Source organism: Corylus avellana, chromosome 6 (assembly GCF_965113065.1).
Source record: "Corylus avellana chromosome 6, dhCorAvel1.hap1.2, whole genome shotgun sequence".
Taxonomy (NCBI): domain Eukaryota; kingdom Viridiplantae; phylum Streptophyta; class Magnoliopsida; order Fagales; family Betulaceae; genus Corylus; species Corylus avellana.
The window spans coordinates 15,366,056-15,438,144 of NC_142495.1; the positions used below are offsets into that span (position 1 = coordinate 15,366,056).

At 37.5% G+C, this 72,089-nt stretch overlaps 1 protein-coding gene and 1 pseudogene across 2 annotated transcripts in view; both read left to right on the plus strand.

Moving 5' to 3' along the window:
- Positions 1–3,825: 3,825 nt before the first annotated feature.
- On the plus strand, positions 3,826–30,454 carry DWF5 (Ergosterol biosynthesis ERG4/ERG24 family). The gene is made up of 13 exons (XM_059602056.2): positions 3,826–4,020; positions 7,166–7,388; positions 7,634–7,689; positions 14,284–14,386; positions 14,481–14,546; positions 15,480–15,593; positions 23,152–23,278; positions 27,925–28,025; positions 28,642–28,767; positions 28,904–28,968; positions 29,333–29,414; positions 29,510–29,592; positions 30,177–30,454. The coding sequence occupies exons 1-13, from the start codon at positions 3,935–3,937 to the stop codon at positions 30,241–30,243; spliced, it is 1,299 nt and encodes a 432-aa protein (XP_059458039.2). The 5' UTR covers positions 3,826–3,934; the 3' UTR covers positions 30,244–30,454.
- A 37,971-nt stretch (positions 30,455–68,425) lies between these two features.
- LOC148584927 (cuscuta receptor 1-like) overlaps positions 68,426–72,089 on the plus strand; it is a 10,616-nt pseudogene continuing 6,952 nt past the window's right edge. Inside the window, exons 1-3 of the transcript XR_015912673.1 lie at positions 68,426–68,867; positions 70,931–71,086; positions 71,175–71,249. The product of XR_015912673.1 is annotated as a cuscuta receptor 1-like (transcript). The remainder of the gene's footprint in view (positions 68,868–70,930; positions 71,087–71,174; positions 71,250–72,089) is intronic.

Consider the following 72,089-nt stretch of genomic DNA (forward strand, 5'->3'; position numbering starts at 1 on the left):
TCCAAAATACCAATTAATTGGGTAATGTTTTGATTATTATTATAGAACAATAGACATATACACTTATATCCTTGCATGTCATATATGTATGATTGTGTGTTGTTCGATTATATGCATGTGAGATTCCTAAGATGCATTGTATTTGAGTGATGGTGTGGGTATCATAGAAGATCATACTCAAATGTCCTTGAAACTTATAAAATCCGATGTTCGTAGTAGTAAATGGAACTGGGAACTCCATCTAGATTATAACATTTTAAACTTCAAATGACTTGTTTTGGTCATGAGAAGCAGGTAGGCTTCAAATTAATATGTTGAGGTATTGGTAAGGTTATGTTATACATTGAATAGGACCATGTGAGTCATCATTTGATTATATTGTTATAACAAATGATGTACGTGCACGAAGGATTATTGTGATAATTCTGCATCTATGTTTTTCTCCAAGAATAACAAATATTCTAAAAGTGCTATAAGTATATGAAGCTTAAATATTTTGTCATTAAAAAGAAAATTTAGAGACAACGAGTGTCTATAGAACAAATTAATAAAGAGCTCATGATTGTATATCCATTAGTTTACAAATTGTGATTACTCGCAAGACTTAGACATGTGGAATTCCAATGATGTTGGAATGTGATGTTTTGATTAATAAATTTTTAACTTTTAAATAACAAATTAGCTTTTACCTATGCAAGAGTTAAAAATATGTTTTGTCTAAATATTCATACAAGCAAAGAATACATATTTAGGTCTCATTTGTTTCGGTGTAAAATATTTTATCGAAAATTCTAGGGGTGTACAAGTAGTTGCGGTTATCAGTTATTGGTTAAAACTGCTAACTATAACCACCTAAAGCGGTTATTGGGTTTTAATAACTGAAACCGCTCCGCTTAGGCAGTTAGTGGTTATTTTATAACCGGCGGTTAACAGTTATTCAAACCAATAACCGGCAGTTTTATAACCGTTTTTTTTTTTTTTTTTTTTTTTTTTTAAATTTATATATATATATATAGGCTTTTGGGCATTTTGAGTTGTTTCACACCTTCATTGTGGCTACTTTTTAAGCTTTTTTTTAATTAGTTTTGGATCAAAGTGTTACAAAAAACAATGAATATGATGAAACCATATCCCTAACTTGTATTTAAAACGACATTGTTTTAGTGTTTAACACGAAAACATGGTCGTTTTAATGTTATATTTTAAATATAAAATATAAAACATATATTTATATTTTTATATATAAGGATAGGAGGTTAACGGTTATTAACCGTTTTTCCCTGAAATTGCTAACCACCTTGCTTGACACAATGCAGTTAGCGGTTTTTTATAACCGTCTACCAAACCGGGTATGCAGTTAACTGTTATAAGCGGTTAGCGGTTGTGGGGTGGTTATAATTGCCTCGTTTGTACACCCCTATAAAATTCATTTCCTATTTTTGAGCGTTTGACTTGGAGCAAAAATATTTGTCAATTTGAAAATATTTTTAATTGACCAAAAAACATAATCTTCAAGAGGCATAAAAGGGTTTACCATCTACATAAACCATTTTCAGCTGCTTTTCTACATATTTAGGCATGCAATTGTGAGATGACCTCTTATCAGGTGAGTCTATTTGCCTAACCAAGTCTCGAGCATAGTAAATATCTATTTGGGCAAGTGGGCTCCAGAAGGGTCATGTCAAGCAATATGGACAGATATTTGCAATGGATCTCAACCCTACCCTTGAAAGCCTTCTATTGTCACCCATTCTCTTTCTTCGGAGCCCATTTTTCGCCATTTATCAATTCCTTGCAACTCTTCATATTATATAAAAGGTATAAAAAATATTATGCGATTTTTCATTAGTCAAACACCAAACAAATGTTTTTGATTTTAAGGTTGTAAACAAACAGTAGAAAATAATTGAAAAATGTTTTCAATTAAAAACAATGGTTAAATACCTTTGAGCCCCATGTGGTTTAACAATTTTATTTTTTGTCCACTCAGTTTTATTTAATATAACATATGGTACCTGAATAATGGCTAAAAACGGAGATGGTACATATGTCTAATTTTCGTCCAAAATTTGATGAAAATCCATGTCATTATCTTTAAAAAAATCGACACATGACCATATACCTAATTAAAAATAAAAATTATTCTTTCAAAAATTTTTTTTTTTTTAAAATCATTAAAAACATAAAAAAATTTAAAAAAAAGGAGCCACTCTTTTGGACAAAATGGCCACCCCATTTTGCCCTAAGGGGTCGCCGGCTACCCCAATGGGTGGCTGGAGCCATCCCTAGCCGATTTGGAAGTGATTCGACCACCTCAAAAGGCTAATTGAAAAAAAAAAAGCTCACCAACCAAATGAAGATATGCTCCAACCAAATGAAAAGGGCTCACTTAAGCAGCTCCAACCAAATGAAGATATGCTCTGCCAATTTCTATAAATTCCAATTTCTTTATATAGATTATCTACCATAGTAGCTTCTCAGCGCTCATGGTCAAGTGTCCTGGTTTCCTCTTTAATGGAACAGACCCTGTTTGACCAGGGACCACTTCAGATTGCAATGACGAAGAAATGTTATTAACATGCGATTTTCATATCAAGCAACGTTTTCTCTAGGAAGCTCGGGCACAAGCTTGGCCCTTCGATGCGGTTCTGCTACTCCACGGCCACAAAAACTAATTTTCTTTTTTTTTTTTTTTTTTTTTTTTTAATGTTTTTAATAATTTTAGTTTTAAATTTTTATTTTTATCATGTCTAAGAGCACGTGGTGATTTTTTAAGGGTTGCTGATGTAAATTTCTGTTAAACCAAGTTACTATCTCTATTTTTAATATTTAAGTACCTGTTAAATAGATGTACTATTTCTATTTTTAGCCTTATTTAAGTGCCTGTTAAATGGATGTACCATCTTTACTTTTAGCCTTATTTAAGTGCCTGTTAAATGGATGTACTATTGCTATTTTTAGCCTTATTTAAGTACTATCTATGATACAAAATGAAACCAACCAAAGATGCAATAAAATAAAAAAATAAAAAAAAGTTGTTAAATCACATGTGGCAAAAAAAATTTAACCCTAAAAACAAATACATTTTAGTTGTTAATGTATTTATGCTGAAACAATTACCTTTCTACAATCAACTACAACGCCTTAGCATTTTTTCCATTAACTACCATTTTGTGCTCAAAACTCTAATTTCGTCAGTCAAATGCTTCTTTTGTCAGTCAAAAGCGTTAACTTAAAGCCTGTTTGGAATTGCGTTTGAAAAATAGAGCTTTTAAGTCAAAAAAAGCTTTTGGGCAAAAACTTCATTTTTAAACTTCTGCTAAAAGTACGTTTTGACAATTTTTAGGTTTTTTTGACTATTAAAAACGCTTTTAATTTTTTTTTACTAAATAAGTACTTTTTTTTTTTCAAACGGGCTTTTTGAGTGTTAAAAGTACTTTTAGGTCCCTCAAACGCAATCCCAAATAGGCCCTTAGACGGTCTAGCCGTCACTTTGCCTCTATGAATTACAATTTATTGTCACTTTGCTCTCATGAACTACAACGCATCGTCACTTTGCCCCCATGAAATACAACGTATTGTTACTTTGATTGTCTGAGTTAACACTTTTGATTGACGAAAGGGGCCTTTGACTGACGGAATGGGGTTTTGGGCACAAAATGCGTTGTACTTCATGAAAAAAATGTAATTACCAAAAAAAAAAAAAAAAAAAAAAAAGTTACATTAGCGAAAATGGCCTTCGGCCATAGTTGAATAATACCCAAATGTCAGGGGCATATCGGGCAAATGAACTAGTGCAAATTGAATAGACTATAGCGAGGTCGTCTTTCTGAGTCAGTCGAGCTAAAAAGAAGGCGACTCTGAGAGAATAGACTCTTGAGACTCTTGAGATATACATTCCGTCGCTCAAAGGAGTTGCAGAGATTGAGAGAGAATGGGAGAGACAGTACACTCACCGCTGGTGACATACGTTTCCATGCTTTCATTGCTGACTCTCTGCCCTCCCTTCGTTATTTTACTGTAAGCCCCTCCCCAATTTTTCTTTTCTTTCCATTTTGTGATTGTTTCTCTGGAAATGAATTCCCCGAGAAAGCGAAAATGCATCATTTGATCTTTTGACTTTCTGTTTGTTTCTCTGGAAACCCTTTTCTCGTAAAGACATAATCCAAGAAAAGAAAAGGTGTGAAGGGTATATTCTTTCAAGCTTAAAATCAAGGGACGTGATTACTTTTCTTTTCTTTTTTGTTTGTTTTGGAATTCAAATATTGCTGTGGAAACAAAATCGAACTATTTCCTAAAAATTTTAGATCTTGGAAACCTGAAAATTATTCAAATTTTTTTACTATTTGGTTAATCTTCGATATGATTTTTGCAAGTAATGTGTGGGTCCATTTATGATTTGATTGCTTCTTTTTGGTATTTTGGTTGCTTGGAAAATGTTGAAAACAAAAGGAGTAAAAAGGTCTGGTATTGATATTGTTGTTTGAGATCTGAGGAAAAATAAGCATCGAGTCGACTGAGCGTAACACAATCATGTGAATTTTCAGAATGCCTCTTTCATTACTTGGAGAACAAGAAAATGAAAGATATGGAAACGTTGGGATCTTCAGGATTTAATTATTTGAAGGATGAAATTTAAATCAACATCTGGTTAGACACCACTAGTGTTTATTTAGGCCCAGTGTGGCAAAAGAAAGTGAGATAAGAAAATGAAAGATATCGAAATGGTGGGATCTTCGGGATTTCATCATTTGGGGGATGAATTTTACATAAACATCTGGATAAACACCAATGTTGGGATCTTCGGATTTCATCATTTTGGGGATGAATTTTACAAAAACATCTGGATAAACACCACTAGTGATGATTTGGCCTCAGTATGGCAAAATAAATTGAGATAAGAAAATATTGGTACTTGGAATCTTAGACTATACTTGGTTTTGGGCCTAAAAGAGTTTGACATCCAGTGAATTGGGCCTTTTACAACTGTGTTACTTCATGTTATGCTCTGTATGGAGGCTGAGAAAACAAGTTCATTTTTAGTATCTTCTGTTGGGAACTGTTTTCCCTAATGTTTTACGTAAAAAATCTAGCAAAGTAGGGGAGTCTGTGGTGATAAATGTTCGAAAGAGAGGTATTGTGGTGATAAATCATTGTTGCATGTGTGAATCAGATGGGGAGTCTCTTGACCATCCCTTTCTACACTGTGGGGTGGCGCGCACCTTGTGGAATGCCATTTTCATTCGGTTTGGCTTGTGTTGGGTTATGCCGGGTAACGTTAAGGAGATGTTCGATTCTTGGTAGACGGGTGGTAAATCTAGCAGCGCCGTTGTGTGGAAAATGGCCCCTCTCTGCCTCATGTGGTGCATTTGGAATGAGAGAAATGCAAGAAGTTTTGAGGACTCGACTAGGAATTTAGAGGACCTCATTCATTTTTTCTTGTACACCCTCTTCACTTGGATTGCTAGTTGGCTTGCGCAAATAGTGATCAGCTTCCAAGATTTTCTTTTTATGTTCTTTTCTTCTTTTTCTTCTTCTTAGTCGCTCTCTTGTATACTCCCGGTGTACTAGGGTTGCGCCCCTCTGCGCCTTTGATATATATATCTTTACGTATCAAAAAACCAAAGTAATGCAACAACTCAGCTAAACGTACTATAAAACTATTGTTTGCCTAGTCCAACATGAGCCGTTCCATATTATGGAAGCCAAAAGAAAAAGTAAATCATAAGACTGAAACTTTTATTTATTTTTCTATTTTCTACATTTTCTCAGGAAGCAAATAGTGGAAAAAGTTGTTTGACACTTGTTATTTTTCTAACTAAACTTATCACTGTTTTTTGTTCAGCAAACATAGTGGGAACCCCTGTATTAACTCTGTTTTCTTTGAAGTATGTTTTTTAGTATTTATTTTTTAAATGTTTGTCATATCCATTGTTGTGTATGTGGGCTTTCTCCATGTCTTTCTTGCTGCTATATTTATTTGAGTGGAAAATGTTTCTTGGAGATACTCGTCTTGAGAATATTATGTGCAATAAGAGATTACTTAATTGGTTATTTGAGCTTTAAACAATTATTTACCTTTTAGATCTATTTCTAATGAAACAAAATGCTCCTTTAGAAAATTTGAATCTAGTCATAATTTTGTACTTGAATGGATGAGTTGGTAGTATAACCTTGTAGACAAGTCGCTGCATACATAATACCAACATAAATTAACATAAGCGAAATTAGCCATATCGGATTAAGTATGCATGTGTAACTAAACAATGAGTATTAAGATTTAAGGCTTGGTTCAATTGAGTTTGGTTGAATATGCCTTAATTTTAATGTTTGTTAAGAAAAGCGAATAGAAAGCTGACCAAGGACTTGTAGTCACCTCCATATCACCAAGATGGACTGGCACTCAGGTCAGCTTTTCAAATCCTGAAATGTTCTTCAACTAACCAATCACTAACGTGGTGCTTGGTTCGTGGAATCTAACATTCCTCTTGGCATTCAGTCGTGAAATCTAACATTCCTCTTGGCATTCACATTCCCAAGAATGTGATGCCTGAGAATCTGGATTCCAAAAAATGTGGCTATTCTCACATTTGGGAATGATTAGGAATTTTTTAGGATTCCTGGGAATATGAGATTTCCTTGTTTGGTTTACTCGTAGGCATCCTTTAGGAATTATTCATCCTTCCCAAAATATCCTGACGTACATGTTGTCCATATTCTCCATAAATTTTGCATGTTTCACTACCAATAAAAAGAAACATGTCTAGATCGTGAATTTAGTCTTTTTACTTGCAGTATAGAGAGAGTGAGATGGAACCTACTGACATCAACACGTACTTATGTATGGTAGAACCCTTCAAAAGTCAATTCAGCCCCCTAAATGTCAGAGTCTTTGATCAAAATATTTTAGGATTCCCAAACGCCCCATAAAAGGAAACAAAGAGACTCATCGGAATGTTAACTATATAATTCAAAGGAAAAGTTGTCAATTGCGAAGCTTTGGCTGTCTTCTTATGCTTAATAGACATAATTGACTCATTGAATTCTTTATGATAAATGATACACTTTTTTAGTGTATTCTGTCAACTGAATACTCTCTGCTTCATCCATATAAAACATATATCGTAAGTGGGTATTTGATATCAGAATTTGCTACTTCATTCAGATGGTATACAATGGTACATGCTGATGGCTCTATTTCCCAAACTTGGGATTACTTGAAGCAGCACATGCTTCAAGGGTTTATTAATATATGGCCAAGACCCACTGCTACTGCTTGGAAAATTATTGCTTGTTATGCTGCCTTTGAGGCTGCACTTCAGCTTCTTCTTCCCGGAAAAAGGGTTGAGGGCCCAGTATCTCCGGCAGGAAATCGGCCTGTGTACAAGGTACTCAATACTGAATGTTGTATTTTTCAAAGTGATTTGTCGTGTTCTCCACAGCCACATTTGTTTTCTTTATAGATTATTAATTTGAATGATTTTTTTACTTTCAAATTTCCAGTGCTCCACGAAGGTTGGAAATTACTGCTACTTGTATATATATATATATATATATATATATATATATATATATATATATATTTTCTAAAGTATTCTGTTGAAACTAATTCTTTCTCATTTTACACTTGCAGGCAAATGGTGTGGCGGCATATATAGTGACATTGCTTACCTATCTTGGTCTTTGGTGGTGAGGCTTACTCCATTGAATCTAGTATTTAATCTTTTCAACATGGTTTGGAGTGTGTAATGTTGTGTCCTTAAAAGGTTTGTGATATCTTCTTTCAGTTGTTGGTATTAGGAGTCATTTGTTTTTAGTTTCTCTTCTTGGGAAGTGCAGAGTTAGTGGTTTTTTTGATCATTGTGGGTAGCATATATTTTTTTTGATAAGTAAATTGTATATATCAAAAAAAGCGCAATGCGCCTCTAGGTACACAAGAAAGTATACATAGGTAGCCCAATTTAAATCCAAAGACAAAACCCAAGAAGACCCAACCCAAAAAGCCCAACTAGTAACCACAACCAAACGGTAAACCAAAGAAGAACCCAAAAAACCCAAAGGCTAAAGCCCACAATGGCCCACCACCAGCCCTAAAAAAAAACACCAAGCCCCTAATGCACCTTTGGAGGAAAGGAAAATGCGTTTTTGGTGCCAACACAACCCCGCCGGCAATGGCACCTATCCGGAGAAGGTCTCTCTCTAGCCTCACAATTGATGGAGCATTCTAAATTCTTGAGTTTCCTCTTCCCTTTTACCTTAGAGGTATTAGGCTCTCGCTCCTCTTGCCCAACTAATAGTCCTTTAACTAACCCAGCTAGGACTCGGCCCAAATCAAAACAAAAAAGACCTAGCATTGTCTTAGTCTTCTTCTTCTTTCTCTTCATATGATCAGCCGCTGGGATAGAACATGTAACAGAATTAGCAGGCTCCGGCGACTCCCACTCAAAACAATCCACCATCACCCGTGGCTCATAATCATCGTATCCCGGCTCAAAAGAGTCCTTCACCGGGAAAAGATCAAGAGGTTGCGAAGATCTTACCCTCCTCCCAACGGGAGGCACCTCAGGACCAGACGCCAGTAGAAGAACCTCCACAAAGGAGCGCCCAGGATGACATCCAGAGATGGATTCTCCCAAACCAAGCTTGAGCTGTGTCCCCGGAACAGGGTGCACAGAGGCTTGTGGAACCAACATCCTCCGCAACTCATTTGCAAACCGACGCCATCCCCTCCCACCACGGCCCTCAGGTAGCCAAATGATTCCTTTACTACCTCCCTCAGCTAAGACAACCACCTCCAGGAAACTACTTGCCTTATTAACACCCCCATGCACCATCAAAGCCTTATCGCCCTCACGGTATGACTTGGCAATATCAACCTTCAATAGAGATTGACTCGCCTCCTCAACTGTATCCACCAACCATGAAGCACAAGGTTGACTCACGAAAATTACCCCTACGAACCCTTTTCTCTTTTCCTCCAAACGGAGATTAGGACACCCTTCCTTTGCTGACAGGCAAAAGGATTTCGCTTCTATGGAGAAGCGCCGTTCCATTGCGGCTCACCAGAGCCTAGTGCACAACGCCTAACAGCGCCGTTGCTAGGGCAGAAAACTATCTTACTAACATAAAAAGAGTAGAGGGAGAGCAATGATGTTGCTGCCATGAATAAACTATCTTCCTTGGCCTAATTCCTTGGCCTAATTACTCATTGTGGGCAGCATATATTATTGTTTACATGTTGGAGTAAAGTCTTACATGATTGATGCACTAGGGCTATCTGAGTTATGAACAGATCATTTACAGCTTCATTCTCATATCATGAGAAAGGTCATATATCTATCTCTTTTTCATATTGTGACAACGCTAAAGGGGCTTATGTGGGTACTTGAGTTTCTTTAATTTCTCCAGTTCTGATGAAATAAGTGGTATTATTGTTGCAAATGGCTTTGGGCCTAATGGCACTTCCACCCTCCCAAAGATATGAATTGGTGGGTGAGGTCGTGGGTTCATGTCCATCGGGGTGCATGAGTTAATTACCAAATAGAAAAAATTAGTGGCAGTATTCTCATCCATAGGTTGACAAAACTTATGATACAATGTATTGGCATTAAAATATCATGATTTGACTTGGCGTTATAATATTTTTTTTGATAAGTAATGTTGTATATATAATAAAAAAAGCGCAAAGCGCCTCTAAGTATACAAGAAAGTATACATAGGTAGCCCAACACAAGCCCGAAAACACAAACCAAGATGACCCAACCCAAAAAAACCCAACAAGAAGCCGCAGCCAAACAGAAAACCCTAAAAGAGAACCCAAAACAAAAGCCCACAATAACCCAGCACCAGCCCTAAAAAACCCAAAACCCCTATTGCACCTCAGGAGGAAAAGAGAAATCATTTGCAGTCCCAAAACAACCCCGTCGGCGCTGGCATTTCTCCGAAGAAAGTCTCCGACCTCTAGCCTCAAAATTGATGGAGCACTCCAAATTCTTAAGCTCCCTCTTTCCCTTAACCTTTATGGGCTCTCGCTCCGCTTCAACCTTCGAAAAAAGATTCAAAAGCCTTTTCTCGTCACCTCTACACGTCAACCCCACAAAGGGAGCGAAGTTCACCTCATCAAGCACCACCTCGGAATAGCCCTCTGCCCCCTTCTTCGAAGTAGCTGCCACAACTTCGGCCAGCAACTCCTTGTTCTTATGCAGTTGTTTAGCTACCTTCTCTTTCACTCTCCGGGCATACCCTAGTTGAGACTTAGAAACAGAGGAAGCCGCCCCATAGGAAGGAGTAGACATGACTGTAGAACAGACCTGCATGTCTACAATCGCAGAAGATGCCTCCTTCACCATAGGTAGAGCAGGAGAAGCGAGTCTAGACCCTAAGAACCCCCTTCGGAGCAACCCTTTAGCGGAAACAGAGACCACTGGAGGGATAGAGACCACCGAAGCAGCAGGAGAAACAGAAAGATCCCAACCCTGGACAAAGTACATATCGGAGTAGAATGCCGGACCTGTACAGTCTCCGGCAACAAAGTGGCCTCCAAAGAAGAACCATATCCCAATGCGCACCCCTGATGAGATAACCCATCTCCCACCAACGCCTTATCCAATCCAACGTCCATAGGAGAAAACGGCGTTGGAGCCAACATAGGAAGAATCTTAGGTGAATTAGGGATCACCAGAGAAGCCACCTGTGTGGACACAGTCTTACCCACAGAAGGAACCCCAGAAGGCGACTCGAAGGCTGCACTCACATCAACCACCGAAGCTTCAGTTACCAAAGGAGTCACCAGAAGAATCTCTGGCCTGTGAGTATCCAACAGACAGCTAGGAAGAATCTCCAGCGAACCAAAATAGACGGAAGAGCGCAGAATTGGAGCAAACCTATCCAACCCCGTCGGTGAACCAAGTCTCGCTGGAATCGGGGCCGGAGATAGAGGAAAAGAATCGGAAGCGGAACTAGATCCGGAAACAAGATCCGATCTGGGAACAAGATTAGACCCGGAAACCCGTACTGACCTGGAAACACGATTCGACCCGGTAACCCTCACCGACCTGATTACCCTCTTCTTCCGAATGTACATGGACCTAGACAGGCCCAAAATCCCAACCCTATTCCTTCTTGGCGTTATAATATCTGATTATTTATCTTTGAAAACGTGCCATCAATAGCCTTACTATCTGTTAAGTCACAAGTTAACCAAAAGCTTAATTTGATACAAAATGATGAATTTAATTAATTAATATCCTAATACTCTCTCCATGTGGGCTCAAACTCTCTCTTAACAAGTAAGACATAACACATGGAATATTGAATTGAAATGGGGGTTAAAATTGTGGTGCCAGGATTTGAAATTAGGATTTGTACTCTGATATTGTGTTAATTTTTATATGTAATATTTATTGAGAAGAAAACATGTACATCTCTTCCACACAAAATGTATACAAGAGATAACCATACTAAAAGCGCCTAAAATCTAAAAAGTTAACAAGATCTAAAAGATTCGAAGAGGAGAAAGAAGGAACATAGGCTACAACCCAATCTAAGAGGGATCTTAGAAAAGAGGATTTTAAATAAATCACAAGGGTCTCGCAGCCCCTAAAGTGGTGGTGATTCCATTCTCTCCAAATAGAAAATCATAGAGTAGAGAGTTCGAGGTAGACAAATTTTGGATTCTGTATTGGTGGTGAATGAGTGTCTTGATTGTCGAATTAGATTCGAGGAACTGGGAGTATTGTGTAAATTGGATTTGGAGAGGCCTATAATCATGTTAATTGAGAGTTCTTGTTATACCTGGAGCTAAATAGACAAGACGAGCCTTGTTCACAGGGGTCTGAATAGGCTGTTCTCGGGTCTAATAGAGCCACTGGCTGACTTTGGGGGTTTGCACCTCTGACACCATAACTGTGGAAAATGGTCTGACCAAATCCTAGAAGTGGCTGATTGAGTGGTTGAGGGAAGGTGTAAAGGACGATGAGCCGCATATGGTGATCTTGCTGGACATGGAAAAGGATTATCGTCAGGCAAATAAGGTAGCACGCGATGGGGAGCTGTCCCCCGATCATCTGAATTGGGTGTGGGATGGCAATGAGGAGGAGGATCGGAAGTTGGTGTTGCTGAATGAGGTGAAAGAGAATTTTCTATGGGAGATAAAGGTTGTGCAGCCTAGGACTAAGGGCAAGAGAGAGCTATTAAATTTAGAAAGCTCCATTAACTACGGTATTGCTAGCGAGTCTTCTCGAAGAAGGAAGGACAAGACCATTGTGTTGTAGCGCCTGTGTGGGTTTTAAGGGCTGTTGGGTGATTCTATGGGGGCTTTTTGTGGGTTAGATTGGCTTCTTTGGGTGTTTGTTTTCGAGGGGTTTTGGGTGGGTTTATTGGGTTTCTTTTGTTGGATTTTGGGTGGGTCTTTTTTCTTTTTCTAGTTAGGTGTTTCCGCTGTATACTTCCATTGTATGTAGGGGCGCTTTACGCTTTTAATAAAACTTGATTATTACTTATCGAAAAAAAAAAAAAAATCTTATCAAATGGATTGTTCAATTCCATTATCGACTATGAACTACAATTTATAAGCTACAAGGTTTACATTTGGATCTTTTGTGTGATAATCTCTTTAACATACCTAAGCCATATTCAATATAACTTAAGGACTACATGTATATATAAAGAAAAATAGGCACATGTATACAATAATATGTTCATGTTCTTAATTAAATTCAAAAAGTGAACAACTTTTATTTGATAAGTCGAGAATGTCATACTAAATAAATTGGCTTTTAGGACATAAACTCTGACACACCCAAAAATTTTCAGAGGTAAAGAAAATAAAGGAGATGAAGGAAACAATATGAATGAGGAGATGCGCTATCTAAAAGAGAGTAAGGCATCCAATTGATAAGACAACAAGCAATGAGAACTGCATCATTTTGTAAACTTTTGGGGACACATGTGAAACAAGAGTGATCTTGTAAACTTTTGGGGACACACGTGAAACAAGAGGGATCCGGCAACTTCGAATAAATAACAATTCTTGCGCTCTGCGACATCATTCTATTGTGGAGTGTGAACACAAGATGTTTGATGGATAATATCTTTGCTAGACAAATAGGTAGCAAATAAGTAGACTCATTCTTTTTGGCATTATCAGAACGCAAAAGCAAATTTTGCATCCAAATTGAGTCTTAATTTTATGATGGAAAATCTAAAATATAGAGAATAACTTAGAACAATTTTCCATGAAAAAAATAATCAAGACATATAGGAATGATCACATACAAGTGTCAAACTAATGAAATTTTGGAAGCAACATTTAGTGGTCCCCATACATCAGAATGGACTAATTTAAAAGACTAGAAACCCGAATAGAAGCCTTTGAAGGGGAAGGACACACTGTGATTTTTGTCGAATTCATAAGACCCACAATGAAAAGAAGTCACATGACTAAGATCCATAACTTGATGCTTTAGAATAAGAGAGGGATGATCAGGATGGTAGTGCATTGAAAGGGAGATAGAGATGACTGAAGTGCCTGAGGTGCAAAGTCAAGGTAATAAAGGCCACCAACTTTCATGCCCCATACCAATCATCCGCTTCATTTGGAGATCTTAAAATATATATAAGAAAGGTAAAATCTAACACAATAATGAAGAGTTTTAGTAATCTTGCCAATGGATAATAAATTGAAAGGAAAACCAAGAAAATGCAACACAGATAATAAGTCAAGGTCAAGACTCGTGTGCATTCACCAAGCCTGCAACTTTTGCTAGAGAATCATTAGCAAGTGTAATACTTTAAGATGAATCAAAAGGTTGATAATCAAAGAGGGTGGTAGACAAACCAATCATATGGTCAGATGCTCCAGAATTGATGACGTGTGGATGATGAGTAGAGGAGAAAAGACAGCGAGGTGCAATACTTGACTGAGGAAGAGTAGCCATAGATGAGGAAGTGGCCTACTTATGGGCTAAAAACTGATAATACTTATTGGGATATTAATCAAATCAGAATCAGACGTCTGGCCAGAGTTAGGAGAAGGTTGGGATAGTAATCAAATTAGAAATTGTTGTTTACATATTTATTTCTCTTATACTAATCTCAACTTTATGTTGCACTTGATATCCTTGTCTACAAAATTTTAGAATATAGGTTGTGGTTTGTACTTTACTCATTTTCCTCTCTTTTTGCATGCCTTGTAGTTTTTGAGATCTCCATTCTGTTTTTTATTTACATATATACCATTATTTTTTAAGTTTATTTGATATTTTTTTAATGTTCATTCTTCAGGTTTGGGATATTCAACCCCTCAGTTGTGTATGATCATCTGGGAGAAATATTTTCAGCACTCATTTTTGGAAGTTTTGTCTTTTGTGTTTTCTTGTACCTAAAAGTGAGGATTGAACTTTGATGGACAACTATTTTTGCCATAAACAGAACTTCAGTTTCAGCTTATGTTTCTATCACTAACCATTTATGTATTCAAGGGTCATATTGCACCATCTTCCACCGATTCTGGTTCATCTGGGAACCTAATAATTGATTTCTACTGGGTAAGTATCTTCAGATATCTATGATTATCTAATAATTTAAATTCGTGATATGAAGTATGAGGTATGCTTATCTCAGAAATGTCTTGGAAAATCCTGAACAATGTCTACTTTCTTTATTTTCCTTAGCAAATTTGTGCAAGATATATATTTTCTGCTTTCATGCGACTTTCCTTTTAAGAGTTTTCTTCATTTTCAAGGATCGTTTTTAGTTCTGTACATGCAAAAATACCTAGCTTCACGTATATTCTGCCTCTTTTTGGCTTTTTATGTGTTGTTTAAGCATCACTCTTAATTCGGATATTGTTTTCCATACCCTTTCATTTTACCTATCATGTCCATGCTATTAAAAATAAACATATGCAACAACATGTAAATATATAGTAATGAAAATTTGAAATTGAGGCTTTCGTTTTATCTATCAGCACCGTTGTGTTAATAATCCACTCGTGATTAGTTTCTCTGACTTCCTATTTCATTTCTCTCCCTCTTAGGCGCTCTCTATTTATACTTCCTGTGTATATGGGTTGCGCCCCTCTGCGCTTTTGATATATATCATTATTACTTATCAAAAAAAAAAAAAAAAAAAAAAATCCACATTTGCAAAAAATATTCCTTAAAGATGAATCGGCCAAAGACTATGCTAAAAGTGTAACGTAGAAATTCATTGGTTCCCCTCTCTTCTACTTCTTCTTGTGTTCTTCTCCTCATCTATCTAATGATTATGCAGGATAGCAAAATTTTATCTCCATTGTGATCCTTTTAGATTATGTTTTCTGGTATTCTTTTGATAAGTATCACTTCTAAATCTGTCCGAGAAATTAAAACTACTCCAATAAATTGTTATCATTGAAAGATTACTACAATGGACTTGCTAGTCTAGGTCTTGCTCTTATGTGAAAGTGCCTTTCTAACAATCCCTTGTTATTCTTGCAGGGTATGGAGCTGTATCCTCGAATTGGTAAACATTTTGATATAAAAGTTTTCACAAACTGCAGATTTGGGATGATGTCCTGGGCAGTTCTTGCTGTGACATATTGCATAAAGCAGGTAGATGCCTCAATGATAACTGTATATGAATATCAAAGATGTCAGATAAGTTTTGTTGGTTAATATATTACTAAGACATGAGGGGTTTAAGGTCGAAATTCCGTTTGTTGACGCATTTGAGTACTAGGCAGTTCGGTTTTTAACTAATTGTTCAATGTAAGGGTGGACAATGAGAGGTTAGGGCAGATCACAAAAGGAGTCAGTTGTTTGCTAACCATTTTGCCATTTTTTAAACCCATTGATAGGATATGTCAAAACCTATACTCAACCTGTTATATAATTTGGACGATTTTTCACCTGGATATTAAAAGTCTCAAGTATACACCCTCAATCTACTAAACTCTCTCTCTTTGAGCAGTGTAATATGAACAAGAAATCAATTAAAGTACAAAAATTCAGTCCCTCTCTAGTCTTTCTGTTGAGCACTGAGCTCATGGAAAGATCCAAGTAAACAAAATAAAACAATTTGTCTCCTCTCTCTCTCTCTCTCTCTCTCTAGAAGTTTTTACTTCATAGGAGGCAAATTGTCACTGAAAAAAAGTTGGACCTCTAGTCCTTGATCATCTCGCCATCACTGTTAACGCAGTGGAGTCACTTTTATTTGTGTGGACTCTGTGTTTCGGCTCTGTGTTATATTGAAAAAAAACTTTAACTCCATGAGCTGTGGTTGCAGCTCTAGGCACTTCCAGAACAATGATTTTTCCACTGCGACAATCACAATATCAGCTTCAAAGATTTAGAAAGCAAAGGCACTAGAAAAACAAAAGGTGGTAGTGAATGTGATGAAATTGTGGTATATTGAAACTAGTTTTTACGCAAAGCAGGTGGAGGCACTGGAGGAGCTGAAGCATGTGGTGAAGGAATTTTAGGTTGAGGATCTGGCAAAGTGTTTAGGTCTGAATTGGTTTTGAACAACAGGAGAAAAGGACATTGTGAAGTGCAGGAGGTGAATGTGGTGGTAAAGGAGAGGTTGACACAATCCAAGTACATGGGGATTTGTCTGAGAAATTAATATCGTCAAAGTTGGGTTACTTTGTGGGACTGTGATGTGTTGTGATTAATTAGGTGCTGTTGTTGGTGCAGTAATGGAAGAGAGAAAGGTTGAAGAAAATATGTTTTATGGGTGGTGGATACCTGCATTTTTATTTAGTTTTACATGGTTCCTAATAAGTACACAGATTTCTGCCCATTTAACATGATCAATCAATTGGTAAATTCTTCTAATCCAGTAATACCCGTATAATGAAATGAATTGACCTTCACCCATTTATTAAGGGTGTTTATTGGCAGGTAAATGGATGTGGGATTATCTTGCCACTCCTAGGGCAATCCCAATTTAATCTACATCATTCTTAAATTATTTAGGGATGACAATGCTTCCTATGTAGGCCTATATATTGGCGGGTGTAATTTTGCTCTTGGAAATAACTTGCAGAACTTTGATGATTGTCCTCCTTTTTTGGTAGAGTGACTGAGGAAGCTCCAAAATATCATGGCTATCTAGTTATCCCTTAAGAGGATGAGTTTTTATTACAAGAAGTTTAAATCTTTTGCAGTCTAATAGGTTGAGAAAACCCATATTTTCTTTTTCAATCATAGAATTAAGAATTTGAAACAATTATTTATTAATAGGAATATGAAGTGTTGTATTCAATGAAGTCTTTCATTACTTATCAAAAAAAAAAAGAAAAAGGGAATGTTAAGTGTTGTTTCTCAGTTTAATATTCTTTATTTGTAAATTTTGCATTGTAATCGTGAGAGAGAGGCTTGGTGGAGAATTGTTGTAGACAGCAAATTCGGTTCCGAGTGGGGCGGGTGGTGCTACACTGATTCACCAGGGCCGCATAGGGCAAGGCTTTGGAAGTATATTAGAAGGGGGTGGAGGTTGCTTTCTAGCCATACTAGATTTGATTCGGGAGATGGGTCCAAGATTAGATTCTAGGATGATGTGGTGTGTGGAAACTCGAGTCTCAAGGAAGCTTTCCCAAGTTTATATAGCATGGCTAGTGTGAAGGATACGCTTGTTGCTGCTAACATGGATTACTCGAGTGGTTCTCTTTAGTGGAATATTAGCTTCATTCGTTTGGCTCACGATTGGGTTCTGGCTTCCTACTATACCTTGTTGTATTCCCTCAAAACGAGGAAGGAAGGGGAGGACAAGCTTTGGTGGTCTACATCTTGCAAAGGGAAGTTTGACAAGATCCTTGTTGTATTCACTTAGATCTTTCTACAAGATCCTTGCTTGCAAAAAGGCTTCTCCTTTCCTTTGGAAGAGTATTTGGCGGACCAAGGCTCCCTCGAAAGTGGTGTTTTTCGTCTGGTCGGCGGTTCAAGCGAAAATTCTTACCATGAACAATCTTAGAAAGAGACATCTTATCATGGTTAATAGATGATGCATGTGCAAATTGAACGGGGAATTCGTCAATCATCTTCTTCTTCATTGTGAGGTTGCTAGTGCTTTTTGGAATGCCATTTTTAGTCATTTTGGGTTGTCTTTAGTTATGCCTAATCACGTGGCGGATTTGTTTGCCTGTTGGTGGACAGGTGGTTGCTCTTGGAGTGCGGTCGTCTGGCAAATGGTTCCCCTTTGCCTTATGTGGTGCCAGTAGAGGGAAAGAAATAATAGAAATTTTGAGGACCAAGGGAGGACTTTAGAGGAGCTCAAGTCAATTTTTTTTTTTTTTTCTCTATTTACTTAGACATCTCCTTGTTTAGCTCCTTTAGTAATTAGCTTTTCTGACTTTCTTGTTCTATTTTCTTCTTCTACTTAGGCATTCTCTTGTATACTTTCTGTGTACTAGGGTGCGGCCCTTTGTGCTTTTTGATATATACAACATTACTTATAAAAAAAAAAAAAAAAAATTGTCTTTCCTTCTAGCAAATTCAAGATGATGATATCTCCATAAGGTTTGTTAATTAAAATGAGCACCTTCTCTACTAAGGCTCTGTTTGTTTCACCGTAAAATGATTTACGGAAAATGTTTTAATTATTTTCGAGTGTTTGGCACGACGTAAAATAACATTCAACGAAAAATATTCTCTTTGACCGAAAATTCTTCTTTAATTTTAGGAAAATGGTTTACGGTTTTCAAAACCGTAAACCATTTTCCGACTTTCAGCATCTCATTCTAGAATCCACGGACTAGGCCAAGACTTGCCCAGGACCCGGTCGGGACTTGACCAAAACCCGGTCGGGACTTGACCGAGAACCGCCTGGGACCTACCCTAGACCCCACCGGAACCTAACTAGGACCTGCTCGGGGCTTGCCCAGGACTAGCCAGGGATTTGACTGGGACCCGCCCGGGACCTGCCCGGGATCCACTCGGGACCTGCCCAGGACCCTACCGAGACCCGCTCGAGACCTCGCTGGGAGCTGACCGGGACTCGCTTGGGACCTACCCTAGACCCACTTGGGACTTGACTGGGACCAGCCCGGGACTTGCTCGGGACCTGCTCGGGACTTGACCGGGACACGGTCGGGACCTGCCTGGAGCCACCCGAGACTTGACTGGGACCCGCTCGGGACCTCACCGGGACATGACTGGGACCTGCCCTGGACCCACCCAGGACTTGATCGGGGCCCGCCTTGGACCCCGCCGGGACGGGACCGGGACTTGCTCGGGACCTGACCGGGACTAGGCCGGGACTTGACCGGGACCCAATCGGACCTGGCTGGTACCCGCCCAAGACCTGCCTGGGACCTGATCAGGACCTGCTCGGGACTTGACCGGAACCTGCCTGGGACCTGACTGGACCTGCTTGGGACCTCGTTGATACCTACCCCGGAACCCGCCGGAACTTGCCTGGGACCTACCCGGTCAGGTCTCGGCGGGGTCTAGAGCTAGTCCGGGCAGGACCTAGTCAAGTCCTGGGCAGGTCCCAGTCAAGTCCGGGGCAGGTCTCAGTCAAGTCCGGGGTGTGTCCCGAGCAGGTCTGGTCGGGTCTTGGTCAGGTCCCGGGTGAGTCCCGGTCAAGTCCCGGGCAGCTCCCGGTCAAGTTCTGGGTGGGCCTTGATCAAGTCTCGGGCGGGTATTTTTTATATTTTATTTTTTAAATTATTATATATTAGTATTTTTATGTTGTGAATATAAAAAATATTTGTGATTTTCCTTGCGCACGCCAAATGCTGGAAAATGTTTTCATCGTAAAATATTTTCCTATAAAATGACTTTCCTGAAAATATCTTACGACGGAAAATGTTTTACCCCAAAACAAACAGAGCCTAAATTATCTTTCTTTTACGCTAGAGAGCTTCATTGATGCAACCCAAAGATTCACAATTATTCATGAATTGAACTTAAGAAAACTTTATCTAAGCAAGAGGTTCCCCGACATAAAAAGAAGAAAACTTTATCTAAGCAAACCTCATGATAAGTGACAATAATTGTGCAACTGGCAAAAAACCACTCAAAAACAGAATTAGAAGTATCACTTTCAGCAACAAAATCATGCAAAAAATGTTTGTATGGCAAGCAATTATCTACAGAAACTAATTTAACTACAATAAATAAATTTGTCAAAACAGCCATACCACTAGAAATGTAATGAGAAATAGTTGAAACCCTCACAAACTAATGAAATATGGCCGAGAAAAAAAGGGTAAAATAAAGGTTTAGAAGAAGGATGTAAGGGGTTAAATGTTGAAAAATGATGATCTCATTGAGTCAACAGAATGTTCTGTTTTGGTACTTGAATGATGTTTGAAAACGTTAATAGTATGGGAGAAGAGAAAAGGAGAGGGTGGAAAGTACGAAGAAGCACTAAGATAGAATGACAATGCATGTAGCTTGCAGTTGGGGGGGGTGGTAGGGGGTTGAGGAGGAGGAAAGAGACAAAGAACCAAGGAGGGAGAAGTAGAGAGGCCAGGTGTACTGTATATATATATAAAAAGCCTGGAATATTAGGGAAACCCCTCAAACTTAGTGGATTTCCTAGTTGATGGTGGTCTTGCAGCTTCCAGTTAGGTTATGTACACATTTCCCCATCATTATAATTATATAAAAACAATCAATAAAGTAGTATAAATGTTTACATCCAAACAATCCTTAATTTGATTGTATTTTTCTCAAACCCTTAATTTGATTAAAATCTACATCCCTAAAGCTAATTACATAACTTATGATTTGATATAATGTAGGATTAGAGATATACGATTCAATATGGATTATCTTCACTAAATAGGATATATTTTACGTACCTTGTTGATTCGTTATGATTCCTGAATTCTTGCTCTTCTTGGTTCAACAGTTGCTCCAAAAATCCTTTTTATTTTTATTCACTTTTCCCTTAGCCTGGTTTTTATAAGTTTGTGGTGGTTTGCAAGTCTGGGCTGCTGGTCTGCTACTGTTAAGATTGTGTGGGACAAATTTTATTTCAATGATTACTTGAGTTCTCAAAGATATTTGCTTGTTTTCTCAACATTTCTGCATATTTAATTGGCTGAAATTGATGATTTGTTTATTTCTTGACTTCTTGTTGCTGTTTGAATGTTCTATTCGTGTTTAATTTCGAGTTTTGGTTAAAGTTCTCCAATTCTTTTAGAAGCATTTGTGAACCTAGGACTGCATCATGATAGCTTTTAGTATTTGATCAACTATTTGAAATAATCACCCTCTGTTGCTCTTGCTGAGGTCGAAGAAGAGGGGTAAGATTTTGGATATTAAAATTGAATGGGGAAAAGTTATTTACTTCCTGGCTGGGTGCTCTTAATTGCTTGTGGAAGTGTTGGACATTTCAGATCACCTGTTCAATTTTAGATGAGGTGATAACACAAGGAGGTGAGAGAAGGTTGAAGCAGGAAAAAGTGCCATAATGCTCTATTTTCTATGTGCTAGAGGTGATACTTTTGGAGAGGTAGCATGCAAAATTTTAGTTTTTCTTTATTGCAGTCAAACTTAAATTAGTGATTACTTTGCTATGGGAAACACCGAGATATGGTACCCGGAATGGCTATTCTATTAGAAGGTGGAATGGAATAGCTATTTCCATCCTTAGATTGGTGGGTTGGCCGGCTACCATGGCAGAACCATGGGGGTGGACCCTCGAAGAGCTCTAGGGGTGGTGCGACCACCCCCCAATGACATTGGGAGTGGTCGCACCACCATCCTTAGAGTCGCTCGGGGAGGGGCTTGCACCACCCCCCATGGTTCTATTAGGGTGGCTGGCCACCCATAGAATGATTTGTGACTAACCTTTTTTTTTTTTTTTTTTTGATATTTACAGAAAAAAGAAGGGTTTTTTTGGGAAAGCCCATTCCATTCCTCTTATTTTTTAGAGAAATATGTGTTCCTCTTCGTAGGGGAATTGCTATTCTCATGGGAATAGCTATTCCTAGGATTAGTGTGCAACAAAACAAAAGAATGGCTATTCCTATGATTCGAAGGGTCTATTTCGAGTATGAAACGCGTCCTAAGATGTCATCCAATTGATTGTCTTGCCATTCTAGATCCCATGCGGTTTGGTTGTTTAATTTCCATGCTAGTGGTTGATAATTTGCATCGCACCTTGGTACATTGAAGTGCTTTTTTATTCTCAACTTTTGCTCCCATCTACTCAGTTTTTGGCCTTCTACATTGCTACAATGTTATGTTTTATGGTATAGTTATTCATCTTTTTTTTTGGATATTTGTTTTTTTGATGAGTAATTGAAATTCATTGAAAAGCGAAAAGATGCAACTCAAGAACACAAGAAGTTTTATTTTTTTATTTTTTATTTTTATAGGTAATCAAAGAAGTTTTATAGAAACATAGGTGCCTTTAAGCATACAGGAAGTATACAAAAAGGACACAAAAGCAAGAAAAACAGAAGAAAAAAACAAGAGAGAACACCGGTGAAAACCCAATAACACCAAAAACCCCAAACACAAGAAGTATACAAACACCTAACCACCAAAAAAAAAAAAGATTTAGAAAATCATGAAAGCTAGATGTATAAAAACAATCATAAGCAGTCGTCTAGTGGTAAAGGATATTGAAAAAAAAAAGCCTTTAATTCCACTGCCGACCTCTCAAGGTCTTCAAAATTTTGATAATTTCTCTCTCCCGATGCAACACATTAAGTAGGACAGAATCATGCTACACTATGAAGGCTACCAAACTATCCTCTCCAACAGGCAAAGAGATATACCATTCGTCAAGGCATGGCATAGTCTAACCCATAAAGACCAAAAATAGAGTTTTATGAGGCACTAGAAATCTCACAATGGAGTAAAGAGTGATCATCTGATTCCCCACTCGTGCACATGCAACACTAATCTACTACTATGATATGCTGCTTCCTTTAGTTTTATCCAAAGATAACACCAACGACCGCAATTCCCTTGCACAATGCAATAGCACATTTTTTTTTTTTTTAAATTTTTTTTTCCTTTTTTGTAATTGATCTTCCTTGTTTTATGGGTGTCTTGACTCTGTGTGATTCGCAGCTATCATGGAGTGGATGCCATGGTCCAGTCCCATTCTTTTTGACACACAAACATGCACACATACACATTAAAGTTTTAATGCTCAAGGACTTGATCATTTGCTTGTTTCTCTTATATCCGGTCTCCTTACCAGTATGAAGAGAATGGGAAAGTGGCTGATTCTATGCTTGTGAATACTACATTGATGCTGGTCTATGTTACAAAGTTTTTTTGGTGGGAAGCTGGATACTTCAACACCATGGATATTGCACATGATCGAGGTATAAATATGCTCTATTGTTTGTTACTTATGAAAAAAAATAATGCTCTATTGTTTGTGTTTTACTTGCTACTTTTTCTTCTTGTATTTTGTTGATATGCATTAGAAAGCATGGTGAATACAAAGAATGACTAGTGCATTTAATCATGCAACATTACCTTGTATAAATTTTTAACTGGGAAATTGATTCTAGGTTGATTGTAATGGTATTCTATCGCCATGAGATTGTTAATAAATATTTTCATGTTCTTTTCCTAAAGTGGATGTGAAGAGTTGTATGATTTAGTTGAAAGAGAAAGACGAAAAGTTTGGAGAAAGAAGAAGAGGATTTTGTCTTATTCCACTTACTGCTTTGTTTGCTTACAAGAGTTTAAATAGAAAAGTCGTACAACCTATTATGGAAATACACTTATTTATTCAACAATAATAAGAATGAAATCATGTATAATCAAATCAGCAGGTAATAATAGGAGATAAAATCATATCATAAGTTTCATTCTTCATTCTTTAAAAAATTTCAAATTTTTTTTATGCTTTGGAGAGATAGTTGCTTTGGAGCACCAAAGCTAGAGTAGGCGAAGAGGCGCTGGAACTGGAACCCCAGCGGTGGCGCGTGTAGGCGCGTCCCGCTAGAGCTCGGTTTTCTGTTTTCGTGGGATGCGTTCGTGTAGATTAGGATGGAGCGACGGTTTTCGGTGGAAGCTAAAACCTTCTTTTTCTCGACGAAGGCTTCGAAGCTTCGTTTGGAGGAAAGAAGGAAGGGTTTTGTAGGGCTTATTCTGGTGGGTCACCGAAGTGCTTCCTGGTTGGCAGCTACGGTAGAAGAGGCGTCTCAGTCGCAGGTGAAGGAAGATTTCGTCAAAAAATTTAGCGAGGAAGGGAAGTCTTTGTCGGTGAGCGGGGGTAGTAACAAAGCTGGGAGATTCCTGGAGGTGGTTGCCTATCTGGAGGACGAACGGAAAGGTATCATCTGGATCCCAGAGGCCCGCTCTGGGCGGGGTTGGCGGAGGTTCGTGGTTGAGCTGCGTTCGTTGCTGGCTGCGCAGGCGAGTTCTCCAGGGTTTTCAAATTCTGAGAGTTCCTCTCCGGGGACAAAAGATGGACGGTCTTTCGCCGAAGCGTTGCGCTCTTCTTCCTGCGAGGTGGCGGACATTGCTGGGGCGCGGCTTCTTTCGTCGCAAGAGATTGACTTGTTCCCGGTGGCGAGCTGTTTCGAGATGGGGAATGCTGGAGTGGAAATACGATTCGCGATGGATTGTTACGAAATGGAGAAAGCTCATCCCTTGATTGAGCAAAGCTTCTCGTCTCCGGTGGCGGCGGCAGCTAAGTTTAGAAGGAACAAGTCGATGAGGCGATTAGGGTTTTTCTGCGATAAGTTGGACCGGATCCTTCGCGCGCTGGGTGAGAAGCCCAAAGGTAAGCGGATTAGGGTTGGTTCTTTGGGTTATGATGGGCATAATTCCGGGTCGGTTTCTGGGTCGGCTGTGGTTCAAATTCCCGTTTGCGGCCCTGTTTTGGATCCCGATAAGTTCAGCGATGGGTCTTTGTTGCACTCGGATAAGTCTTCGCCGGAGTCTCCTGGGTTTGCTGAGAATGTCCAAATTGGGGATTTTGGACGGAAATCTTCCCCGGCGACTCCTGTGTCTCCGGCGAGGCTTTGGCGCAGTTTGAGGGATGACGCTACTGCTCCTACGGTGGTGGCTACTGTTTCTTCGATGGCTTCTGTTTCGCCTGTGAATCAATTCTCTTTTCCTCCGGCGATTCCTGCGGTTGCTTCTACTTATCCGGCGAGGCTTCAGTGCAGGATGAGGGATGAGGTTTCTGTTCCTCCGGTGGTGGCTACTGTTCCTCCGGTGAGGGCTATTGTTTCTCCGGTTTTCTCTTTTCCTCCTGCCCCTGCCAAAGCTTTGATTTATACACGGAGAGCGAAGGATAAGGAAGCTAAACAGCTTCATAAGAAAAAGATGCCGCTGGGGGTGAAGAATTTGGAATGCTCCGATAACTTTGAGGCTAGGGGCGGTGGCTCGAGTAGGGTTAGGGATGTGGGGTGATCATGTGTAGGGTTAGCCTTTGTGTAGGGTGTTTCTTGTGTAGGGTGTTTTGATTTCGGGGGTTCTTGGGTGGTTCTTTTTGGGTTCCTTGGGGGTGCTCCTTGGGAGCTTAGGGTTTTTATTGGGTGTTTAGCCCCACTCTTTTATACTCCCTGTGTAATCGTGTTGCGCCCTGTTGGGTTTTTGATATATACATATTTACCTATCAAAAAAAAAGTTTCATTTTTCAACATTTTCTCTCAAGTTGAGGCAAAGATGTCTCGCATGTCAAACTTGCACAATGCTGAATAAAGAACACTACTGGACACTCCCGATATCAAACTATCCACAAGCTGTACAAACCAATTATGCACACAATTTTTCCTTGGTAAAATGTCTATCAATTTTAATGTGTTTAGTTCAATCATGTTGAACATGATTATGAACCATATTAATGGTAGGCTCATTGTTGCAATATAATCTCATTGAATCCTTATAATCATATTTGAGTTCTTTCAGTATAATTCTTCAACCATAGTTATTTACATATCTTGTGGGGCATGGCTTGAAATTCAGCTTCTCCACTATATCCAGCCATCACTGATTGTTTCCTGCTACGCCATGTAATTAGATTTCCTCCCAAAAAAGTGCAATATCTCGAAGTGGATCTTTGATCTGTGATTGACCCAGTCCAATTAGCATCTGCACAAGTGTCTATTTTTAGGTGATCATATTTGGAAAACAACCACCTTTTGGCCAATGAAGATTTCAAATATCGAAGTATTTTGTAATCTACTTCAATATGAGATTCTCGGGTTGAGTGCATAAACTGGCTCACTACACTTACCGCATAAGCAATATTTGGACGTGTGTGCTACAAATATATTAATCTGCCAACTAATCGTTGTTAATTGCTTTGCTTTTCTGGGTTGTCAATTGGCTTGCATCCAAGCATTCCTATTTCCTTGAGTAGATCAAGAACATATATTTGTTGAGAGACGAATATCCCATGTCTCGATCTAGATACCTCGATGCCAAGAAAATATTTCAGACTTCCCAAGTTTTTTATTTCAAGCTCATGGGTGAGATATTTTCTTAACTTTTCTATTTCTTCATCATCATTGCCGGTTAGTATTGTGTCATCTACATAAACAATTAAATCAGTTACCTTCCCTTGTAAAGAACGTTTGATGAACAATATTAGCTTGGCTCTGCTTGTAGTTACACTTATGCATAGTCCAAGAAAATCTTTCAAATCACGCCCTAGGAGATTGTTTTAACCTATACAATACCTTTTTTTTCAATTTACACCCTTTACCATTGACTGAAGAATCTTGAAGTCTAGGAGGAATCTCCATGTATACCTTTTCCTCTAGGTCTCCATGAAGAAATGCTTTTTTTACATCTAATTGCTGAAGTGGCCAATCTAAGTTTACCAATGAAAGTAAGACCTTGATAGAGTTCATCTTTGCCCCTAAAGCAAATGTCTCCTCATCTGTATGACGCCTTTTGCAATGAATATAGCCTTGTATCTCTAAACCGAACTATCAACTTTATGTTTCACTGTCACCTATTTGCATCTTGCCACCAATTAGGTCCCATTGGTAATTTTTATAAAGGACTTTCATCTCTTCTTGTGTTGTTTCCCTGGAGACTTTGGAGAATAGACACTGAGGACAATTTGGAGAGAAAGTATAATTGGGTAATGAAAGATTGTTATAAGAAACAAAATTAGATATGGAATGTTGTGTACATGATCTAATTCCTTTACATTGGGCAATTGGAAGATCATCATTAACTGCAGGTATTGTTGTGTCTAAAGTGGGCAAATGATTTCCGGAGTCAGGAGTTGGCATTTGGCTGAGAGGCTGAAGGATAGTCTTAATCTTTTGACGTCTGGAATAAACTCATAAGCCCTCCATAGGTGGCTCAACTTGCTCACCAACATTTGGCTATGGTTGTTGACCATCACATTCTGGAACATCTTGTTCTTGCAACATACGTACAGATAAGGAATCTGTCATTATAGGTAAAGGATCTATTGAGTATTTCTCTTCTCCACTTGTCTCCCCTGAAGAGAAATCTCGGGAGGAGAAAAGTAGGGTTGAGACTCAAAAAAGGTGACATCCATAGAAACAAAAGCTTTTGTGTAGCAGCATGATAACACCTATTGAACACAGGAAACTATAGTATTTTATATCACATATTCATGTCCTAAAAGATCCATGAAATTATCCATTTGATATAATCTTATGTTTATAGACTAATACTTTCCAGTATTGTATTCGCACACAATCAGGAATAGGAAAGTAATTCTTTGTCCTTTTGCACACCCTCTGTAATGTAGGGACATATGTGTTAGTTTGTTCTGTTCTCTTCTTTTCTATATATATGTTCAATAATTAATGCATAATACACTCTTTCTAGCTTGCTTGGAAATAATAATTGCAGTCTTTCTCATTCATTGTAGTAGAATCAGTCCTTAATCATGAATATGTCAATAACGGTATTTTTTTTCTAGTAGTGGATTTCATTCATTTATCATGGTATCTTCACTCTGCTTCTAGTGTTGTTGATGCTCATATTAAATATTGTTCATCGTACATGGCTCTGGCAGCTGGGTTTTATATTTGCTGGGGATGCTTGGTATGGGTTCCATCTATCTATACTTCTCCAGGCATGTACCTAGTCAACCATCCTATCAATCTTGGAACCCAGGTATTGTATCCTCTTTTCAGTTTTTTGGATAATATGTTGGAATTTTGAAACATATTTTTCTTATTTATCTTCTTTTTCCCTTTTTATTAAGGCATGTTCTGTTTTTGACAAGATGCAAAATTAACTTTTTGCATTGCTTTCCTGAGTGTGAAAGTAAAAGACCATATTTTTCTTGTATTCCACATATTGAGTATTTTCAATGTAGGTAGGTTCATCAATTTGATGAACACTACACTACCCAGGCTGTTCTAGCAATCTGGATTGAAGGTGGGATGGTAAATTCTTGGTTGAGATTGACAGAATTGCGTGAACTTATATAGTCTAACCACTATGCTATGTTTATCGCTCGAATCCAACTTTGTGGAATCTAATTTGTCTCCAATGAGCTCAAATAAGTTTGGTCTCAGCGAAAGTGGGTCAGCTCAATAGCTCACTGTTCAGCATAAAAAGTACCTGGCCTTTGCCAAATTGAAAATCACTCCCAGGCTAATGTACCCAATTGGATGAGTTCAGTTAGACACTTGATTTTCCATGTCAAAATATTTCTCAACTTTTTTCTGTTCTCTTGTTCCTTTCTTCTTTCCCCCTTCCTGACAGTACGCATCTCTTGTTTCAGCTAGCACTTTATATTCTAGTGGCAGGCATTCTTTGCATATATATCAACTATGATTGCGATATGCAAAGGCAAGAATTTCGCAGAACAAATGGAAAATGCTTTGTCTGGGGAAAAGCTCCTTCAAAGGTGCCGATTTTGGCTCTTGTTACATGATTTTTGTAGTTGTTCATTTTCTGAGATATCTTATCTAGTTGCCGGGTAGGCATATTTGCAGTAATTATCTGCTGAGAAAGAGACATAAGTTGGTTCAATTTCTTTACAGATAGTTGCGTCATACACTACATCATCCGGGGAAACAAAAACCAGCCTTCTCTTAACCTCAGGATGGTGAGTTTAGCATTTTACCTTTGTATGAAATTTTGTGCGTAACTGTAAACTGTAAAGTAGCTGCTTTCCCTTCCCATCATTCTGATGGGTTGAAGTTACCATTTAGTTGATCCAAGTAACTTGTAAGAGATGCAGTTGGATAAGGCAAAATTTATAAATATTGAATGTTCTGTGGAAGTTGGTATCCTTGTTGGCAAATTAATTTATGTGGATACATCAAGGATGTAATCATGGCATGCTTATGACGGATAGAGAAACTCTTCTCTACAGCATTATCATATTTTTCTTTGTATAATGGAATTAAATGCTTGAACTGTGGCTTTTGAGTAAGCCATCTTGAGATACTTTTCTGTGGCTCTTGCAGGTGGGGGTTATCGCGTCATTTCCATTATGTACCAGAAATATTAGCTGCTTTCTTCTGGACCGTCCCAGCTCTCTTTGATCATGTATCTTCTTCCCATAGCCTTTTTGTGCGTGGTCATGATAAAGTTTTGGACAACACATTGCTGAACTAATTCTGTTATTATTGTTTTTTCTGCAGTTCCTACCTTACTTCTATGTGATGTTTCTTACTATCCTTCTTTTTGACCGAGCTAAAAGGGATGATGATCGATGTCGGTCCAAGTAAGTGGATACAAACTTCTGTTTTAACCCCACTACCATTTTTCTTGAACAGGCATTAAAATTTAGTTTCTAATACCCCGAAAAAGGAATATTGGAACCAAATTATTTATATCTGTATTGTAAACCCATTTTACCATATTGCCTTCATTCAAGCAACTTCGTTGGTCTAGTGTCATCCCAGGTGACTGCAGTCATAAGCATATTTTATGCCACGCTGTACAAGTTAGGATTAGCTGTCGTGACGGCTACACCACCAACTCACCCAAATACAATAACTCTGGAGTAATCTAATTTGTCTTTTGGCTGAACTAATGTGTGTGCCCCCTACAGCATGCTATTGCTTTATGAACGTGAAGCAAAGGAACAGAAATGCCATAAGTCGTTGGAATAATAATATTGTTGTCTTCTAAATGTTGTCACCCCTTTGCAAATGCTTTGAAACAGACCACATATTTTTATAGAAGAATAACCAGTAGTTTTTGTTGTATATAAACTCTCTCTCTCTCTCTCTCTCTCTCTCTCTCTATATATATATATATATATAGATAATTTGAATGAAAGTTTTGATGAGGTCCTTCTTGCAGGTATGGGAAGTATTGGAAATTATATTGCGAGAAGGTTCCGTACAGGATCATTCCTGGAATTTACTAAATGACCGTGTCTTTGCTTTGGCAAAATGTAGCTTGTGGTTGACTTAATGATGATATATGTATTGATAAACACCTGCTAGGTTTTGCTTTCATTGGTTTGGGAGGGAAAATCATTATCATTATTGAGAGAGAACAAAGACAAATGCAGTGTGTGATATATATATGTTGTCACAATGAGATTTTCTCTTATAAAAAGCGATGTGTGTGATATATATATGGGTTAATTAATAATAGTGTTTGGAATATATATGAGAAAAGTTCACATAACCCCCTCAAACTACTACTCAATTGACAATGTTCCTTTCAAACTATCAAAAATTGTCAATGTTCCCCCAATAACGAAATTACTCTCTGTAAAATTTAAACAAAAAAAAAAAAAAACTAAAATTAAAACTTCTAGAAAAAACCTAAAACTAACCAAAAAAAAAAAAAAAAAAATTCCAAGCGTTGGCCAATTTTTTATTTTATTTATTTTTTTTTAAAAAAAAATAAATTTTATAAGAAAAAAATTAAAAAATTTTCGATTTTTTTTTTTTTTTTTTTTATAAAAATTGAAAATTTTCGTTTTTTTATTTTTATTTTGGTTTTATAATTTAATTTAAATAAAATTTTACGTTTAAAAAAAATAAAATTTTCGTTTAATAAAATGAAATTTTTTGTTTTTTAAAACTAAATAAAAAAATAGTTTTTTTTGAAAAAAATAAAAATTTCTGTTTTAAAAAAAAAAATTTTTTAAAAAAAATTGTTTTTTTTTTTAAATATTATTTTTAAATTAAAATTTTTCTTTTTTTTAAAAAAATCAATTTTTTTTTTTGAATTTATAAGGGTATTTTTGTCTTATTGGGAAATCTATAGTGGCATTTTTGTTTTATTGCTAGTCTTGGGGGAGACATTGATAATGTTTTGGGAGTTTGGAGAGGACATTGTCACAATTGAAAATTTGGGGGGGACATTGTCAATTGGATAGTAGTTTGAGGGGGGGGGTATGTGGACTTTACCCTATATATATATATATATATATATATATATATAAGAGTTTTCGTCACGGTGTGGACTGTTCGTTTTTCGAGGCCTTCTAGATCGGTAATACGTTTTTGCGTTTCCACAATGTCTACAAAACAACAAGAGCGTCAAAAGATTTGCCGACAACTATTTTGGAAAAAAACTCAACACTTCGATCAACTTGAGATTGAGTATTCTTGAGTGTGAGAGAGATAGATCAATTTATACCTTGTGTAGGGGCCTACTTGAATTGGATTTTCTTCTTTGATTTGAATTGGGACTCCTGAGAGCTGGAATTAGACTTGGGCTCATACTCTTGACCCATATTCTTCTAATAGAATCTTATTCGGATTGTATCTCCTTACTTTAATTAATAGCTTTTTGGGCCTGTTATTGGCCTTGAGGCCCAAGATTTAATGGGTTTGTAGTGCAAAATTATTTTCAACAGTTACTCTCTAATTTCCTTATCCGAGTGGGAATTTTAGTTAGGGTTTCGGGATGATTCGGTATTTGGTCTTGTCCGAGACTCATGTCTTCCTCAGAGTATACATTAACTCTTTTGAGCTCGGCAAGTGGAGCTCCTCTTCTTTATTGGTTCACGGCATCGCTTTGATTCCTGAGAGTAACCCCCAACTTTCTTCTTTGACTGATGGTTAAGACTGACCCCATCTTCAAGACACCTGGGGGTTACACCCGGCCCTCTCTTTAACATACGCGACGGTAAAATTCGGCCCTCTTTTCAACATACCTGAGGGTGAAATTTGACCCTGTCTTCAGGACACCCAGGGGTTACATCTGGCCCTCTTTTTAACATATCTTAGGGTGACATCATGTCCTCTCTTCGAGAGACCTTGGGGTTACATCTAGTCCTGTCTTCAAGACATCGAGGGTGACATCTGACCCTCTCTTCAAGTCCCGTTTGACGAAGTAAGCTTTGTACCTGGAGAATAATATTTAACAATGATTTATGAGTCTTTCAACACACTAATCTTCGCTTCCCTTTGGCTTGGGGTGGCTACTTATCTTTTGACTGGGTTATCTCCTGTTACTTGTTCTTATCCAAGGTTTTCTCCTTGTAGCCGGGGACGACTTGTTTTCTGACTTGGTTGTCTCCTGTAACTTGTTTTTATCCAAGGTTTTCTTCTTGTTATCGGAGACAACTTTTTTGATTGGGTTGTCTCCCATTACTTGTTTTTATCCAAGGTTTTCTCCTTGTTGTCGGGGTCGACTTGTTTTCACCTAGGATTTTCTTCTTATCCTTGTTTTTATCTAAGGTTTTCTCCTTGTTACCGAGGACGACTTGTTTTTTGACAAGGTTTTCTCCTTGTTGCTGTGGACGACTTGTTTGAAAATTGTAGTGACTCAAATAATTAACTAAGCTTAGGTAGCTTAGTTAGTGGTTTAATTTGGGTTTTGGGTTACTAGGAACAATTAGAAAGGCACTTTTGGAATTTTGGACCTTTTGACTGGACGTACGCCCATCAGCATTGGACGTATGCTGTTGTGCCGAATACTACTAAAATTAATTTTCTTTCTCAAAGGATTTAGCATCGGTGTTTACTAAGTTGTTCTTTAAGAATGCATAAATTTATGGAAATCGACAAACACATGAAGCCTAGGGTATTGGTGTCTACTCCTGGTTTTTCATGTTGATTAATCCAATAACCTGTGATTGGGTTTTTTGTCACTCTATTAAGCCCAGGACTCGGTCATCCAAATTGACTTAAATAACAAATCCAAACCACATGCATCTGTTGATTAGGCATATTCATATGAGGAATTCAATTAATTAGAAAATAATCAATTTAAATATACCTAACATATGATTGTAGCAAATGCGCCAATATTGAAATCCTAAAAAGACATGATTAAGGCTTCAATCTAGCCTATAACTAAAGAGTTAGTTACACATAATTAAAATAAAGCGAAAAGAAAGAATCGAAAACGACTCTTGGAAGTAGCCTCAAAATTCTGCTTTCTAGAAATTGTCCCAGGAATTGTCTCTATTTTTTCTAGAGGCCTAGAGGTCTATTTATAAGTTTAGAAAAACCCTAAAAGCCCTAGAAGCCCTAGTAAAGTCGGAGGTTTAAGTCCTAGTCCAACTAGGATTTGGAAAACCTAATTTAATGTGGGAAAAGAGTCTGGCCGCATGTCTTTTTGCTCCAGCGCACGAGTGCGCTTGATCCTAGGTTTGTGCGCTTGAGCGCAAGGCTGCACTTGATCCTATGTGCTCGAGCTTCTGCTTGTGCGCGCGAGCACTGCTCTGGCGCTTGAGCGCTTCTGCGCTCGATCCTAGGTCTTTTGTGAACGAGCGTAGATGCGCTCTATCCTAATGGCCTTTGCTTGATCCTAAAGCTTTCAGAATTTTTGCAAATTGCCCTTTAAGCCCGATACTTCCAGAAATGCTTCATTTTCTTCAAAAACCTAGAAAAATACAGAAAACACAAAAAAGAAGTAAAACAACACAAAATAACAAGACTAAGAAATTATCAAATGTAAATTAGGGGGCTAAAATATGTATATTTTAGCATTTATCATACGCTCCTGTTGTTAGTAGAGGATGTATGCGGGGGGACCACTGTATGTACGCTTGCAAAAAGTACAAGGACGTACGATGGGGGACCACTGGACACGCTGCTTTTTGGAAAACCTCTAGATAATACCTGGACGTACGCTACAGCCTTTGGACCGATGTGTAAATAGTGCCGGACGTACGCCCCAATAGTACTGGACGTTCGCTACTTTTCAGAATAGTTGGTAGCGCCCTCTGCTTTTTCTCACCTATAAATACCCCTACACCTTCACCCTTTTCTCATTCAAACTCACCCCTAGGCTCCCAGAAACCCTTGTGAGTGTGTTCTTGTGAGATTGTGTGTTTTGTGGACAAGGGGAGTGATTTCGTGAAGGCTTGGCTTCAAGGAGGTAACCTTCTGAGCCAATACTTGTTGCTAGGTCTTTATTGCTCTTTTAGTGCCTTCTAGATTAGCTTAATCGTTGGTATGAAACTTTAGCTAGGTTATGCCTTTGATCTTGTTTAAAGTTGAGTTAGCATTTCGTTATGATCAAACGTGTTTTCGTATGCATGGAGACTTTATTTTGAGATAAGAAGTCTTAGAAAGCCTTTTGGTAACCTTAGAAATTGGTTTGGGAGGATAGGAGGATGCATGGACAAAATGAGGTTCCACCTGAAAACCTTCTGGTGGACGTACGGCCTCGAGCCCGGACGTACAGTCAGACGCATTCCAAGGAACGCTATTTTGGCCAGCTGTCCAATAGCTAATGTTTTCATGTTTTAGGGTTGTTTTAAGTTAGACTTAGGACTAATAGAAGGTTTTCCATAGATTTGGAGAACCAGGACCGTTTAGAGGAATATTCGGAGACTTTGTTCGACCCAGGTGAGTTTTAACTCACATAATGCTTGCCATTTATTTTTCCACATTGCATGTCTATTTTGTGTACCAAAACATGGATATTTGCAACTCTCATGATATACACTTGAACTCTAGCTTTTTGTGGAAAAACGTTGTGCTGAATATGTTAATGAAAGTAAGACTTGTAAAAAGGGCATGCTTGTAAAATACGGACAAGATTAGTTGCATCGTATGACATGGTACACCGGTACGTGCGGGATAACGGCCATGGGTCTACTATATATGTTAACTTTATAATCAAATGTGTGAGTTATATGGGCCTTGGATACAATGGTTGTTTTGTGACGGACGCAGCCTTAACGCCTAGTCACCATAGGACATAAATCATTAGTGGTGTGGGCCACCCGAGGTCGGACTCTGTCGTGCTACTAATGGGATGTACAGTAGCGTACAATATCTGGGGCACCGATGTTGTATTACAAGTCCCTTGGGATAGCGCCAACCATGCTGAGAAGGGATAATATCTCAAGTAGACTATACTGTTAAACAATCACTGTTACTCTATATCATATGCATATATCATATATCTATATCACAATTATGGAAAACTGTCATGATGGAACTATTGCATACCTTATAAAATAGAGTTCATCACTAAATTGGCATGGGTATTATCTGCATTAACATTCACTAAGTCTCTAGATTTACCCCCTTTATTTTATGTTTTTCCCCCTCCATTGCGAATAATTGCGCGGTTTAGCTAACATAGACGAGGATGCCTGCGGATCGGACGTGGGTGATTGCGCAGGACCTAATCCGAGTCATTTTTGAGGATATGTACTCAGTTTGGTTGAAGTCCATGTGGGATGACGGAGTAACTACTCGGGTAGACATGATCAATATTATTATCTCTTTAGCATTGCTTAAACTTAGGATTTGATCTGTTGATCTTTTGTAAGACAATTATGTTATGAGATGTAACCTTTTATTTTGATGATGGTTTGATGACCGATACATTTGGCGACTTCTTTTATATTATGAGGAATTCTGTTTACTCTGGTGTATGCTTACGTGATTGATTCATTATTACTCTCTATTCCTATAGTTTAGAAAGTCTTCCGCTGAGGTCTCTTGCTTATGAGAAGTTGTGATCCCTATGTAACATCCTCAGCCTGTTAGGGTTAGGTTTGTTAATGATTTTCTTACTGGCAAAGATCCATAAGGTTTATCAACTAAACAATACTAGTATAACAATGAATGCATGAAAGTCTAGAATATCATGTCTAAAAATAATAACTAAACTGAAATATTCTTGTTTAACAGAAATATGTCTCACAACGAGATAGAGATCCTTATTAAAATGAATTTGTCAATCTCTGAAAGAAACTGTGCCAACGCACTTATTAACTTGACTAATATGAAATCATAAGAAATCCTAAATACGCCCGCCCCCATTCTGGCCTCCTAGTGCAGCCTGGCCACCACCTGAAATAAGAAATAAAACTGATGAGCCCTAAGGGGGCCCAGTAAGTGAAATCCACAATCATAAGCAGTTTTACTCCTTGTCCCGTTTTGAAAAATGGAACTTATAACTACATATGTTCTCCGTATATTTTTAAAGAAAACATAAAGCAAATAAAATATATTTTCATAAATAAAATTTATGATAGTCTTTATCTCATACTAAGGCCCATGTATACTGTTACCCCCGTATATTAGGGTTGCGCGGTCCTTGCGACCTGGGATGAGATACTGTGGCCGCAGCCCCGTCCCCTAGCCAGCTGATTAACTCTGGGTGCACTCAGCCTGGCAAAAAAAAACTATGATGAAACTACCTTTTGGCAGAGCCTCTTTCAGTGGTTGCGCCTCCATCCTTAGTATCGGTACTGAGCTTCTCTCTTGTTTCTCTTGGGCCAAAAATACACTCCTCCTTACATGTGCCCTCATTTTATAACACTCTTTTCTTATTTCTTGTACTTCTTTAGGTACATCTTAGGGCAACATGTAGAAGCGTTTATTATCATTTTCTCAAAATTCTCTTTATAACATCAATATTTTCACAACATTTCTTTTTTCTCAAACTTGTCATGCATGCATAATAATTCCACAATATAAACAAAATAATCATTTGCAGTTTGAAACAAAATTGTATAAATAGCATGACATGATAATTTTTCTGGAAGGGATAGTAAATTCACTTACCTCTTGACTGCTGTAAAATTTTCCTCTGACTGCTAACTAATCTCCTGAAGGAAATACAGACACATTACTACCCTCATAGACGTCACAACAAAACATTCTAATACTATTATGGGTTGGCTTGCTAATCAATTGAGAATGAACTTACTTAGGTATTTAGGTATGTTTTCTCATAAAATTTCCATAATTTATTTTATTCAGTAGTACTCCTTTATATATATACTTTAAGTTCTTCCGTACTATATATATATATAAAACTCTACCATGCGTGTATATATATACCTCCGTCAGAATGCTATATATATGAAAAACTTGTAACTTTATATGTGTTGATATATTTTAAGGTACTATATATATATATATATATATATATATATATATATATATATATATATACCTTGAATCATTATATATATATTAAAACATTCCAGATGTATATATATTTGAAATCCTTCAAATCATTATATGTATATACATATTTTGGAACAATCTAGATGTACGTATATATTAAAAATACTACAAATCATTATATATATACTTTAAAGTACTCATGTATATATATTTATAAATCCTTTAAAACCTTATATATATTTACATATTTTGAAGCAATCCAGATGTATGTATACTAAAAAATACTACAATTCATTATATATATATATATATACTTTAAAGTATTCTTCATGTATATGAATATTTATAAGTCCTTCAAATCACTATATATATATATGGCTGCACGTGAGGAGTAAAACAGGAAGAAAACAAATCTCTCTTTCCCACTACAAGACCACACGGCAACCAAGGCAACCACTACAATTTGACTCACAATTGTGCTATGAATGAGTATATATATCAGATGAAGAAAAGCAATCTGTGAGGCCATACCTGACACACAACAGGGAGAGCAACGTGAGGAGGGAAAAGTGAGTGGCAGGAAAAAATCCTTTTTTTTTTTTTTTTTTTTCCTTTCTCTCTTGGTGTGCGGCAAGCTTGTTTCACTCCCTTAAATAGGTTGAATAGAAGAGAGGAAATAGGTTTTCAAGGAGCTTAGGGTCTTTCTTTTGGTAGTCGGCGCCTAGGGCTATATATATATTATTTATATTTTACTCTTTTATTTTATTATTATTATTTTATTATTATATATTTTTAATTCGTCCATTCTCATTGTTAACCTAAGCCAACCTCTTTTTTTTTTTTTTTTTTTTTTTAAAAAAAAATCTACGAGTCAACTAAAAATACTCTAAAGGGACTTAGGATTGTCACACCCTAAGTCTTGTCCCATGAGGGATAGGGCTGGGAGACGAACCATAGGGTCAATTACCAGTTAATTGATTTGCCCATCGGGGTTGTTACAGTTGGCATCAGAGCCTTATGCTCTGAAAAGACTATATATGATAAAAGGAAAGAGAGAGCCCAGGCTATGATCACACCGGAGTATAGGTTAGATGAGCTGCTAGGACTTAGCCTCTAGGATGATCGTTTTGTTCTAGACGAGACGGTTTTAACTCTGCTCTTCGTTGCAGAGAATGTAGCCTCAAAGGAAGCCAGCTACCAGACCTAACGCGCTAGAAATTGGAAGTCCCGAGGACAATGTTCACCCCGAGCCTATGGACATTCTGGTCTACGAAGCAGCGTCCCCGGGAAGCCAAATGAAGGATGTGATTGGTCAGCTAGTGTCAACTCTGGACCGTGATAGGATTGCAAGGTAGCCAGTTGAAGGATTTGGTTGTTCTTTAAAGGACTTCTGTAGTCATCAGTCGGAGAGCTTCGATGGGAGAGGCGATCATATCAGCGTGGAGAACTGGGTGAATGATGTGGAGGAGTTGTTAGTCACTATTGGATGCACCAATGAGCAGAAAGTTGCTTACGTTACTTATAAGTTAACTGGAGAGGCGAAGTGCTGGTGGCAAGACAAGAAGGTCATACTTGTCATTGATTTGGGATCAGAGACTGCTATCACTTGGGACATCTTCAAGCACGAGTTCAATCGGCACTTCTTTCCCAGAGTCGTGTAGGAGGCGAAGGCGCGAGAATTTCTAGACTTAGTTCAAGGAGGAATGATGGTAATTGAGTACGCCACGAAATTTTTGCAGTTGTCGCTATTCGGCATGTACCTCATTCCAAATGAGGAGAAGAAGACAAAGAAGTTCGAACGAGGTTTGAACTCTCGTATTCGGATTATGATGAGTTGCTTCGACATTTGTGATTTCTCCTAGCTGGTGGATTAGGCTTCGATCTACGAAGAAAGCCTGAAGGAGAATGCAGCGGAGTACGCAGATCAGAGCAAAAAGTTCTTTTCTTTTGTAACACACATTGGGAGGTGCCGATTAGAGCAAAAAGTTGACCTGTTGTCGTTCTTGAGCTCTTGCTTCGTTTTTCTTTGTAAGTTTTAGGATTTTTATGATTTAAATTCATATAACTATGAGTTTTGTGATCATGAGAGGCTAAAACATTCAACTAAGGTTGAAGATGAAGCCTCTTCATTGGTAAACAATCATGTTCTTGTCGTTTTATGTATACAATTCGATGTTTAATCAAATTGTTGTTCAAATTCAATTCAATTGCTTGATTAATTTCATTTGATTGAATGTTGTGTCTTTTATTCATGCAAAGTTTTATATTCGTTGTGTTTCATCCATGGATACATCGAATGATTTGATTGAGGCTTATATCCATTGTGATTCGTATATCAAACAGATACAGTGGATGATTTGATCCCAATTGGATATTCGTTGTGATTTATTTAATGGTTGGATTCATCGAATGATTTAATATGCATGTTTACAAATTTTGAACAATGTATAAAGCTTATTGTTTGTCGGTTGTATGAATAAAATGCAAGAATGTGTTGTTTGATTTGGCGAGGTGGATTCTGAAAACCTTAGTGTTTTTCCATTAATTGTTTTTAATCATTTTAATTAGTTTATTTTATTTTGCACGACACAGTTCAAAACTACGAAACTAGGTTAAAATAGAGTTAGTTTAAATAGAAAATTGATTTTGGCAACACAACTCCCTGTGGTTCGACCTCACACTTGCAATCCATTAAACTACAAACGATTCGTGCACTTGCGAGTTAATATAATTTGCACAACAAGTTTTTGGCGCCGTTGCCGAGGAGTTGTTTGTTTTTGTGAAAATTAATTTTTTGTTTAAATTGATTTTGTTTTTCTACTAGTTTAGGTAGATTTTTGTTTTATTTGTCTTTTGCAATTTTTAGTTTTTTAGTTTTATTTAGTTTTATTGTTTGTTGTTGTTGTTTCTGCCATTTTGATCTTAAAAAAAAAAAAAAAAAAAAATAGAGAGAGAGAGAAGTTGTTTTTGAGTTTGTTGCAGATTTGGGAAAAATCTAGTCCCTGCCAGTGCGATTGAGCACGCCTCACCTGCGCTCGAGCGCACTCAAGCATATCGCAGCACTGTCCGCGTGCTTGTGCTCGACACTTTCGCGAGAGCGCACAGGAGACCGATGCTCGAGCGCACCAGCACCTCTACGATCGATCGCAACTTACCTGCGATCGAGCGCACCTCTGCAGCCAGCAACAACAGACCAGAAGCAGCTAAGTATAGTTTTCACATTTTCCTTTTGGTCTATTTTTGTTAATATTTTTTGTTACATTATCTTTTATTTGTTGTTCTTCGTTTGTGTGTATATTTCATTTTTTGTTTAGTTAGTTTGTTTGAGCTTTTCTCACTTGGTGTATGCTTGGTCGGAGATCCCTGAACTTAGATTTGTTACCCTTAAATCCCGACATTGATAGAACCCTTAGGAGAAATCGGAGTGCACCTGTTGAGAGTGAGAATAGAGTTGAAATTGGAGACATACCCCATAATGTGAAGCAGCCTAGGGTTCAGAATGAGGATGCTAGAGCTAAAATTGCAGAGCAAGCTAAAGCTTGGAATGTGGACTACACCACATCACTTAGGGATTTGTTTGCACTAGTTGCGACAAACTCCCCCTTCGTGCATAGTGTTGCCACCAACCAATGCCACCCACTTTGATTTGAAGCCACACGTCATCCAACTTCTACCCTCCTTCCATGGCCTTGAACTTGAAAATCCTTATAGTCATGTAAAGAAATTCAAGGACCTATGTGGCACCTTTGAATTTCAGAATTTCTCTGAAGAGTTTGTCCACCTTAGACTTTTCCCTTTCTCCCTGCACGATAAAGCCAGGGCATGGTTGGATTCCAACACGCTCGGATCAATTACATCATTGGAAAGCTTGTTGAGCGAGTTTTACAACAAGTTTTTCCCGATGTCGAAAGTGAATGAGAGCGGAAAGATGATTAGCTCTTTCACTTAGGAGGAAGATGAGAAATTTTCTAAGAGTTGGGAGCATTTTAAGGATATGCTAATTAAGTGCCCTCCTCATGGATATGAGAAGTGGAGACTCGTTCAGTTCTTCTACCAAGGATTGACCTAATCCAACAGTAGCATGATTGAGTCGATGAACAGGGGGCATTTTTGAGTTTGACGGGGGATGAAGTGTATAAGGCATTGGACAAGTTGTCCGAAAACTCACAGCAGTGGGATTTTTTGAGTTGTCAGGACCGGTCCACTCGTGCTCCCAAGAAAGGAGGCATCTATGAGATTAAGGAGGACACAGATTTGAGGATAAAGATAGATGCCCTCACTAAGAAGGTCAATGCGCTCGCTGTGGGGCAGTCCATCAATGCTGCCAACACGTTCAGTGTTGATAGTTGTTCCTTCTGTGCTAGTCCTATGAACTTAGCACAAAATTGTCCGTCTTCACTGGCTTTTGCTGAGTGCTCGATGGAACAAGTGAACGCTTTCAACGACTTTAGGGAGGGGCCTCTAATCATGCCCAAAATCAATACCATCCTGGATTCCTTCCACCGGCTCAAAATCATGGTCGCTCGGCTAACCCAACACAACCTTCTGCATCTTCGTCACAGTCATCGCTGGAAGAAACAATGAAGGCATTCATACAATCGAACAGCCAGACCGTACAAGAGCTCAAAAACTCTACTATGGTCGACAACCAAGCCATAAATGAGGTGAAGAATACTACCATGGTTAACACCCAAGCAATTATGAAGATGGAAAGTTAGATTGGAGAGATAGCCAATCACTTGGGTGAAAGGGAGAAGGGAAAGTTCCCTAGTCTGTCCATGCCCAACCCAAAATGACAACATATGGTTGGAAATTCTTCAAGTCCTGCGTACGGGCAAGAGCAGGTGCAATCAATTGTCACACTGAGGTCAGGGAGACAAGTGGACAATCAAGTGGTTTTGCTTGAAAAGAACCCTGTTGTGCCACAAGGGCAAGAGAGTGGCAATAAGGAGAAGAGTGATGTTGAGCCATCTAAAGCCACACCAGCTGTTGAGGACCCTCCTAGGTCATTTGTGCCTAAAGCACCTTACCCTGAAAGGTTGCAAGCACCCTAGAAAGGAGGGAAGTTTGAGGATATTCTGGAGGTATTCAAGCAAGTCTACATTAATATCCCATTTTTGGATGCCATCCAGCAAGTTCCATATGCCAAGTTCTTGAAGGACTTGATAACTATCAAGAGGAAGACGAATGTCCTAAAGAAGGCATTCCTGACAGAGCAGGTTAGTTCAATCCTGCAATGCAAGTTGCCCATCAAGTACAAGGACCCTGGGTGTCCTACTATTTCTTGCATGATAGGAATCAACTGTATTGAGAGGGCATTATTGGATCTCGGAGCGAGTGTGAATCTTTTGCCTTACTTAGTCTACTTACAGTTGGGGTTAGGGGAGTTGACCTAGCGGGATGGATTGACGGTAGTAAAGAACAAGGATGACGAGTTGGTGCCAACTCGTATTCAATCAAGATGGAGAGTGTGTATAGACTATTGCAAGTTGAATGCTGCCACCAGGAAGGATCATTTCCCACTCCCATTTATAGATCAGATGGTGGAGCACTTGGCTGGGCATGGCTATTACTGTTTGGATGGTTATTCTCGATATAACCAAGTCCCTGTGGACCCCGTAGATTAGGAGAAGATGACGTTTACCTGTCCTTTTGGGACGTTCGCCTACCGTCGCTTGCCCTTTGGGTTATGCAATGCACCCGCCACTTTTTAGAGGTGCATGATCAACATATTCTCTGATATGGTAGAGCGTTTCTTGGAGATTTTCATGGATGACTTCTCTGTCTTTGGTTAATCTTTTGAGGAGTGTCAGCACCGCCTCACTTTGGTCTTAGTGCGGTGCAAGGAGAAGAACTTGGTGCTCAATTGTGAGAAATGCCATTTTATGGTGAAGCAAGGCATTGTATTGGGGCACATCATATCTCATCGGGGGATTGAGGTTGACAAAGCAAAGGTGGACCTAATCTCCAATCTTCCACTCCCATGTACACTGAAGGAGGTTCGTTCTTTTCTGGGCCATGCAGGATTTTACAAGCGATTTATCCAAGATTTTAGCAAGATAGCTAGGCCCTTGTGCAAGTTGTTGGTGAAGGAGACCCCATTTATATTTGATGAGGAGTGTAAGCAAGTATTCGAGGCTCTGAAGAAGAGTCTGACATCCACACCCATTATTCAGCCACCCAATTCGTGTGTACCTTTTGAGATTATGTGTGACGCTTCAGACTATGCAGTTGGAGTTGTTTTGGGGTAGCATGTTGATAGACTCCCCCATGTCATCTACTATGCGAGTAGGACTCTGAACAGTGCACAACTCAATTACTGTAGCACTAAGAAGGAGTTGTTGGCAGTCGTTTTTGCACTGGACAAGTTCAGATCCTATTTGTTTGGATCTAAAGTCATCATCTACTCGGATCACGTAGCATTGAAGTGTCTTTTTTTTTTTTTTTTTTTTTTTTTTTTTTTTCCAAAAAAGGTGCTAAATCTCATCTTATTCGGTGGATTTTGTTACTTCATGAGTTTGACATAGAAATTCGAGACAAGAAGGGTTCCGAAAATGTAGTGGCAGATCATTCGTGTAGGTTGACTGTGGATTACACCGAGGACGCTAGCACCATTTCTGAGACCTTCCCTAATGAGCAATTGATGCACATTGCTCACAATTCCGTACCATGGTTTGCGGACATAGTGAACTATCTTGTCACTGGCCAAATGGCTTTGCATTGGGGGCGACAAGTTCAAATTTTTGTTCATGGTGAAGCATTTTTTCTGGGATGATCCTTACCTGTTCAAGTATTGTCACAATCCAATGGAGATCTTATCGAGTTGGAGGAAAGAAAGAATGGAAGTGGTGCATATGTAGCAATTATAATAAAAAAGAAATATAATAGATGTGTCAAAACACTTTGCTCTAGTGCATCATTTAAATGCTGCAAACTTGAAAAATTAGTCTTTTAGGAAAGATCTACTAATATTGTATGACTTTTTAATTTTCCTTCCAATAGAATGTATGCTATAATTTGGATTTTCCCTTTCAACTGTCTTGGGTTACAGTCACATTGAGATGTTCTCTTATAAAAAGCAATATGCGTGTGTGATATATAAGGGTTAATTAATAATAGTGTTTGCAATATATATATATATATATATATATATTGAATACGGAATTTCCAATGAGCATAGTCACTACCATTAAAAATGGGAGGAGCACTAGAAAAAGAAGTATTTGGTTCCATTAAAAATAGGTCAGAGAACATGCTCAAGACATGAGTCAAAATTGAGCGAACCCGCTCTGATACCAATTGAAAGAATACGAGGATTGTGTTCTACCTCTAATCACTAAATAATCAGTTCAGATTTAAGCCATTGAGTAATTTAAACATGCATAGCGTAATTATAAAATCATCACAAAACACAACACAAAGTTTGTTAACGAAGTGGAAAACCCTTTGAACCAATCAAAGGTAAAAACCACTTCGGGGTAGCCAAACCCTAGAAATCATTATATGAAGATTCTGTTTACAGACAATAGTCGATACTCGTAACTCCTAAGAATCTCTAAACTCTATAAAAGCGACAAGCTCCTAGCTCGTCACCAACTTGACCATCTTCATGGAGTGCATCTCCTTACTGACCTTTCGGTAGACTCTTTCACCATGTAGCAAATGAACCAGTTGAGTAGCGGAACAAACAACAACAACCAACCAAGAGCAAAGGACAGCCCGAAGAGAACTTTTGAGACTGCTTAGAGAACTCTATCACGTCCTCTCTTGTAAAATCAACTCCTGACACACAGAGCTCGAAGAGAACTTTTGAGACTGCTTAGACAAAAATTCTCCCAAAAAGTCGAAAATGAATAGTGACAGGAAAATCTGTTTATAGGGAAGACATTTTACTCTTCACGTCTTAACAGGACTCATTTCTCGCTGAGACGGGATAAACAAAACTTCTCAGATTTGAGATGTGAAATATCCACGTCTTAATGGGAAAGGAGTGTCGTCATGACAGGAAGAACAAATGATCTTATTCTCGTCACGTGTCCCGTTCTGACGATCCATCTGACGAGAAAATAGGAAGTCCCTTTGTAACGCACCCAAAATTAGCCTTGGTTAACCTGGTAGGGTTACTGGCAACTACACCAGTTAAACCAATTTATGGCTAAATGAGGAATCGCCCCTCTAAGCATTATCAGAGTTAATGCATAGGAAGGTAAAATTAATCTGAGAAGTACTATAAATGATTATGGTAGAAGTAAAATCCTCAAAATAAAGACATAGAGCAACTAATTAATAATAATAAACAAACCTGTTGACAGCATGCAGGTTCTAAGCAAATTCCTTTATGGCAACTAGGCCACTCCTGGGTTCTAGTGATAAGCTTCCAAAAAGGGTAATAACAGCGTAAGTCTAAAGACTTAGTAAGTAAACCTCACGCCTATGTATGATATGAGTCCATTTGAGTAGAATTAAATGTGCAGTTTTGATACATATTCAAAGTGAGACGCTATCTCCGTTAATACACCATAAAAATAGTATTTTGGTTATCAGAGCGTGGTGTACTACCAGCGGCAATCGCCCATGTGTTTTAATGTAGAAAGAATATTGTTTTTATAGGTCATAACTCTCATGTATGGTCTACCTGAGATATTACCCCTTCTCAGCAGGGTTGGCACTGTCCCGAGGGACCTGTAATACGATGTCGGTGCCCCAGCCATTATACACTACCGTGCATAACACTAGCTCGGGTGGTCGAGTCCAACCTCGGGTGCTCCACGCCACTAATGATGTTTATCCTGTAATGACTGTCCATAAAGGCTGCGCCAGCTACAAAACAACCATTGAATCCAAGGCCTATATAACAACACACACATTTGACCATAGAATGAAGTCTAATGACCATTATACTGCACATACCGGTGTACCATGTCATACAATGGATCTAGTCAATCAGTTTATTACGTAGTTATCGAGTTGTTACAAAAACGTAGACATGCTCATATCATAATCATAGTCAGTCAACTGACATATCCCATGTTTTTAAGGAAAAAAGGGGCATAAGCATTTACTTACCTCGTACGTTCACATGGATCCTCTAGCATCGCTAAATCCTAATATAACGCAATATGACACGTTGTTATGCGTAGTTCTAGAGGACCCTTACGAGTAAAATACTAAGCTTTATTTAACAAAAGATTGCTAGGCTCTAAAATACACACGAGGGGGGCTTAAGGGCCAGTGCCTGGCTTTCTGACGGTACGTATGAGCTCGAGGGTGCACATCCGATCAATGAGTTAGGCCATCCGTTTATAGCTCCAAACTGTGTTGTACGGCTTTAATAAAATATATAGGCTACTATATCCCCTTCTAGGCTAAGAAATAAACACATGCAACGTAAGAAAACTCAACATCATGCAATACAAGGAATCAAAGAAGCTTTTGAAACTATTTTGAAAACATTTCTTGTTTTCTAAGGAAAAGAGTAAAGAGCTTAACATAGCATATTTTGAAGACTCACAACATTGAAGAAAGCAATAAAAACAATAGTGAAAGCATAAAACTGGCAAGGGGTTACCTTTGAAATCGGTAGGAACGCACACCAATGCTTCCTTCCTTCTCAAATCACAAAACTCACAAAGATATTCACTATAGGGGTTTCAGAGGGTTTAGAGGCAAGAAATATGTTTGAAGGCGATTGGGGGGGGGGGGGTGGTTGGGTATTTATAGGCCAGAAAAGTTGAGGGCGCTACCAACTATTCTAAAAAGTAGCGGACGCCTGTTGCTATTTACTGAACGGTCCAAAGGGTGCATCATACATACAGGTATTATCCAGTGGTTTTCTAAAAATTAGCGTATGTCCAGGTAGTCCCCAGGCTTACGTCCTTGTACTTTTTGTAGGCGTACATATGGTGGTCCCCCTGCGTATGTCCCCCACTAAAAACAGGAGCGTACGTCTGATAACCCTAGCGTACGTTAGGTCAGAAAAGGTTAAGCTCGGGTTTGTTCTTCATAACGCCTAAGGAGTTTTAGGTTATAAGTATGGGCTTAGGTTCTTTGTTATAAAACTAGTTCTTTCATAAATATTTTAATAAAAACTATTGTTTTTATTGGGGTATTACACTCTCCTCTCCTTATAAGAATTTCATACTGGAAATTTGGTTTTAGTAATAAACAAAATCCTCCTGGTAGAGAGGGTTTTCAAAAACAATTAAAAATTTAGATAGAAGGAAACAGTTGGTAAGGAACATATGGTTTTGGAAAGATTGGCATACATAATTAAATCGGCAGAAGTAAGAGAACAATCGCATATATAAACAAGCATAGTAAAACAGTCATACATAGTGCATCAAAATTGCCACCACCAAGGTGGACTTATAATGTAACCAAGACATACAAAATTGCCATCACCACTGTGGACTCACAAAAATAGCCAAAAAGAAGGTGACCATCACAAACAAGACACTCTACGAGTAGGATCGTCTCCTAGAGCTGGGCTTCGCAAATGGTCGACCAGGTGTGCCCCTCACACTCGGGCTCCGTCATCCCTAGTTGATGCTCGAACTGTGGATGCTGTAATCCCTGACGTCAAGGAATCCCATCAAGTGGTCTCGAAGCTGTACGAGAATAGCGTGGTCCTCTGTTCGTGCCGTGTGCAACTCCTAAAGGGATTGCTGCACCTCTCAGAGCATGCTCTCCATACGATCCAGACGCTTGCCCTGACTAGTAGATGAGGATGCTCCATCAGCTTGGGCGGCTCTTGATGGTCATGGTGGTCTCTACTCCTGCTTAACCTCTCGTAGGTGAGTGCTACTCACATTGAAGAATCACAGGTTATAAGTCCTTTGGATGGCAGTAGCTCCTTCAAACCTCTAGTAGACACTCCGGCATGCTCGGCGATCTGAGTGACTAAGGCTCCATATGGCAGGGCAGTGATCTGGTCCATTAGCCGTACTCCCATCATCGTCGTCATGACCAAGGAGCCAAAATCGATGGGGGTCTCAGTCAAAAGCACATAAAGGTAGCGAGCTCACTCAATGGTAATGGATGTGAGGCTCACTACCAAAAATATCTGACTAACCATGATGCAGTAAATGCACCGGTTGTCGTCGCCCTTGAGGTCATTCATCTGGAAACCTCATTCTCCCTCCATTTCCATCTGGTGGGGACGCCTGTTGGCAAAATGCTCTACCAACTGAGCATGGGTAGGAAGGCTATCAACAAGGTAAGGGTATCTTAGGTCACACACTCGTGGTGCCCTAGTAATGCAACTGATGAGAGTAGGGGTCATTATGATTGGCTTGCCTCGGAGCCAAGAGTGAAAAGAGTCGCCGTACCTCATATGGATATTGGCGTAGAACTTGTGGACCAGCTCCTCAACTGCGGGACGGTGATCCACCACCATGTCCGTCCAACCCTAGGTGTCTAGTATCATCCGTACCCTTGGACCTATGTTTGCTATGTCAGCCATGTCGATCCCCTTCTCGACTATAATCTTCCTCCCCTTGTAAATGACCTGGTACCAGTGCCGGGCCTTATCCAAACTGAAGCGGGTGCGATCGTAGGTATTCTCAGCGTTGCTACAATTAGTGCCGCTATTGATCTCCTTCACTTGCCCCTAGGGCTCAGGAGTACTGGCTGGTGAGATGTCGAGGGCGACATCCTCCATCTCGAAATTGAAATCGGACTCGGGGTCCTGGGTGTCCTGCATCATGGCTCGAATCAGCAGGATCGCGGGCATGATAAGGATGAGGCTGCCGCACTAGCTTTCTTGTGTGCCATCGTCCTGCATCAAGAATTCTATCAATACTATGCTCACATGCAATATCCTACCCTAACTATATGCAAAATCATCCTAATGAAACTTCACCTTGGCATGGCAAAAATGTAGGAGATAATGCAAGACATGTTTAGTGGAGATTCTGGGGTCATTTCCAAACTGAGGTTGAACGCGTTTAGTGGGTTGGATGATTTGGTAATTTAGGTGAGGGCACTGAAAGGGTGGAGTATTTGAGGTTAATTACTTGAATGCCCTCAAGTAATTAGTGGCCTCAAGATTTTGTGAACGGGTAGTTGATTTATCACAGGGGTCAGGTTGTGGATTCAAGGGTATTTTGGTAAATTCACTCAGAGATGGTTGGATTTGAATTGACTAAGAGTACAAGTGGGGATTCTCAAATATTCAAGGTTTAGTTTAATAAATAGTCCTAACTTGTTTGACAAAATTGGGCCATTAGGACAAAAATACCCATTTTGGGAAGGAAGGGCATTTTGGTCATTTCATGGGTTCAAACCAAACATTAAACCCAAACAGTCAAGTTTTCAATCAAAGGGTCTAATGGGTAGGCCTCAATCATTCGACAAAATTGGGTTGCCCCTAGGTTAAGTGAAAATACCCATTTTTTAGGGATAAGGGGTATTTTGGTCATTTTTAGATTCGGATGAAAACTTTCGAATCCATCCAACCAAAAGATAGATCGCGTCCCCAATCATATATTTTTGGTTTCAATTGGTCCATACTACCCAATGGGGGTCACAAAATCAAGCAAATTCGAATTTAGGCAAAAATCCCATAAATTTAAAGATTAGGGTTTAGGTTGGTCAAAATGAATCAAATGAGCGAGTGGGTCTCGTTCATGGGTCATCATAGGGACATTTGGGTCACAACCCATGCATCAATTTCGTGGTGGGGTCAAGAAATCAAAGGGTTTTGGAATTAGGGCAAAAACCCCCAAATCCGAATGTGAAGCAATTGAAGTGACAATGATGCGAAAATGCAAGCATAACTACCTTGTAACATGATCCTAGTTCACAACTAGCCAGCTAAATCACATGAAATGTAAGAAATTGAAAATCAAAAATCAAAACCCTAAAGTTGCGAAAATTCTAAATAGAGCTTGGAAATCTTCATACCTTGTTTAATCTTTGAAAAAGGGTACAAACCTTTGAAATCTTTGGAAGACTTGGCTGAAATCGAGGTTGGGAGTGTTTGGTTTGAGAGAAAATTGAAATGAATAGGGTTTAGGGTACGTTCAACCGTTTTTAAAGAAGAGGCATTGAAGAATTAGGGTTTCTGTGCATCGGTTTGGTCATGGGAGATTAAGTATGGTACCAATTTTTTTATTTTATTTTATATTTTTACAACAAAGAGACAAAAGGGCTAAGTAGGTTTCGGTGTGCAAATTGATTTCACAAAACTAAAGGTATGAGTGAAATTTTTTTTTTTCTTTTGAAATCCTTTTTTTTTTTTTTTTGAAAACACATGGACTCAAAACGCGCTTCTGAGCACGACACATAATCCAACTACCTAGTGCTTTACTCATTCAAAAGCTACCCAACTCCTAGGTCTAGCACTCTCCGTCTGGTTCTTCTAACGGGTCTTCTTCATCCTTAACTAGTGCCTCAAAATCCTTATCGATGCTGGGGAGGAAAGCGACTTTCTGTTTTGTCAGATCCATTTGGTAATGCTTCTGCCTCCAACAGTCGGATCTTTTCTTGCACCATCTGGGTGTGTTCGTTCGCAATTTGAGTCAGTAGTGCATGCCTCTCCACTTTCTTTTCCGTGCTAAGGTAGGGGTTGTATCTTCAGGGAATAGGTGGGAAATCTCGTACAGCTGACATGTTGTGACGTTTTCATTTTGTTGTAGCCGGGCCGTCCTTGAAATATGCTTGAGCTCCTTCCTCTTGAATCTTCTTCTGTGATGGGGACTTTGGCCTTCGAAAGGGTCTAGTGGAAACCTTGCACTCAGTATGGCGAGGCTTGAATCTAGGCACATAAGGCCCTAAGTCAGCTGGCCATTCCTGAACAATTGCCCAGCATTGACACCCATCGCGCACTTGAGTGTGAAGCAGGATCAAGTGCCTGTAACGAGGAACAGGCGATCCCGTTCAACTAAAAACTAAGCAATCAAGAAGCCTGTTACTATAGCCCACACCTCAATCAAACAACAATCAGAGAACCTAACTCTATCCTATGCTCCGGCCTTTATGATTTACACCTAAGGTATTACAACCTATTCTCAGAATATCTGCTACAGTCGGCAAGACCATTTGCTCTGATACCATACTATAAAGCCCCCAAAATTAGCCTTGGCTAACTAGGTAAGGTTACTGGCAATTACCCCAGTTAAACCAACTTGTGGCTAAATGAGGAATCGCCCCTCTAATCATTATTAGAGTTAATAAATAGGAAGGTGAAATTATTCTGAGAAGTATTGTAAATCATTATGGTACAAGTAAAATTCAAATAAAGACATGGAGCAACTAATTAATAATAATAAACAAACTTGTTGACAACATGCAGGTTCTAAGCAAATTTCGTAGTGGCAACCAGGCCACTCCTGGGTTCTAGTGACAAGCTTCCTAAAAGGGTAATAACAGCGTAAGTCTAAAGACTTAGTAAGTAAATCTCATAGCTATGTATGATATGAGTCCATTTGAGCAGAATTAAACATGCAGTTTCGATACGTATTCAAAGTGAGACGCTGTCTCCGTTAATACTCCATAAAAATAGTATTTTGGTTATCAGAGCATGGTGTACTACTGGCAGCAATTGTGCAAGTGTTTTAATGCAGAAAGAATAATGTTTTTATAGGTCATAACTCTCATGTATGGTTTACTCGAGATATTACCCATTCGCAGCAAGGTTGGCGCTATCCCGAGGGACTTGTAATGCATACTGGTGCCCTAGCCATTGTACACTGTCGTACATAACACTAGCTGCACAACCGAGTCCGACCTCAGATGGCCAACACCGCTAATGATGTTCGCACTGTAGTGACTGCCCATTAAGGCTGCGTCGGCCATGAAACAACTATTGGATCCAGGGCCCATATATACAGCACACACATTTGACCATAAAATGAAGTCTATATAATAAGCTCATGGCCATTATACCGCATGTATTGGTATACCATATCATACAATGCATCTTGTCAATCAGTTTATTATGCAGTTACCAAGTAGTTACAAAAATGTAGACATGCTCATATCATACTCATGGTTAGTCAAATGACATATCCCACGTTTTGAAGGAAAAAGGGGCGTAAGCATTTACTTACTTCGAACGCTCGCTTGGATCCTCCGACATCGCTAAATCCTGCTATAAGCAATACAACACGTCGTTATGCACAATTCTAATGGACCCTTACAAGGAAAATACTAAAATTTAACTAACAAAAGGATTGCTAGGCTCTAAAATACACACGAGTGGGGCTTAAGGGCCGGTGCCTGGCTTTCTGACCATACGTCCAAGCTCCAAGGCATACATCCGACCAGTGAGTTAGGCCATCCGCCTAAAGCTCCAAACTGTGTTTTAAGGCTTCTATAAAATCTATAAGCTACTATATCCCCTTCTAGGCTAAGAAATAAACACACGCAACGTAAGAAAACTCAACATCATGCAATACATGGAATCAAAGAAGCTTTTGAAACTATTTTGAAAACATTTCTTGTTTTGTAAGGAAAAGAGTAAAGAGCTTAACATAGCATCTTTTGAAGACTTACAACATTTAAGAAAGCAATAAAAATAGTAGTGAAAGCATAAAACGAGCAAGGGGTTACCTTGGAAATCGGCAAGAATGCACACAAATGCTTCCTTCCTTCTCGAATCACAAAACTCACAAAGATATTCACTCATGGGGTTTCAGACGGTCTGGAGGCGAGAAATATGTTTGAAGGCGATGGGGGGGTGGGGTATTTATAGGACGGAAAAGCTGAGGGCGCTACCAACTACTCTGAAATGTAGCGGATGTCCAGTACTATTCACTCAACGGTCCAAAGGTTGCATCGTACGTATAGATATTATCCAATGGTTTTCTAAAAAGTAGCGTACGTCCGGGTGGTCCCCAGGTGTACGTCCTTGTACTTTTTGTAGGTGTACGTACGGTGGTCACTCTGCATACGTCCTCCACTAAGAGCAGGAGTGTACGTCCGGTAACCCTAGCGTACGTTCGGTCAGAAATGGTTAAGCTCGGGTTTGTGTTTCAAAACGCATAAGGATTTTTAGGTTATAAGTATGGGCTTAGGTTCTTTGTTAAAAAACCGGGTCTTTCATAAATCTTTTAACCATTCCTCATAAAAATCTTTTAATAAAAACTATTGTTTTTATCGAGGTATTACAGCCCGTTACATGCCCGTCTTGAAGAGGCTTTTGATGAGAAAATAGTAGGTATCAACTTCAGTGCCGTTACATGGCCGTCATGACGTGGTTCGTGACGGGAAACCAGAGAGCACATCTGCAAGTGCTGTCATGAGCCAGTCATGACATGCTTCATAACGGGAAAATAGAGACCTCACCCCAAACACTAAAAACCTAACTCCTCTTTCCCAAGGTTTTAAACAACAAACAAAGTACAAGATTTTTCATTGAATTAGGCCAAACCTAAACCTAACAATTATCTTTATGGCGAGGAGTGTGAGATTCACATTGATCACTAGAGTCTCTGTTGTCACAATTTCCTACCTAAATTAATAGGCAAATAATTGGATATTTTACCCGCAAGTGCACGAGGTGAACACAGTAGTATAGGGTGCAAGTGCGGGGTCATTCCCACGAGGATTGCTGAATTTTGCTTAAAATTAATTCCAAAAGTAAACTTAAACAAAGATTGGAAGTGAGTTGATAATGATAATAGGGTAGGACTTTGATATCCACCACTAATTATATTTAGCTAATATATCAATATGCCAATGTTTTGATCATGTTATAAATATCTAATGTTTGTCAACCTAAGGGCATCGATGTCTACTCTTTAAGCTATTGATTTCCCTAAGCATTGAATTAGGCATGGGTGCCTACTCTAATTCTTTTCTTTCTTAAAGGATTTAGCATGGGCGTCTACTAAGTTGTTCTTTAAGAAAGCATAAAACTATGGAAATTGACAAACACATGAGGCCTAGGGCATGGGTGTCTACTCCTGGTTCCCCATGTTGATTAACCCAAGAACCCGGTGTGGATTTATTTTGTTACTTTTATTAAACCCAAGACTCGGTCATTCAAATTGATTTAACTAACTAGTCCATACCACATGAATATGTTGATCAGGCACACACACATGAGGAATTCATGAAAACAAGAATTAATCAATTTAGATATCACAACATGATCATCACAAGGGCGCCAATATTGAATATCAACTAAACATAACTAGGGCTTCAATCTAGCCCTACTAAATAAATTAGTTACACATAAGTTTGATGTTAAACATCTTCATAAAATAAAATAAGAGAAAGGAAAAGAAGAAACCCGGAACTTGAACTTGAAGAGCTCCAATTCTTCTCATTGGAAAGTATATATATTCTAGAGGTTTAAGGGTCTATTTATAGGCCTTTAGGAATACTCTAGAACCCCTAAAAATCGTAGGGTTTGAGCCCCAGTTCGCACTAATCTACAAAATCCTAAAAGTTGCTCTTTCCTTATTAAGGCTGGCGGCTGACTTGGCCATCATGCAGGTTTGCGATCGATCCTCCTTGTGCTTGCGCTCGATCATGGGTGCCTTGTGCATTGTGGTCATCAGCTGTAGTGCGCTCGATCGTAGCTCCCCTATGATCGATCGCTCTACCAGAGCCTCCCAATTTCCAAAATAGCTCTTTTTAAGTCCAAAACTTTGGAGATTGCTTCTTTTTCTTCCAATGACCTACAAAATCAAGGAAAACACATAAAATAACTAAAATGACATAAATTAACTAAAACTAAAGGATTAAAACATGTAAGTTAAAGGTTAAAAATATGAATATTTTAGCACTTAACATACCCCTAAATTTACATATTGCTAGTCCTTTAGCAATACAAAACTAAAAAAAAAAAAAAAAAAAAAAAAAAAATGAAAAACAGAGAACAAAAAGATAAATCCATCTTTTGTGGGATGTATGATTGCATTTAGCATATTCAACAAGCCTTTTAAACCCCTAGGAATTCCCTAGAGGACGAGTAAAGTCTCGTGACGGTTTTCCATAAATGTTACCTACTACCATCATGCACAGTTCATGTTATTCCAAAAATTAAAGCATCGCTTCAAGATCATGATTTTCATTCATTTGCAGGCTTAAAAAGTTGAACTCTATCTTCACAATGAATTGGAATCCCAGAGTTCAATTACTTACAGAGGACATGCTAAAACATCACAAGTTTGAAAACAGTGTAAGGTGAACTAGCACAAAATTATGAGACTTCTAAATCTGTGTATTGTCTCCATATCTCAAAATTCACTGAAATCCCTATTAGAATGAACAACTATGGCATATTTCTTTTTCTCTTTTTTTTTTTTTGGTCAGGTTGTGCAATGTTTGGTTCACTTAAGCTTTCTAATTGACCCATGTAGTGAGTGTTAAGTCAATGACTCCCAAACCAGATGATTTTAGGGCATTAGGTGTAGAGACACCCCTAAGGACCTACTAACTTGAGTCAAAAAGGCTACAAAATCAACTAACCATGACATTGATCAAATTCCAAATTTTTCAGCTTTTGACGTGAACACTCAATACTTTGAGGCAAGAGGCCCAGTTACTCAGTGAAAAGCCACCAATGATCATTTATTTCACCTTTTTTATTTATTTTTTTTTATCACTATATATGCCATGGTGTCATCCAATAAGTCATCCAATTTCATCCAAGATACAGAAACACACACATCAGACTTGTTGTCATACCTCATAAATTATGTGCTAATGTGCTTATGTGATCAGATCAAACATGTAATTTTTCAACTGTCCTAAGCAAGTAATCAAACTAACAAATTCACTCATCAGATCATGTGTTCAAAATTTTAAGCTCAATGATGAATTCAAGCCACAATTCTTTCAGATTAACCAAATTTTAAGGTAAACATGAACATGCATAATTTTTTTTTTAATTAAGTAATTATTTATTTTTTTTATAAACAAACAAACAAACAAAACAAATAACATGAAACTGGGACAAAGTGTGTGTAAACAACATGTGTTCCCTCCATACCCCCAAACTTAAATGACACATTGTCCCCAATGTGTCTAAATTAAGGAAAGAATGTACCCGGGAGATGGACATCATCTTGGAAAGCATGGCTCATAGCATACCCTCAAACTTGAATCGAAGCACACTTGTCCCTGCAAAAAAAGAAAACACAAAAACAAGTAAAGGGAAACAAAACTAAAAATAAATGAAAAGATTAAATGAAACACACAAAAAGAAAATAACAAGATAAACTATGGGGTGCCTCCCATGAGCGCTAAGTTTAACGTCTTTAGCCAGACTTGGGTACTTTAAACTTGAAGCACCAATCTTTCCTTCTCTTACACCAAAGGGGGTGAATCTTTTCTGTTGCAAGGTAATTCCAAATTTCTATAGATCGGGAAGGACCACTTTGAGTTTTCTCAAATAGTTTCTCATTTGGTGGGGAATCATGAACTGGAATAAAGTAGGAAGAAAACTCAGGGAGCTTTTCTATCTTGATGTCCTCAATTTGCTCATGTGGTAGCTCTAATAGACTTCTCTCTTCACCTCTTGGTGTTTCAGGAATAAGAGCTAATGGTGAAAAAATCTTAGTGCTTTCTTCTCTTTCTTGATGTGGCTCCTGTGGAACTTTAATTTGCTCCTCCTTTCCCTCTTCCACTGGATTTTCAACCACCTTTTCACTCCTCAGGGTGACAGCATGAGCATGATAGTAGGTGCATTCTTCCTCCATGTAATGCTCATTAGGATTGGCCACCAACTGACTTTGGCATTCTTCTTCTTCTTCTTCTTTAAGTGTATCTGATTTTTGCTTGAGGTGGGCCTCCGTCCATTCAAATGATTGCTCTCTTTCCGCCATGCGGCTAAGATGAGCTGCAGCATATTTTGTAAAGTCAGCATACTGTTTTTCTAAGGCAGCAACTGCTTCTTGTAAGGTAGACCCTTTTGGAGGAGGTGGTTCTTCTTGATATTGTTGATGTAGAGAAGAATTCAAATGATCATATATGGGAGATGGCTCCTCTTCTTGGTATTGTGGAGGTCAATAGGTGGAAGATGGCTCCTCTTGATATGCTTCTTTTTCTTTGAGACTCTTGCCTTTCGGTTTGAAGTAGGTCTTCATCTCCTCAGATGCTTGCTGTGTAGTCTTAATTAATGTATTTATCATATCTATAAGAGAAGGTGGTTCAGCCTAACATTGCTGTTGTGGAGCTGATTGAGAGGAATATGCATGACCATAGAATTGCTGAGATGAGTGATGTTGCAGTCCATGAGATTGTTGAGCATGAATTCCGGAAGCTTGAGCTTGCCATGAGAGATTGGATTGTTGGCTCCATGTTGGGTTACAGGAATCAAAATAGCGGCCATTCCCTAGTCTAAAGAATGATGTGTTCTTATGCCCATTAAATTTGTTAGAAATTTGTCTCATTATAAGACATTCTCTAACATGGTGATAAGGGTCATGGCATAAAAAACATGGTTCATGGGGCTTCGGACTGCCTCCCCACATATGTGAAATTTAAAAATAAAATAACAAAAAGTTAAAATTAAAAAGGGAAAATAAAAACAAAATTGAAAATAAAACTTACGAAGATGCAGACTCAACTGTCCCTGCATGAAAGAAAAGAAAAAAAATCAGATATATAAGTAGTGCAATAACTGTGCTGCTCTCTGGATGTGCGATCGATCGCACCATGTGCGCTCAATCTCACTGGTGCGCTCGATCGCCCTGGTTGGGCGCTTGAGCGCACCTCCAGAGGTAAAACAAGAACTGCGGAAAAAAACTAGAAAAATAGAAAAAAAAAAAAAAACAAAAAAAAATTAAAGTAAAAAACCAAAATTGAAAATTAAAATAACACAAGTAAAGGAAAATAATTCTAAACAAAATTCGCCACAATCCTCGGCAACGGCGCCAAAAACTTGTTGTCACAATTACCTACCTATATTAATAGGCAAATAATTGGATGTTTTACCCGCAAGTGCACGAGGTCAACACAATAGTATAGGGTGCAAGTACGGGGTCACTCCCATAAGGATTGCTGAATTTTGTTTAAAATTAATTCCAAAACTAAACTAAAACAAAGATTGGAAGTGAGTTGATAATGATAAAAGGGTAGGGCTTTGATATCCACCACTAATTATATTTAGCTAATATATCAATATGCCAATGTTTTGATCATGTTATGAATATCTAATGTTTGTCAACTTAAGGGCATTGGTGTCTACTCCTTACGCTATTGATTTCCCTAAGCAACGAATTAGGCATGGCTGTCTACTCTAATTCTTTTCTTTCTTAAAGGATTTAGCATGGGTGTCTACTAAGTTGTTCTTTAACAAAGCATAAAACTGTGAAAATCGACAAACACATGAGGCCTAGGGCATGGGTGTCTACTCTCGGTTCCCCGTGTTGATTGACCCAAGAACGCGGTGTGGATTTCTTTTGTTACTTTTATTAAACCCAGAACTCGGTCATCCAAATTGATTTAACTAACTAGTCCATACCACATGCATATGTTGATCAGGCACACACATATGAGGAATTCATGAAAATAGGAATTAATCAATTTAGATATCACAACAAGATCATCACAAGGGCGCCAATATTGAATATCAACTAAACATAACTAGAGCTTCAATCTAGCCCTACTAAATAAATTAGTTACATAAGTTTGATGTTAAACATCTTCATAAAATAAAATAAGAGAAAGGAAAAGAATAAACACGGAACTTGAACTTGAAGAGCTCCAATTCTTCTCCTTGGAAAGTATTTTTATTCTAGAGGCTTAAGGGTCTATTTATAGGCCTTTAGGAATACTCTAGAACCCCTAAAAATCGTAAGGTTTAAGCCCCAATTCACACTAAGCTACAAATCCCTAAAAGTTGCTCTTTCCTTATTAAGGCTGGCGACTGACTTGGCCATCATGCACGGGTGCGCTCGATCGCAGCTCGTGTGTGATCGATTGCAGGTCTACGATCGATCCTCCTTGTGCTTGCGCGCGATCGTGGGTGCCTTGTGCATTGTGGTCATCGCCTGTAGTGCGCTTGATCGCAGCTCCCCTACAGTCGATCGCTCTACCAGAGCCTCCAAATTTCCAAAATAACTCTTTTTAAGTCCAAAACTTTGAAGATTGCTTCTTTTTCTTCCAATGACCTAATAAATCAAGGAAAACACATAAAATAACTAAAATGACATAAATTAACTAAAACTAGAGGATTAAAACATGTAAGTTAAGGGCTAAAAATATGAATATTTTAGCACTTAACACTCTCAAGTATATATCTTCAGACAGAAGGATCTAAATATTAGACAGAGAAGGTCGTTGGAGGTGAAAAAGAATTATGATGGCCAAATGTTTTACCATCCCAGTAAAGCTAATGTTGTGGCAAATGCGCTAAGTCGTAAGTCCCGAGATGAAGTTGTAGAGAATAGGATTGCAAATCAGATATTTGTGCAGTGGAAGGAATCGAATTCTCATGGCAAGATCCTTTACGAAGAATAATTGCTATTTAAAATTAAATTTTAAAGAACACTTACTTGGATATTAGCGGCCATTACTGGCTTTGGGCAAAATTCTTTTTGCTTCCCCAAGAACATATTCTTTCTTGTTCAAGAACACGAAAAACAATTTCTTATTTTTAAAGAACACGAAGAACAAGTTCTTCTTTCTTCAAGAACACAATAGATCTTAAGGATGTAGAGACTTCTAGATCTTCTCACCAATGACTGATAATAATCAAGAGAATGTGGGCTCTTACTTGGCTCTTCATATCTTAAATTTTTGTTTTTCGTGAGTTAACACAAAGAACTATTAAGAGAACTTGATAGATTGAATTTAGTGATTTGAGAGCATAGGCTCTTCTCTATTTGTTGGCTTATCAAGGAGACATAGGATTAGATTTAAGCAATGTGGGAAGAAAGAGCATCAGAAGACATAGTCAAACTAGGATTCCTATAGGGGAGTGGCTAGGGCTTGGAAAAACCCTAGCCTCCACTCTTCTAATGGCCGTATGGCCCAAGGAGAGAATCTTCTCAGGCCATGCGTTCCCATGCCCTAGAATTAGGCCTAGGTTTTACCACATGCCATACTCATTATCTCTAATACATAGGCCAAGTGAATATTCCTTGGCCTTATGTGTTCCACTTATGCTCATTGGGCCTCTAAGTTTTATCCCAAGCCTAATTACACCAAATCTCTTTACCCCATGTTTTAAAGAAATAAAATGGGTAATTACATTTTCCCATCATTAACTACAACGCAGTGTCACTTTGCCTCCATGAACTAACAACCTTACTGCCCAACCTCATCAAACTACCATTTTGTGCCCAAAGCCCCCCTTCCGTTAGTCAAAGGCGTTAACTCAGACGATCAAAGTGACAATGCTATGTAGTTCATGGAGGCAAAGTGACAGGTTGACCGTCTGAGTTAACGCCTTTGACTGATGGAAAGGGGTGTATTGGGCACAAAATGGTAGTTTGATGGGGTCGGGCAATAGGGTTGTTAGTTCAAGGGGGCAAAGTGACAGTGCATTGTAGTTGATGGGGGGAAAAGGTAATTACTCCTTTATATTTCAAAATCAAAAACAAACAATCTTTTCCTTAAATTGAATTTGTGTAAATCTGGATAATCTTGACGACAGAACCAACGCAATCCATGTAGGATTGACACCCTCTCATTAGACTTATCCTACAAAGATTCATCATATTGCGAGTGGTTATTTTTATTATTGATAAGTTGTCACACAAAAAGACCACATCAATAACTACCTAGGATGGGTCTTTCAATTTGAGCCCATCTTGAAGACAAATGGCTTGACAAGCATTGTTCATGGCTCTGAGCTATGTCCACCAAACAACATTCCTTCCTCTCCTGACAAGACATTGTTAGAAGTCTTGAACCCATAATATGTTCTCTAGGAAAGGAAAGACCAGTGCATTCTCAATTGGTTGATTACAACTCTTACTGCCCAAGTTGTCCCTACGATCTTTGGTTGTAAAACTTCAGCTCAAGTCTTGGCCATACTGGCCACTCATTATGGCTCTCCATCACGGTCTCATGTTACTCAACCGAGATGCCAATTACAAACCTTAAGGCAAGGTTATAAGGCATGCGCTGAATTTGTTCGCATAGCCAAGTCTCTTGTTGATCAACTAGCTATTGCTGGCAATCCTATTCCAAATGATGATTTGATATCTTACATCATTGGTAGACTGAGTCCAACCTACAACGCCTTCATCATGATATTCTCCATGCTCACAAAGGATGTGTCAATAGGGGTGGGCAAAAATCCGCCCAACCCACAAAACCCCCCCCCCCCCCCCCCCCCGGTTTCCCACATAAAAAAGGCAGATCTGGGTTAAAAATTAGGATACGCATGCGGGACGGGGCAGGTTGCAGGTATCATTTTTAAAAATTATCGGGTACCTGCCCCACCCACATTATAAGCCTAACCCTAATACCCATCCGTTATTTTTCTTCACGCCACTTTCTTCTTCTTTCCTCTCTCTCTCTCTCTCTCTTCATCATTATTTTTCCAGGATGTTCTTCATAATACTGGAGATTTTTGGTTGGTCTTTGATATGTGCCAAATATTGCATATTTGGACCCCTTAATTTACTTGTGTTAATCCTTTAGCTATGTTATTATCTGATGTTTTGTGTTAGTTTTGTGTTTTCAGTATTTTGTAGGTCGTTGAAGAAAAACTACAAGTTTAAAGGGAAAAATGCAAAGTTTGAAAGAAAACATACTTTGAGAAGACCTAGATGATGTGGTTGAGTTTAACCAAATCCAAGAAATGGTTAAATCGGATTAAAGATCAGATTGGATTAAAGTTCAGAATAGATAAAATTTCGGATTGGATTCAAATTCAGATTCTGTACATGTCTCAGTATTTTGACCTTAACCTTTCGCTCAAGTATTGAATTGAGGTAATTCAAGCTGCATTGGAAAGCTAACTCAAAATACTACAATTCATTGTGAAATAGGATTTTCCTAATTCGGATGTTTACTATTCCAAAATCATCCCACAATAAAAGAATACAAACTTGGACGAATTTTATCCGATTTCAACTTGTAAAACCGTAAGTTTTAGGTCTATAAATAGGGAAATATCATATTAGTTAAGAGAGGCTACGAATTTCAAGATTGTAGAGGAGAAAGAAGAGAGTTTAAGGTTTTCCTAGCTTTTGGATCTCAACTTTGTGATTCTTATTTGCAAGTACACAATTTTGTTACATTATGAATTCAATCAATCTTGTTTTGTCAATAATATGAGAGGCTAAACCTTCAACTAAGGTTGAAGATAAAGCATCACTTATGGTTAGAAACTTTGTTTCATGTATGTAATATTTTCCAATTTAATGGTTTAATTGCTCTATTGTTTTACTTCTAATCAATTGGATTGAATAATTCTTTGATATCTTTTGTGATTCAAGGATACACTTGATGATTTAAGATTATTTAATACAATCGATTGCTTGGTTTTCTTTGTTAAAAATTGGATTTCTCCTGTGATTTATTCTCTGGATACAATTGATGTTTTGATAAAGATTGGATATTTTCTTCTGATTTACGGATACAGTTAATGATTTGATCGAATATTGGATTTCTTTTGTGATTTGGGTTATGAATGGATACATGGGCTCTTCTGATTAATTCTTTGAAGCAATAGCAAAACAAACTTCAGATTTAAATTGTGAGAACTTTGGGAGATATTATAGATCATGAAATTATGTTGTTATGAATTTGTGACTACGGATTTCGAAACCTTAGTGCGTCATCATAAGATTTCAATCACTTTAAATTGCTCATGCTTTTGCTTTTTCATTCAAACAAAAAATCTCTCAAAAATTTGGAACTAGATTAGGGTTTAATTAATTTAGATTTAAAATTGCTTTCAAGAATACAATTCCCTGTGGGTTCGACCTCGCACTTGCAATTCATTAACTACAATTGATTCGTGCACTTGCGAGTTAAATAAATTTGCACAACAAGTTTTTGGCCCTGTTGCCGGGGAATTGTTTACTTTTTTAAAATCAATTTATTTCTAGATTAGTTTTATTCTTCTACTAGTTATAATTAGGTTTTTTATTTTTCTGCAATTTGTTTTGTTTTAATCTTGTTACTAATAAATAAAAATAAAAATAAAAAAGAATGAATTTTGTTGTTGTTTTGTTTGTGTTACAGTTCTGCCGCAACCACCTTCCGCACACCCCTGTTAGTGCTATCGATCATAGCCTTGCCATGATCGAGCGCACTTGTGGCCAAGATAGCAAGTAAAGCGCACCTGCGCTCATCAATTGCCGCATCTTCATTCGTACACTAACTTGAGTGCGATCGAGTGCACATCAGCGCAATCGAGCATACTCACAGCAAAAGCAGCAACCACAACAAGTTCAATAGATTTTAGCCAAAATATTTTGGTCCTTTTTCGTGAGTTTTTAGTTTCTGTTTAAATTAATTTCTACTTGCAATTGTGTTTAGTTAGTTTAATATAATTTAATTTAGTTCAATTCATTTCAGTTTTTAGTTTGTTAGTTTGTTAGGTTGTTAGTTCCCTTTTACATGTTCGGTCGTAGATCTTTAAATCTGGAGTTAAACAGAAACCTTAGTTTTTGCATCAAAGGAAAGAGCATAGAGAAGGTTGATGGTTTTTGCTAAGGAGGTGTGTCGTATATACTTCTTCAGTTCTTTCCCAAGAATCAAAATTTGTCACGAATGTTTGGCTCATGCTAGTTCCGTTTCTAGTATTTCTTCCTTGTGTGATAATAATTAGTTTGTTAATTATTGAGACATCTATGATACTATTATGAGTTCAGTTTAGTTATGTGTTTTAGGTTTAGAAAAAATCGCTAACCACTAACCGCTTATATATATAACCACCGCTTAACTGCCTAAGTGGTTACAGTGAGGGATTTTAACCAATAACTCCTAACTGTTACTCTATTTAAAGATGTTAAAGACTTAATTGCTTAGTAGATAGTTTACTTACTTAGTATTAGTAGATGGGCAAGGCTTAGGTGCGGTAGTTCAAAACTACCGCACCATGCTGTAGTCCAAAACTGCACCGTTTGGTGCAGTTTTGGGCAATAAACAAATAATTCTTTTAAAGAAAAAGAAAAAGAAAAAGATTTAAAAACTAAAAGTATTAAAAAAATAGAAGAGAAAAAAAAAATAAAAAATGAAAGGGGTGGAGCCACCCCTTGGCCAAAATGAAAAATATTTTTAATTATTAGTTTTTTATATTTTTTAATTCTTAAATAATTGTTTGTTATATTTTTAAAAAAACCTATTTTTCCCCAGCCCAAAACTGCACCGTTTGGTTCAGTTTTGAATTTTTCCTTCTCAAAACTGCACCAAACGGTGCAGTTTTGGACTACTGCATGGTGCGGTAGTTTTGCACTACCGCACCTAAGCCTTGCCCTTAGTAGATAGTTTGTTATTATTTTCTACGGAAAAGTATATTTTAGCTATCTTAATCATTACTTAATTTGTAATTACGCCTTTAAATTTTAATAAGTGACGTCGTTAAACTTATACATCTTTTATCTTTTGATAGGGAAAAGATGGTATAATTTAACAATAACTCAATTGCTTTCTTTTTTTTCTTTTTCTTTTTTTTTTCTTGGTTCAGTTGATGTGAAAGTATATGAAAAAAGTATAACAAAGAAATTTTTTAAAAAATAAAGAAATTAAAAAAATTATAGTTGTTGTGTATAGGACTGTGGGCAGGGTCACAAGGAGGGGACAATTAATTTACCTTGACTTGGGTGGGAACATCACTGTAACGTGGAAATTGAGGCCACCAATCCATGTCAGAGTAGAAATTAAGGGGTATTCATGTTTTAATGCATTACATATTTTCCAATGACTTGAAAGTCTTGAGTTATAAGAATTATGGATAGTTTGGATTAAATTTGGAGTGATTGGAAGGTTAAGATTAAAAGGGTTCAGTTGGAAAATGTGTATTGGCAGGTGGGCATTAATTGCACAAGGATTTAGATTCAATATTGGAGGGGATTGATTAATAAGGGTGACAAATGCATGGTACTTTCAAAGGGGCAATAGATGTAGCTGAAAGAGGACGGTATTTTGCAAGCAAATTTTTAGTCTACATATTTTCGGAGTGAGGTTTAGAGGACTGCATATTATTCCTAGTAAGGATTCAAATTTAAATTAAAAAAAAATAAAATAAATTTGAGGAATGCCTGGCACACTATCATGTTGTTTTAGATAGCTGAACCACATCAAACTGTTTCATGGGTGGTTTGGTACTATCAAAGAGATGGTTTAACCATTAGGCAGATTGTTGTAAGTGCATTTATAAGTGTTGAATCATACAATGAGAATGTATAAAGAAAAATAGTACTTAATATGTATAAGTGGACCCAAGCCCATTAACTTAGGCCTTTGGAGTAATGCTACATTTTTTTTTTTTAATTTTTTTTTTTTAATTTTTTTTTTTTTTTTTTTTTTTTTTCAGAGGAGTAATGCTACACTTACTCCCACCTCTTTACACCTGTTTTTTCACACCCATATGCGACTTTTAAAATAACCATTGGATATGAGATGAATCTTTATTGGATGTTAATCCAATAATGATTTTAAAAGACATCTATGGTTGTGGTGTTCAATTACAGGTACACGAAAACTTACAACCCTTTGCAAATCCTAGACTCTATCGGAACAAGAAGCTTCACGCAAGTCTCCTAGCTCGACAATATTCTTGTAGTGTACCTCCTTAACCGGAACCTCCGATTAGCTTCTTGATATTGTTCACAATCTATGATGTAATGAAGGCAGGACCTTTTACTTTAAAAGAGACCAACCCTAACGCATGGTATTCTAATGTAGAAATCCTTACATTTTTTTGTATAGCAGTTCCTATATATAAACTACTAGAAAACCCATAACTAATTGAAATAGGAAGAAAACCTAGTACTAATTGGAATAGAATTCGTCCAGATTTTCGTTTTTATATTTCATGACGATTTTGGTAAAGTAAACGTTCGAATTAAAAAAAAAAATTATTTCACAATTTATGCTAATGTGATCACTAATAAATAATAACATGAAATGTCACCAATAATGCCTATTCTTTCTCAGTGAGGCTCACATTACGAAGGGTCCCTAGTTCGAAAGACTGTCACGAGCCATTGACCTCAACCTTCTAACACGGCAATCAATCCTCCGTGCAATAATTATTAGACCAAATAAGGACCACAAGAAAGAGATCTCAATTTGAAGATAAGTAAAATATTAGATTTCAACAACTTATGAGAAAGAATACCAATCAAGAACACACGATGGCATAGATAACTAATAATAAAAAAATAAAAAGAAAAACTTCACAGGGGAAAAATGGTATAATTTAACAAATAACTCAAATGCTTTTTTTTTTTTTTTTCTTGGTTCAGTTGATGAGAAAGTTTATGAAAAAAGTATAACAAAAAAAAAAAAAAAAAACAATTATGGTTGTTGTGGATAGGCCTCTGGACAGGGTCACAGACTCACGAGGGGACAATTAATTTTCCTTGACTTGGGGTGGGGAGGGGGAGCAGTAGAGGTCATTTTTCCATTTAAGGTGACACAGATTTGGAAAAAAAAAAAAAGTCTAGAGGTGCTGGAATAAATGGAGGCACATTACTGTAACAAAATGGACCACCAATTCATATGAGAGTGGAAACTAAGGAGAAGGGTCCCTAGTTTAGAAGACTGACTCTAGCCACCGACTACAACCTTCAAACACGGCAATCAACCCCTCCTTACCATATCATAATTATTGAACCCCAAAAAAGAGCTCTCAATTTCAAGATAGGAAAAACATTAGATTTCAACAACTTATAAGAAAGAATACCACCAACACACGAGGATATAGATAGGGTTCAACAACTTCACAACATTAATATATAATAGCACTTATCATATCGAATGAATAAATAATATTAATTCAAATGAACATTGCAATATATATGAAAATATCAAAACTAACGAGCATATGTTACACTTCAACAACTAAGGGTTCGTTTTTCTTTTTGTTGTCTTCTCTTGAATTCGGTTCAATTTTCCATTACAGTTTTTGTTCTGCACATTCTAACTTTGTTAAAACAAATTATTCATCTTATTAGTGATTTATATTACGAATCATTCTCCAAGCTCCTCTATCAGTTGGGTTTACTGTTTTTCCCTATCTTTAAAATTGGGATTGTGAGAGTCGGTTGGGTGGACCCTTGGTGTATCAAACTTTGAAAATCTGGAGTTGTAAGAATTATGGACGGGTTGGATCAAATTTGAAAGTCTGGAGTAGGGAGATTTCTTTTTGGAAATTACGTACGGAAATAGATGGAAATGGATTGTTTCCATTTCAAATGAAATAGAGAGAAGCTATTTAGGTAAAATAGTGGGATATAATTGTTCTTCTCTTAAAATATAAGGATATTTTTTATCTTCATTTTTACACCAATTTGCCTAAATGACTCATCTCCATTTCATCCCATTTCTGCAATAAATGTAGCTGAAAGAGAACGGTATTTGGCATTTAATGTTGAGGGAAGAGAACGAACGAGAAGGATCCTCTCCATTTGGTCGGATTTAAGGGGAAATTATGTGGTTCATAGAAAGAAAGTAACGATTGGGAAAAAGGCCAAAGAAATGAAAAGAAAAAACGTCTTAATGTTTTTTTTTTTAAAAAAATTATTTTTAGTTTTTAATGTTTCAATAAATATTAAAAATTCATCTAGTACAGGTATCACATTCAACCACATTGACGTGAATCTCCGTTAAAAAAATGGACGGAATGTCAGCAAATCATTTTGTCATTTTTTTTACAGTTCACGAAATCATTACAAAACAAAACTTTCTTACTTTTCAATACAAAAAAATTCAAAACTTTATACCACATTAATCCACTTCAGTTGATAGGAAAGAAGAATAAACAAGTTGAACTCCGGCTCATCTTATCCAAAGACGACTTGACTTTAATGTCTTATTGGAAATGTTTTTCCAAGTCATCAATCCACGTCAATGCGAAAATTAGGGGCCCCCAACATTTATATGGTGATATATAATATAACTTTCTAATTTTCAAAGAAACGTTCAATACGTCTTTATTATTTTTTAGAGCCTCCTTCTATTATGATGTGGTAAAAACTTTCTTTTACAACATTTAATATAAATTTGACACATCAGGTAAAAACACTAAATACAATGAAATGAAAACACAGTATTTTAATTCAAATCAATCGAATGCCCACCACCCACCTTCTAGCTCTCAAACTTCTATATATAATGACCATATTTCTTTGAATTTTACATTGAGCTTTCCCTTTAGTGTGCAAAGGAAGAAGCTGGTTTACCTACAAATTAATGAAACAATTTTTGTCAATGGCACACCCGCCTTTACTGAAAGCCTTGCTGTGGGGTTTACTTGTGTTTCTTCAATTTCATGAGCACGCAGCCTGTTTCCACGAAGAGAGGATTGCTCTACTTGAGTTGAAGGTGTTTCTGAAATCCAATATTATTTATGCAGGTCACCCCCTTCTTCCCTCGTGGATCGACGATGCAAAGAGTGATTGTTGTGGTTGGGAGAGGGTCACGTGCAACTCCACCACCGTTCACGTCATCAAACTTTCCCTCTACAACTTAAACCAAGATCCTGATAATTACTACAATGAAAATTTGGATAAGAAGAAGCATTGGTTGCTAAACGTGTCACTGTTGGTGCCTTTCAAGGAGCTGAGAAGTCTGAGTCTGTCCTGCAATCTAATTGGTGGTTGCCTACCAAATGAAGGTATGTTCTCAGTCTCCCCTACTTTTCCTTTCTCATATCAAATCCCTCTTAAAACACACACACAAAAAAACGAAAAAAGAGAAATTATATAATGCTACGTTGAATAGATGGCTTTTGAATGTCTTCAGTCTAATTCCCTCCACCCAAAAAGAAATAAAAAACGTAAAAGATTTCCTTGAGCTATTTTGTTCTCTTCCGTGATAAAAATTAAGAATTACAGGCGTCGGATTTACCTCTTTAACAATGATAAAGATAATTACAAATATTATTTTCTAAAGTTTTATAATTAGTTTTTTCTTTTGTTGAATCACGGGTGTCCCGCGTGATTCTGAATTATATGTCGTGCTAAAATTAAATTATCAAAATTAAATTCTAATGAATTATAGAAAAGATAAAAAAAAAAATTTTTAAAAAAATGGATTATATATATTAGAAGGAGAAAGTTTTCCTCTAAACTGGGTTGGAAGAATTTCCTTCAATATAGTCTATAAAAGTGACATGTGTCATTTGAACATGTGAGATGCACATGTTTTTTTAATAGTAGGGGCAAAGTTAGAATAAATTTTATTAAAAACTCATATGCATTTCACATGTTATTAAAAAAAAAATGACATATTATTTATAGAGTAGGTTGAAGAAAATTTCTCCAGAAAAACTTTTTCCATATTTTAGAATTAAGCAATTGATATAAACGATAAAATCAGACTTAAATGATCCTTATTTTAAATAGCTCATTTTATATCGTCTTAAATAGAGTTTTAATTAGCTCAATTCTTGGGTTATGTAGTAAAACTCTTTAAGCTTTTTAATTTTTTTTTTTTTTCCCTCTCTCTCTCATAAACCAATTTCCAAAACTCCAGCTTTATTTTCACCAACTTGAACGATGCTCTTTTAACTTTTTTGCAATTCCTTTCCCATTTCCCGAGGAAATTATGGAAACCCAACCTCTCTTCTCAAAATTTTTTTGTATTTTTTCTTTTTTCTCTTATTTTATTTTTTCACTTGTAATCTTTTGCCTTTTAGTTCTATAAGTTTTTAATTTTTTTTTTTAATATTTTATATATTATACTTACAATCAGAAGCTATTGATTTTAGTTGATCGTTGTTGTCATTGTGCCGCTGATTTTAGTGCACAACCTAATTAATTTCTTGTTACATTTGACTATCTTACAAAAAAGATAAAGTGGATTAACCATATTATCTATTGAAATAATATACTAACAAAACTTGATCATGAAAATTTAATTAGTAATTTCAAATCTCAAAAAATAGAAGAATGATTTTAAATTAATTTTTATTATTTAATATAAAAATTTATTATATTAATATTTTAAAATTAAAAATGTCTTATTTTAATTTTTTGCCTTAAACTTCAATTTTCATTGAGCCGCCCATGTCTAACATCAATCATAAGGTTCAAGCTAGAGCATGAAAACCAATTTGAAATAGAATATTTCTATTAAATTAATCTTGAAATTTTTTTATTGAAGCATATGACGGAGTTCTTTTTAATTGCGTCATTTTCTTCCAGGTTTTGAAAGGCTAGCACTACTTCCAAAATTGGAGTTATTAGACCTTGGCATTAATTCCTTTGGTTATAGCATTATACCATCTCTAAGTCGACTTGCGTCCCTTAACACATTGAGTCTTGCAAGAAATTATTTGGGATTGTAAAATACAACTACAGGTAATTTTTTTTTTTTTTTTTTTTTTCTAATTAACTACAGGTAATTTACTATCACTAGACTTCTTCCCTTTATATTTATGATCATTATTTCAAAGCTTCTTTAATTGTACTTTCTCCATAACTATTTTCACTTATTCTTTATTTTCTCTTACTAGTGCACATTTATTATCCCTTAAAGCTGAACATACACTCTGGATTTAAATTTATCACTGAATACTTGTGATTATCAAGTGATGCTGTCCAGAAGTTTGAATTGTGCGTATCTAGTTAATAAGCTGTAAAATACTAGTTTTCTTCTAAATACTACGAATTGCATACTTGGTTTTCTTTTTTCTTTTTTTTTTTTTTTTTTTTTTTATAAATAAATTGACTATAGGTTTTGAAAGCTTGTCAAGGTTGGAGAACCTTGAGACCTTAAATCTTAGTATAAACAGTTTAAACAGAAGCATCATAGAATCATTGCCTCCAATCAAATCCCTAAAGAATGTAAATCTCGGTTATAACTCCATTGAAGGATCATTTCCAATCAAAGGTACATATGTTGATCTTTAGTATTTCTTTATAGAAACTGCATGCAGTTCCAATCATGTTTGAAATTTTCTATGTTCTGCTTTATGTAGAAATATCGGCTTTTGAAAACTTGGAGAAGTTGGATTTAAGTGAAAATAGACTCAATGGCTCCCTCACAATCCAAGGTAATGAGAGAGAGAGAGAGAGAGGGAGACTTGAGTTTGAGATTTTCAATTGCTTCATAACCACTTTACACACATCTTTCATATTTCTATTAAACTACTTATTGAGTTTATGACACAAGTCACAATTTTCTCCATCTGCATTCAATCCTCTATTTTGTTTTTGTTTTTTTCGAATTTTATTGCTCAAAGATTTTAGGAAATGTTATATAGATTTCTTCCCCACGCAACATAATCGATAATTATACCATATTTAAAATATATATATAATCTTGCCTTTTATTGCCTTGAGGGTGAGTGACATATATATATATATATATATATATATATATATATATATATATATATATATATATATATATAGTCTTGATTACCAAAAACAGAAAACCACCACATAGGTTATACACTTTGCGATCTAGAGGATATCAATTTCAATTACAACTGCAAGTGTAGGGTTGGGCTAATGTTTATTGTATCTCAATCAATCACTAATATTCAATACATAAATCCAAAATTGTTATCAGTACTGCAGTTAGTCTATAGTACTCAATAACAAATGCAAAATAGAAGCTGCCAAAGTAGCTTATAGAAGATAATTACAACAATTGTTGTATCCCATTCTGTTGATGTTTGACTTGAATCACAATAATTGTTCTTGAATGTCCATGTTGGAAATATGCAAAGAAAGTTGTGTGAAACATGAAAGGCATCAAGGTGTTTCCCTACGCGTATTATGTGTATTATAATCAACATTGCATATGAGGCAATACATACTATTTAATTATCCACTTACGGTTTCTTGTTGACCATAACACTAGAGTAGCCAAAATGGCTTTAGCTATC

What these genes read in the sequence shown, in the direction of transcription:
- DWF5 (XM_059602056.2), top strand. Translation starts at nt 3,935, where the DNA reads ATGGGAGAGACAGTACACTCACCGCTGGTGACATACGTTTCCATGCTT. An exon ending in TAATAATTGATTTCTACTGG is followed by an intron (nt 14,547 to 15,479) that starts GTAAGTATCTTC and finishes TTATTCTTGCAG; the next exon opens with GGTATGGAGCTGTATCCTCG. An exon ending in TGACATATTGCATAAAGCAG is followed by an intron (nt 15,594 to 23,151) that starts GTAGATGCCTCA and finishes TCTCCTTACCAG; the next exon opens with TATGAAGAGAATGGGAAAGT.